This window comes from Citrus sinensis, chromosome 5 (genome assembly GCF_022201045.2).
Source record: "Citrus sinensis cultivar Valencia sweet orange chromosome 5, DVS_A1.0, whole genome shotgun sequence".
NCBI lineage: Eukaryota > Viridiplantae > Streptophyta > Magnoliopsida > Sapindales > Rutaceae > Citrus > Citrus sinensis.
This window is the reverse complement of record NC_068560.1, coordinates 14,014,425-14,081,538: the sequence shown is the minus strand read 5'-3', so window position 1 is coordinate 14,081,538 and position 67,114 is coordinate 14,014,425. Positions and strand designations below refer to the sequence as shown.

The 67,114-nt window shown below is 31.6% G+C and overlaps 3 protein-coding genes across 10 annotated transcripts; 1 reads left to right on the top strand and 2 right to left on the bottom strand.

The window, feature by feature from the left end:
- Window positions 1-7,522: 7,522 nt before the first annotated feature.
- LOC102630426 (hypothetical protein) lies at window positions 7,523-12,102 on the bottom strand. Of its 8 annotated transcripts, none has more exons than XM_052442318.1 (10): window positions 11,941-12,102; window positions 11,237-11,348; window positions 10,726-11,148; window positions 10,069-10,136; window positions 9,784-9,985; window positions 9,502-9,599; window positions 9,325-9,394; window positions 9,156-9,227; window positions 8,766-8,879; window positions 7,523-8,054 (listed from the first exon to the last, which is right to left on the bottom strand). In XM_052442318.1, exons 3-10 carry the CDS (start codon window positions 11,143-11,145, stop codon window positions 7,992-7,994), a joined length of 1,107 nt encoding a protein of 368 aa, XP_052298278.1. In that variant the 5' UTR covers window positions 11,146-11,148; window positions 11,237-11,348; window positions 11,941-12,102; the 3' UTR covers window positions 7,523-7,991. The 8 variants fall into 8 exon arrangements, with proteins under 8 accessions (XP_052298278.1, XP_052298280.1, XP_052298279.1 ...); XM_052442320.1 differs by having other exon boundaries at window positions 11,237-11,318; window positions 11,941-12,071; XM_052442319.1 differs by lacking the exon at window positions 11,941-12,102 and adding an exon at window positions 11,796-11,934.
- A 4,439-nt stretch (window positions 12,103-16,541) lies between these two features.
- Window positions 16,542-23,182, bottom strand: LOC127902267 (uncharacterized). Its single transcript, XM_052441110.1, has 2 exons — window positions 22,960-23,182; window positions 16,542-17,170 (listed from the first exon to the last, which is right to left on the bottom strand). The coding sequence occupies exons 1-2, from the start codon at window positions 23,180-23,182 to the stop codon at window positions 16,542-16,544; spliced, it is 852 nt and encodes a 283-aa protein (XP_052297070.1).
- A 20,113-nt stretch (window positions 23,183-43,295) lies between these two features.
- On the top strand, window positions 43,296-46,066 carry LOC102629745 (NADPH:quinone oxidoreductase). The gene is made up of 3 exons (XM_006494010.4): window positions 43,296-43,607; window positions 43,692-43,883; window positions 45,521-46,066. Exons 1-3 carry the CDS (start codon window positions 43,511-43,513, stop codon window positions 45,823-45,825), a joined length of 594 nt encoding a protein of 197 aa, XP_006494073.2. The 5' UTR covers window positions 43,296-43,510; the 3' UTR covers window positions 45,826-46,066.
- Window positions 46,067-67,114: the final 21,048 nt, after the last annotated feature.

Sequence of the window (67,114 nt, the reverse complement as noted above, 5' to 3'; positions counted from 1 at the left end):
AATTAAAAATAATGATAGGTAATCACCACAAATATTTTTCTATTCATGAAAATACGTCGAGAACAATTATAAATGTATTAACAAATATTTTATACATTGAAAGTTTTAGTTTTAAATTTTATTGTTATATAATCAAGCCCGTGATAAATTACTTTTCTAGATCCGCTACTGCATCTAATGGTGCAAGGGAAATTTGGTAGTTCATTCTTTTGTTAATTAATTAAAAAAATCTTCACTTTCTCTCTCTGTTTCCTTTTTCGCTCTTCTTTATCTTCTTTTTTGCTTATTCATCTTCTTCTTCTTTTTCTCCTTCTTTGCTTTTTGTTCGTCTTCTTCTCCATTTCTTCATTGTTTTCATATAACCAAGTGACGAACATTACTGCCGCACACACAGCGTCACATAACTTTGGCATGACGTCAACTTCCACATTGCCACCACGTGACCTAGCGCGTTAGCTGCTTCCATTTGCCACACATTTGACGTTGTCCATGCCACCACCCATAGCTGCCACAGCCCTTAGTTCTTTTTAAAATTTAAATCTCAATTTAACTCCCAACTCATGTGACATTCAATTATTGAATGTGATTAAGTGATTTTATAAATTATAAAATTTATAATCAAACAAATAAGTGATAATTGGTACTACAACTCAACTTGAGAATAAAATATTATTATCGATTAAAATTGATTAAAGATATATGAGTTTACTAATTTATAAATTCTGTAAGTTATAACTCACTCACAAACTTAATTGCCCACAACCAAATACTATTCATGTGAGGGCTGTACCTTACAAAATCTGTAAGGTAGCCCTCTCCAAAGATATAAAGTACTGATATTCTCAGTCACATGACCGTCCATCTCATAACATTATGAACCAATTAGAATAAAATGATAATTATTCATAGTTAACAAATAATGATTGTATATGTGGAGACAAAAGTTATAGATCTTGGTGATCCCCGCACTCAGTTGATGAGTCATGAAATAATTCCTTCACGCACCTTGACATATATAAAGTAAGATAACATCTACAACTAACTAGTAATTAAACGCGAAGTTCATGGATGTTGATTCTATTCTCGTGAACCAAGTAACTATGTAAGTATGTGTTCATGCTAATAAGAAATAATTGAAATGAAATTCATTCAAAAACTAATTAAAAAAAGAAAAAGAAAACAGAAATAATATATTAAGTCTATACTATAATTATCTTCTTTTTTTAATGAGCATTCTTTCTCTATTATTTTGAGTATTTACATGAGAACCAAAGTCATCGGCTCAACCATATTTTATCCCTGAGGCAAATTATTTTAATTAAGCCTTCCAAAAAAATAAAGGTAAAATATAGGTATTGATCTTATTAAAAAATTATTTATTTAAAATCATTTTTTCTAGTTTTTGAAGCCATAAAATTATTAGTCAAATTTTTATATTCTAATTTTGCTACTATATCTTTCTCAACAGACAATATAACTAGTTTATTTAATCTTTCATATGGTATAGTTGATCTTAAATAAGTTTTTATCAATTCTAATTTTGAAAATCTTCTTTTTGCAGAAGCACATGTCTTCATTATTATTAATAATAGTATGATTCTCCACTAAAATTCACATATTTTTTTACTACTTTTACAAACTCATCAAGAGTTCCTTTATGAAATTGAACTAACTTTTCTATTATTCTCTTTTTAAATTTTTTTTTCTTAAACAACAAAGCATTGAACGTATCATGTATTTTTTTTTTTCATTGGAACAAAATACTAATGGGTAGTAATTTCAACTAACTTTTATAGAGTTTTAAATGAAAAATATATCGTTTCAAGTATATTGTTAGATATAGATTTCGTAAGAATAAATAAGATTAAAATTGTTAATTTTAACGTTGAAAGGAGATTTCGTATGAATTTCGTAGTTTGTTTATGGAAAACATAATTATAAATTAATAAAAAAAAATAAATACATAATTCAATAACTACAATTTAGAAATAAAAGTTTTGAGCCTTCATTTATAGTGGAGTCCTAGGCAACTGCCTAGCTAACTTGCCTAGGGGAGGAGTTGCTCCGCAATCAGAATTGTTACTGCATGTCTATAACTCCTATTCAAATCTCACTTACACATGGGGTAGGCCTATATGCTTTGAGTTAGTTATTTATATAAGGGAAGTATGGTTTTCTTGATACATTAATTTGTATCTTTGTGCCTCTTTATTGATAATTTTTATGTGAGGAGATTGTTAGTTTTCTCTTCTTGAAATCAATGTTTATTACTTACCCCTCCATTATTTCATAATACTTAATAATCCTCTTGGTACAATAGTTTTACAATATTACTTTTGTTTTTAAATGCACTTTTGTTCATATTTATTAGAAATTAATAAATCACATAAATTGAGAAATTATAATAAAAATTTAAATACTAAAAATAAGAAATATAGATTTCAATATGAATAAAAAATATTATTATAAGGTATTTTTCTTATACCTTTTGTTATTTTAAAATATTTTTTCTTATAATAAATATACACTTGATATTATTAAGGTCAAATATCAAACAAATAACTTATGTACCTCTCTCTTTCTTCAAATTTTTGGAGTCAATAAAGTTATTAGATATTATAAAAATATGAAAATATGGAGTATATATTAATTTTCATAAGAGGAAAATTAGTATTCTTGTTTTTTATGTGACATAAAATATGTCTAGATGAATTCTACTTGAATTTAAATATGATTTCTTTTAGTGTTAAAAAAATAAGCGATGACACATGCACAAACTCTTGTACAAACTTATCTTGTACAAAATGATTTGGCATTAATTCATTAATTGAATGAAAATAAAAAATAATAAAAATAGATCATATAGGCCAAGAGATATTTAATTCAACTAATTTTATCATGCCACATCAGTTTGTATAAAATAAATTTATACAAGAGTTTGTAGTTATATTATTATTCTAAAAAAATTAACCCCAAAACCTCGGGATAGATCTACAAACAACAATTATGAGGTCAAAACATAAAAACCAAAAAAGAACAAAATAATTAAAGATAATACAGATAGTGAGTAAAGAGTGATGATACAGTTATAAATTTTTATATAAATTTATCTTAATATAAATTAATTAATTATTAATTTATTGGTTGAATGAAAATATAAAATAATATAAATAAATTATGTAGGTTAATAGATATTTAATTTAGTAAATAAATAAATATCATATAAATTTATATAAAAATTTATAATTATATTATTACTCGTGAGTAAATCCAAGTTAAAAGGATGAAAACTGATAAGGACATAAAAGGTGAAAATTGTAGCAAAGAATATTTAGCTCTATTGAGTCAGTTCTGACTTCGGAGTAAATTCAGATTCAAGTTGCCGACAAAATATTTTAAGAGTAGGTCATGTTTAAATAAATTAAAAAATAAAAATTAAAGTTGAGATGGAAAAGTAATAATATTATAAAGCGCCGACTGAAGTGCGGTGGAGGCTTTTGTCATCAGCCATTCCTGTCCCAATCTTGGCATTTTTCATTTCTGTATTTTTCTTTTGGAATCACGTCACGTGAACTCGCATTTGGTTGGTCTCTAGCAATAACAAAATGAAAGGTCTGCCTACTATGCATAAAGGATCTGCCATAAAAAGTGGCCAATTTGGCCGACAAATTCTCATCACTCTGGCGTGAAAATCTAGAATAGTGACGTTAGCAAGTGCACTCTGAAGTCACGGCTATATCGGCTGTGGCTGTGGGCTAACAAACCCAATTCTTTGTCTTTTTCTTAAACTACCGTTGGATAAAAATTGGACGACTGAGATTGAGACACGCGACCAGCAGCCCCATGAAATAATCTGATTGGAAAGTAATGGGCAGATTAAAACAAGTGTTAAGCCGTGTTTGGTATTCACGTATAGAAATTTTTAAGTTAGAACTATTATATATAAAAAAAAAATTTAAATAAAAATTAATAATATGAAATAAATATAATTTTATATAATAATTTTGATAAAATTAATAAAGATATAATTATTTTTTATTTATAAATATAAAATTAAATCAATTTAATTTTTAAACTATAATTATTAATGTTTACAAAATATTTTAATGTCGAAACTTTTTAAATCACAACTGCACAACTTTAATTTTAAACAAGACCCAAAGCCCGTAAAATATGCAAACAAATGTAAGATGCAAGTCATGGTTGGAAACTAATTTTCCATCCATACAAGTGAAGGGTTTCAATGAAATATATCTTTAAAATTAAAATAATGACTTAAATTGTGCGGAAATGATACAGGACTACAGTACAGCATCTTATTGGCTTGTTGCCTAAGTAGACTATGAACGATAGTTACGATACCCCAGACTTTGGTCTCAAATGTAATGTACGTGCCGTGCAAATAATGAATAAGATTATAGCCATTTATAATGAAAAATTCAATTGAATATAACCGTTAATTAAAATCTTTGAATTGTTCTAAGGACATCATCAGGGATCTAATATTAATTTTATTTTTAGGACAAAATAAAATCGACTAATTTCTTAATTAACAGTTTCAAAATAAAAATCTAAAGTTGGTTTGACAGCAATTGGGACACTATTCCTTTCCGAAGTAAAACAATGTAAATAACCGGGAATAAAAAAATAAAGGTACAGAAAACTCCTTTTATAATCACTCTCTGTCTAATTTTACCATAAACATTGCCCAAAACCTTTGATTTGATCTAAGAAAGCGGTCCAATATAACTTTGTTTTGAGAAAAGACAAAACTAATTAATACTTAATTATCAGTCTCATAAAAATTTTCGAAGTCGACGCGATAGTAATTGGGGCATTATTGCCATTTGAATTTAGTATTATTAGCGCGCCGAACAATGCAAGTAATTGAGGCGAAGAAACAAAACTTAATGATAACCCTTCTCATAATATATATTTTTTACACTGTACATATGATTATTATTTTGATAAAAGTCAGATATATGGCTAATTCTGATAGAAGAAGTTTTGTGGGGTTAATTTTAAAACTACAATTTTTTTTTTGTTACATTTGTAAATTTCTCACAAATTAGGTTATAGGTGCGCGGATTTGTACTCAACTGCACAATAAAATCTAAAATCAACAACACTTAAGTGGTATAATTTTTCAAATAAAACTTATTTTAGTAGAGTTTTTACATGTAGAGTTTTTTGTTAAAAAAATTCTTGTTATTTGATTTGTCAATAAGAACTTTTATTAAAAATTGTAAAATTATTTTAATAGACAAATTATTTAAAGTTATATCATGAAAAAAATGAAATAAGATTATAAAATATAGAAAGAATATTTTAGATATTTTTATATTTTTAAAAAACTTTTCAATCTTTACTCCCCAAAATCCAAAATTTTGAGTTTTTATTAGTACAAATAAAATAACTTATTCAATTTTCAAAAGGTCAATTAAAAAAAAAACCAAACAACCAAAAAAAAAAATTGAAAAGAGTTTATGGAATAAATAAGCACTTACGACCACTAGATGAGCCATACCAAATAGATACTTAGACAAATAAACTGAAAAGAGAAAAGACAACTTAATGACAAGGATATGATCAAAGTGAAATCTTGTCTAACAGTTGAGAGAATCATAATATAACGACGCTACATAAGTCAAAGCAAAATATTATTATTTTCCTGTATAATTTTACTATATAAACAACTATTTTGTAATTTTTCAGAGAAACATAATTAACTAAGGATCAACACAAACTAATTCGTTCTAGAATAATCGAATTCCTTCTTAGAAGACATCTTAATTATTCTTGAAACAGCCTAAATACATTTTTTATTTCATTTTTTCTCATATACTAACCGACTAAATACTAACTTGAACATCAAAATCTCTTTGCATGTAGCAACAATATGTAAAACTTTTGAATTCAAAAACCATGAAGAACAAATCGGATATTTGTAAAATATAATGTTATTAGTGACTAATGACAGCAGTCCTAAAATATAAGACCCATTTAACTATTTACCCACTGACAGCTGCATTGTGATACGAGGATATGATGTCGTCACTAAGATAAAACATTGATAAATTAACTCTTTATCTATTTATTTATTTTTATTTTTTTCAAAAGGAGATAAATTAACAATTCTTGCTGTAATAGAAGATTAAAGCCAGGGAACGGACCATCTGTCTTTATTAGGCGTGACCCAGTTGGCAGTCCACTTCTATCCAAATCTTCTTCAGTCAGTACGCATTTTTCCATTTTATTAATTTTTGGAGTTACAGGCTTACAGCTATAGAGCATTTCTGTCTTTTTTTTTTTTCTTTTCTTTTCTCTATTTTTTTATATTCATTACTCAATAAATTTTTTTGTCATAATATTTTATATAAGAATAATTCTCATATAGTTATAAAAATTATGGTCATAGTTTGGTGTACTTATAGTTAAGAATAAAGTTCTTATTATAATAAATTATTATTTTTTTTGATTTTATTTTGAGAAACTTTGCCTCTACATAATAATTATTATCTGTATATTGAAAAAATATATATTGTGTTACATTAAAGGTTTAAAATAGAATAAAGCATATATTATTTTCAAGTTACTTGAGACAATGATTTATTATTTAGAGTTATTACTAAATAATTGTATAATATTTATGGAAATTACATTGAGAGAAGAACATTAAAGAGAATACAAACTTAGACTTTTAAGATGGCTTTCCATGTTTTCAATTGCATGAGATTTATGTAGTGCATACTTTATTTCTATATCACTTAGACTAAGAATAATTAAGCCAATTCAATGATTTTTGTAATCACAACTCTATTAAAATATAACCTCCTTATAATAATAAAAAAAATTAGTCCTAATATTATGAATTTTAAAAAGATTTTACTGTAATTAGAGATGGGCACAAATCTCAAACATGCAACGAATGGTACTAGTTGGATTGGGTTGAACATAATTTGACCTAGCCCAACCCATCAACCACAAATTTGAATTTTTTTTAATCTTTATTATTCAAATATTAATAATTACTAAATACTAGATTAAACTTAAATTAAAACATAAAAGCATAAATAAATTGTTACTTGTCAATTTTAGCATTAAAGTAGTTCCTGAACAAGTTGAAATTTATTTCTTTAATTTTCAAATAATAATTAAAAAACTAAAATTAGTTTTTGAGGGAAAGCCCAACTCGACCAATCCAACACGACCAAATCCACAGTTATGCAGGTTGGGTTCGAGACGTTTGAGTTTTTAAATCGGCTGAGTTTTTTTTACAGGTTTGGTGGGCTGAATACCAAACCGGCCCGTACCAACCCCTATAGTTATAATCTCTTAACATTCACAATAAGTTCAGAATGAAAATATTTGGAAGAAAATCATTCTCCGTAAGAGACACTGAGACTCAATTCCTCAACCTTAGAGAGGTACTTTGAGTTCTCTGTCAAAAAAAGTGATTTGCAGAGTATTTTTCTTATTCAAACATAACATTCCCATAAAACTTAAAACATCATTCGCATGATTTGTGACGTGGAAAAAACACTTGAATTATCAGGAAATAGAATTCCAACTCTATTCTTTGCTAGTTTTAGCCTCTTGCAGGAGCAAATCTTCCACCAACAAGATCAAATGAAAGAACTCTAAGGATAGAAATACACATGTTCAAGCAACCAATCTACAAGTGACACAACCCTATACAAGGGGATACCATAAACAATCAAGTCACTTTTGTATCTAGTTATCTATTAAAATTGACTATGCCATCTAACAAAAAACAAAATAAAATCTAAAACCCCTTGTTTAGAACATAAAAACAATTTCTTGCTGCCTATATAAATATATATGTATTATTGGTAACTATATTTCTCAATATAAAATAATTAACCTGAGGTTTGTGCAAATGAAATGTTTCTTGAAATGATAACAAAGGAAAATTTTCCTCCTCCCTCAATGTTTTATGAGTTTTGTCGAAACCTTAAGGACGGCTGTATCTATTGAGTTTCCCAGTTGGGTATGTTTGCTGTAGCTTCATTCACCATCTTCACAAGGGTGGCCTGAAAATATGACAAGCCAAGAGCACATTAAATTACTGTGAAAAAGAGAGAGGATTTGAGTGTATTCATGTATCACTAGGTTCATGAATATATGGTGTTAATGTGTTTGTATTGAAGATTTAAAAAATAAATAAATAAATAAAACAACTGTCAGAATGGGCCTCCAGAATTAGTGATTAGGCTTTCTTATAGCCATATAAAAGACTTAAATTACAGTCAAAATTCAATCAGAGGTAAAACAGTATTGACAGGGCTAAAACTGACATGCCGACAAATTTCAGAGATCAACCATTACATCTGATTTCACCTTAGAAATACATCACCATCCACTTAATATAAGCTGGAATCTTTCCCATCTTTTACTAATCTTCCTCATTCAACGATAGAAAACGGAGTAGTTTTTTCTTGTTATCATTTTCTTAGGCCCGCAATTTTGTCAAAATAAATAATCTTAGGAGTATACATACGTATTAGTCAATTATTCTTAGTGAATCATCAAATTTACAAAATATTTTGAGGCTAGCACTCTGTGATGATCTTCAGACAGGAAGAATACTATGGGGCAAAAAATGCAACCAAATTTCAAGTTAGGTCCTCATGCTATCATGCAGAGCAGGCATGCATGCACAAAAAAAAAAAAAAAAAATGTAGAGTGAACCTCAATTGTAACTGCTATTTATTGTCAAAGTAATGATGCTTATAAAAACATACCACACTTTCAGGGACCCCTGGAGGGGGCAGTGAGAGATTTCTAGGTGGAGGCCCACGTAAATATGATCTCTTGTCAAATCGCCACTCTCCAATTTTACCATATGTCAGCTCACCCTGAAAAGTAAAAATAAATATTAGGTAAAAATATATTAAGGATAAAAAATTGCTAGTAAACAAAACAATGAAGTTCAAGCTTTTGCTCCCAAGCATGGTAGAAAGAAACAAGCTTAAAAGACCTATGAAAAAAATGCAAAAGCAGCATAGCTTTCCTGCAATCAACTTTGTATAATCCGACAAAACTGGAAAAATTATGGTCAAATGAAATAGCAAGATTTTACAAGCCATGGGAGGAAATTTTTATTGAGCAAAAATGAGCACAACAGATTTTACCTTCAAGTTGTAATCGCATCCATAAGTATAATGAATGATGAACCTCTCCCCAACTTCCAGATCCCATGGGGGCTGAAAATTTAATAAATAAAACCTCAATCTAATTTCAACCACTGAATGTGGACATCAACATAAAGTTTTAAGAAATTCAACAATTTGGCTGCCAAACCTGTAACATAAAGTCATTTCGAAGAATATGTTGTACACCATGCAATGCGGATGCTACAGCATAGGCATACCTTAGTTCAAAAGAGGAAAATGCATCATAAAAAAATAATACTATTAACTTTAGTTGATAGTCTGGAATAAAGTAGAAGACATCGGGTCACTTGTACTGTACACTTACATTTCTAGCACCCATCCAAAAGTTTTATCAGTCTCGGGGTCATCTTTCATTTTCAAAGAGACATTCATCCATGTAGGGGCAATCTTTTCCAGCAAATCCTGAACCAGAAAAATGTATTCAATTCAACATGATTAATTTTATGCCCACAGGAACCACAACAAAGACGATGACTAATTCAGTAACTAAGACAACAGGCAATAACAATAAAACATGACAATATAGAAAACCAAGATAAACACGTGACAGCACAAGTAGTGAGCTATTGGGTAAAAAGAAAGTCACCTTTCTTATGATAACAGGAGAATTGCCAATTGGATCAACATTTGTAACTGGGCCATTCTCCTCCGGGTAAAACTTTCTTATAATCTTCTCATTTTGTTCAGGTTTGATGTAGAAAAATGGATAGCCGGCTGGCATTCCTCCATGTGACAAATTAGGGAGAGGTCTAACAAAAATATGATCAGGCTCTGCCATCAATATGTACCTGCAGCAGTAGAAACAAAAATGAGCTCCGGTAATTAGTGAAGGTAGAATATAACCTGATATGTCAGAGATGCAGAAGCTCACTCTTCATCAATTTTAGCCTTTTCCAGCCATTGTACAAACGCCCATGGTCTGTTTAAGACAATGTATCCCTGAGTATAGAAATGGAAACATTTCAAAATGAGTACAAGGGAAAAAAAAAAAAAAAAACTTCTGCGAAACGTATTCTGACATTTCAGACACTCATTAAATGTAATTTAAACAAAGAAAAGAAAACCCAGATATCATTGTAGTACAGCTTTTGCCAAGATATAATGTGGACACTTTACGGTTGAGTTGGCGATAGGTAGGCCTCTCACATGTCTTTTAACTTAAAATTCAAATTAATCTTAGGAGAATGACAAGCAACTTATTGCATTTATATGTAAAAAACAAAACATTAGGTAAGACGTGCAAGTTTGAAGAATACATTGTGAATTAACAACCATTGATTAAGTCTCCTGATGTAACCGAAAGCAAAAGATTGCAGCTCCTACAACATAATGTCTGAAACAGCAATGCTGAATTAGTAGTTCAACTAATCACTCTTTTTCCTATAATTTAAATTTCTGCTTGAAAAGTTAAATAGTAAAAGTATCAAAGAAATTGAGTTCCGTAAATAGCTGGGACATTGAGGAATCTTGTAAAATGTTGCATAAAAACAAGAACACAACAAGAACCAACCAGATGAGAAAAACTCACCCGATCAAGACCAGCAGGAAGAGGATCAACTACCATTGTCGGAATCTCATCCATGAGTTCATCAGGATTTCCAGAGTGCAATATCCGTGTAAATCCTCCCATCTCTGACCCTGGTAAGTCCTTTTTCTTCTTATACCAGTAGTACATAATGCGGCACTGCCATTTGCTGTATGGGGCATCAGTGGCCGTCAAGGCAACATGGTAGGGTGTTTTGGAATTCTTCAGTTTCTTCACATTTTCAGGCATCTCAACAACAGGATCGAAAAATACCCCACCATTTGAATCATCACTCACCCAATTTCTAACAGACCTATTGCGGATTACCATCGTTACTAAATTATATGTCCCAAAAGCGAACCCAAAAGTGAAAAGTACCATAAGTAGTGGTGAAGCCCGACCCATGTTCTTTCTAGTAATCATAGCCTATTATCATAAAATTCACAAACTAAGATTCTCTAATACTATAATAACTATATCCTTTAATATAAGCAAAAAACCATGAATTCTATACAAGCCTTCCAGTCCACCAGTCCAAAACTTAACATCGCAGCGGCTACAGAAATTATTTTGTTTTACACAGCTTTCAGCTACCTCTGTCACACAAAATGGACAAATCAAAATACCTGCATAAAAATTAACATTAGATTCAACTTGACGTAGATTTCAACAAATTTATACAAGAACTGTCACAATCAAATAATGCAAAATATGCATTTTTTGCAGAACCCACATAAATGTAAGTGCCAATATGCAATCAGCGAGTATTTAAGGTTCAAAATATGACAGAATGAATAAGGGACAAAAGGAAATCAGACTTTCGAATGATCATCATTATGAATCCACATAGAAAGAATACAAATCAATAATTGAGTCACCGAATATATCAATGTGATTCCTACTAAAGCGTAAAAAAAAGGAAGAAGCAAAAGTTGTATCCAGGAAAAACACAATTGAAAGACAAATAGAGAATTAATCAATAAATAAGCCAAATGGGTATCCAGGAAAAAAATTAAAAAAAAATGACAATGAAATTAAAACCCTTTGGAAATGAATGTAAATGCAGTACTCACTGAACAGCACAAGGTGGAAAGCTTAAAAATATGTATCAATTGCAGCAAGAAATAAGTCAAATAAACAAGAATCTTGATGATTCAAGATTATAATATAATCATGCTAAGCAAAAATAAGTAAAAAGCAAGAGAAACAGAGACTTACGACACAGAAGATCGTATTTTTTGGATCGAGAACCCAGAAGGGCAATGCTACAAGTCTTTGTGTTTTGTCTTTTTCGGGCAGGGTCAGAACTTTAATTTATTTAATTTTAATTAATTATTTATTATTGGTAACAACTTTTTATACAAAACTAATTGCACGAGTGCATTTACTTTCCTTCTCTAATTTTATTGTATAATTCAGATTTCCTTTATTTATAATTATAGGCATTATGGAAGTTATCTTAATACTCCCCTTAATTTGACTTAAATAAGACGTGAAGCTTTTGAAAAGTTTGATTCTGAGAGAGAGAGAAAAAAAAAAACAAATAGACCATCCGCTCCTCTCTCAAAATTTCAATTTTTTTTTAATAATGCCACCATGGTTAAATAATGGAGGTGGTGTGCTGTTGAATAATGTTATTAAATTAATTGCTATATAAGTTCTTCAAAAGAATTTGGGTTTTTCATAACATTTATCAATTTGAACATCCTTTTTCAAGGGTAGTATTTAAAAAAAAAATCCTAAGAATAAGAGGAAGATGTTGAGTTAGAGGACTTTTTTACAAATATGACTTCACATAATTTCTAAAAGTCTAAAATCTACAAAAATGGAGACATTAACTTAAGGGTAAATTTTGAACTTCCCTCTATCAGGAATTATTTTTAATTTATCTTCAAAAAGTGCAAAAACACCAAATTACCCCTTAAATATCGTTAATTCTCCGTGAAATTTCATAGCCAAAAGGGTAAAATAGCATCTGAATAAAGTTTTTAACATTCAACTAATTAAAAAAAAGTCAAAAATTTTTCTTTTTACCTTTTTATATACCCTAATTTCCACCGCATCAAAATATTTCAACATACTTCAAAATACTCTCAAATGTTTCAATAAATTCCACCTTGCATCCAAATTGCTAATTTTTTAATTTTTATTTTTTTATAGGAAAGTATGCTTTCATTAAAAACCAATAATGGCCAACAATGCATTGTCGCATAAACATAAGGCAACATTAAGCTCAATATATAAGATAAGATCTAAGACTCATGTCTAAGTTAGGATAATCCCTAATAGCAAACATCATTAGTAGGGACATTTGAGCCAAACCAAAATACTTTTTTGGTTAATTTCTCCTAAGTGACATTTGATTCCAATCTTGTCACATAGATGACAATTATTTAGAAAATACTCACAAAGCTAACACTCTGTTAAGTTTTGTCTTTAACTCTAACATAAGCGGTCAATTAGTTAGGAAATGATGTTACATAAGTGGTCAATTAGTTAGGAAATGATATTTTTGTCCTTACTAAGTGATTTTTATTTTTTAGTGGAAAAACACAAAATTAAATCTAATTCTAATTCTAATTAACATTAACAGTTTTTTTTTGGTTAAATAAAATTAATTAAAAAACTTTCTTGTTGAATTAAACTAATTTTTAAAAATAAGAAGAAGCATATTTCTCATGACGCGTAAAGCATGATATAAATTCAAATTTTATCTCATTAGTTCTAATTTTGCAAATACTAAACTCAAATCCTAAAAAATCTAGTTTAATGGCTTAGTAAACTTTTGTTCTTTCAAAATCCTTTTCATAGCAATCAATCCATTAAATACATTCTTCAACAAAGCTCTGCAAATATCTTCTCCTTCATGTTCTCTATCAATTACAACATTTTTGGCTTTATGATTTAAGGCATCAATAACCAAATCCTGTTGCAGTGGTGAAGAATTTCAACCTGAGATTTTTAATCCAAATTACACCATAACGTAGTTATAATATTTTCAAATTCATCTTTGGTTATTCATTAAGTAAAATTTAGAGATACGAGAGAAATTAAAGAAAATTAATTTCAGAGAACTACTCTCTAGATAAGAAACACAATCAATAAATAATAGGAATCTTCTCTGCCTTTTTATCCTTTCATCATCCATTTAAATACAACTAATAAGATAACTATACAAGACTAATTACAATATTACTAGGACAAGCCATTACCACAATATAACTATTAAATTAAAACTACATTAATTCGTACAATAATAATAACTAAACATTACAATAATAATTGGCACACATCATTCCCCTTCTCTTAGAAAAATCCTTGTCCTCAAGGAACTACTATGGACATTAACCATGTTTTACACTTTGTCTGCTTCTATCATCATCATCTTTCCTGTGAAAATATTCCATCTTAAAAAATTAAGGACTTTGATACTTGTGACAAGGAGAATATTTCCCATCACAATAGTAGCAAGAATGACATTCTTTGTGTTCTTTAACTTCTCTTAAGGGTCAAATGTTTAAATGTTGATAGAATTGAGTTGCTTGGCTGGGATCCTAACAAACCTTGGATTGTAGACTAGATTTTAGAGGGTTGCTTACAGAAGTTGCACTTTTTCTCAGTAAGTCTAATAAGTCCAATGGATGCTGATAATGACCAAGGCTTAAAAATCTTTAGTTGTAAGCGAATCTCATCTTTGAGTCCTCCAACAAAACTACCAACTCAGAAGCCTTTTGGTATATCCTCCACCATTTGAGACTATCTTTCAAATTCTTCTAGTAATCCAAATATGGTGTTTGTTTGCTTTAATTGAGATAAAGCCTCTCAAGCATTATTAAACTTTGTTGATCTAAATCTTTTAAGAAGGGCTCGTGAAAACTCAACCTAAGAAATTGGTCCTTTTGTTTTCATTAACCAATGAAACCATTATAGTGCAGTTCCTTTAAGATGGAAAGATACCTATTGCACTTGGTATTCCCACATAATTTGTTGATACTTAAAGTATTGTTCAGCCCTATAAATCCAACTATTTAGGTCTTCACCATTGAAATTTGAGAACTTTAATTTATGGTAGGATAAATTTGTTTTTCTAATAGATGCGTGGCATTGGACTTTATATGACACTTGCACTGGCTTAGGAATATGGAACTTATTTGGTCATGTTTGGTGTTTAGACTCCTAAGAATCTCTTACATGATTGCATCTTGATTCTCAAATTACAAGGTTTCAAAATCAGTTTTTTTTTTTTTTTTTGCGTAATTGCATTAGCCATGGGGAATGTGCTTTAATACCAATTGTTAAGTAAATTTTAGAGATACTAGAGAGATTAAAAAAGGAATGTTGATATGAGATAACCACTCTCTAGAAAATAAAATAGGAATGTTTTTTGTCTGAAATATGAATAGACCTGAATTAGTCTGAATTCTGAATAGGTCTGAATATCTGAATCTGAATAATATGTTTGTTTTTTCATCTGAATCTTGGAAAATAAGGATTAAGTTGTTTGTTTTTTTCAACTTAAAAAGCTGAAAATATGTACTTTTACATTCGTATCCTTATTAAATTTAAATATCAAATAAATAATATATTAAATACCACAATATTTTAACATTTATAAGTAAAACTATATTCAAGTGAATACATAATTATTTTGGAATTTTAATATATAAAATATCATAAATTTTAAATTTTATCGTATATAATATAAGAAATAAAAAATGGGATATTTTTATGTGGGGTAAATATCTATGGGTGAGTTTTGGGATAGACATGAAAAATAAATTATAAAACATGGATATTTTTGACATTAGCAAGTAATTGACTTAATTCAGATTTCTTCATTAAGTAAAAAGCCAACAAAATTAGCTTATTTTATTAAGTCAAAATTATCTAAAAAGTCTCATTAAGTTATAAAAACAAACATCTCTAATTAACTTAATTAATTAAGTTAAGTCACTTTAAGTCATTAAGTTAAAAAACAAACGCCACCATAGTCTACAAATAATAAGATAACTACACAAGACCAATTACAAAATAACTACCACAAACCACCACTCCAGTATAACTAATACATTAAAACTACAATAAACCGTACAATAATAATAATCGAACATTACAATACATAATTAGCACACATCATTATCTCTGAAATAGCCCCTGCACATTGGTAACTTCATATTTAAATCAAACTAATCTAAAAATTTAAAAGAATTCATCAAACTAAACAAAACTAGTGAAACCCTAAAACAAAATTTTCAAACCCTAAGATCCCTAAGCACTGCTAGAAAAAAGCTAAACAATGACATTTTTTAACTATTAAGCACCCAATTAGATGATGGTTGCTTAACCATCAATGAAGCCTATATCATGAAATTTTACATGACAATTTATATGTGTCATGAGTTTTATGATATATTAGCCGCCATGAATTTGTCATGCACACATGACAAAATTCTATCATAATATTGTCCACGCATGAATAAAATCTATCATATTAAATTAAATATTCAATTGAAAATTAATATTTAAATAAATATTAAATCATTTAAAATGGAAAAAAGTTAAATTGGCGGCAACTAAAAATAAGAAAAAAATGGCCAAGAATGGATATTAATTTTAGTTTTTTGGCAGCAGTTATTAATATTATTATGGGGAAATATCCACCGTCCACTCATTTTTTCCGACATTATCAAAAATACACAATTCTTTTTTTTTTTTTTTTATATCTAGAATCCCTCTAAAGTTACGTTTCGTTTCACTTCTCCACTTCCGTTTGCAGTTCGTTATAACATTACTGATGTGGTAGGGGTAAATCGGTCATTTCAGCAGAGCATTCCTTTCAACAACTCTAAATCACCCGTATCACTCTCGATATTCTTCTCCCTTTTCACTTCCTCCACTTTCTCAACCCTCTCAATCCCAATCTCGTTCGCGGTCAAACATGGCATTTTAACCTCAGAATCCACAGGCAAATTCACTCCCCACCTCAAATTCATCATTACCCTTTTAGTCACCGGCAACACTGTTCTTGCTGTTACAGCAATCCCACCTAAAAAGCCACATTTTTTATCATCATCTTTCAACAACGACGTTCTATCTCTAACAAACCCAATTCCATCACTACAAATTGAATCAACCCCATTAAAGAAACTATCATTCCCATTGCCACTACGCGGCTCCAATTTCAAATCTTGCCACCCGAACGATTCATCCGAAATCGACCTATTTGCAAACTCAGTATTGGAAGGCGACCTAGATTGCAAATGGGGCCCAGAATTTGCAGGATTAGGGTTTGAAGACGACGTAGTTTTGTGAAGAGAAAAGTTGCCAAATTGAGGCTTGAAATGGAGCAAAAACATAAGAGTGAAATTGGTTGGGTTTGTGTAGGAAAGAGAGAAGTGGGCAGAGAAGATAAGAGGAAAGTCCTGCGGTGAACCAAACAAATCAAGGCCTGATTTCGAAGAGAAAGAGAAAGGGGTTGTGCTTGTGCACGTTGTAGAGAGAGCTGTATAGTTGAGTTTGAAGGAGGGGCTTGATGGAAAGTTGGTGCTGAGAGAAAAGGAAAGGTGTTGACTGAAAAGGAAAGGTAGTGGTGGTGAGAGAAGAAATGAAAGGTTGATTGAAAATGGTGATGGGTATTTTGACCTTTAGGATTGGTGGGTTTTGGGTGTTTTGGGCATCATCTGGGAGTTTCAGAGACAACTTCATCTCTCTGTGACTGTGTGTGTGATTGAGGATTATGGAAGATGGTGACTGGCTTTCAGTGATGAGGATAGTGGGTTAATTTTTTTTAAAATATTTCTTATGCTTGTTTGGTTTTTTTAAGGTAAAATTGTAATTTTTGTATTGAGGGCAAACTAATCATTTCACTAAATTTCCGTTAGTTTACGTAACAGACTGCAAACGGAAATGAATAAATGAAACGAAACCTAACTTTAGGTGGATTTCAGACAAAAAAAAAAATTGTGTATTTTTGATAAAATCAGAAATAACGGGTGGACAGTTGATATTTTTCCTATTATTATTAGTTTAGATAGAATAATTTTTTTAGCGCCAATGCTTATTATTATTCTTCTTAATTCTAAAGGGAATGAATATCATATTATGTTATATTATATTATATTATATTATTAGGTAATATATATAATATGATAAAATGAACTATAATTACCCAACAATCGTAGACAATTATCATTAAGATCCACGTAATATAATGATACATTCATCTTATTATACAATCTATCAGTTAAAATAATATAGTTATGATCATTGATCACAACTAATTCACCTAACAATCAATCAAAAAAAAAAGTAGCAATTAATATAGTTCCTTGAATCAATCTAGCTACCAATTAATCAAAAATATCAACACTTAGAATCATGTCCTGCAACTAAATCAACCTTAGCAAATCATGTCCAACAACCAAATGAACCTAGAAACTCAAAAAAAGATTAGCAACACTTGCAAAAAATTAAAAAAAAATGGTAAGTACTTAACTCCTGCAACTCAATCATATCAAAATTTCAACAACTCTCACTCATTAAAACTCATGAAACTGAGTCATTACTAACTTCTCAACAAAAGTATATAAAGCAATTAACAAAAAGTAAAACATTCATGAAATATATACTCAAACCTCGTGAAACTCAATCAATCCAGTAGGTAAACAACTCATCAACACAACAACATTCTTTCAAACCAAATTAAGAAAGTATACAATTTTGAAACTGGTAACAAATAAAATCCCACGAACTTGTTAATCAAGCAAAAGACTAAGTTATTTTGTGATTAACTTTTACCTCTAGTCAACTTTCAAATGCAATTTTCATTCTATAGTGGTAAAGTGATAAGCTATTTTCCCAAAGCACATATGATGCCTCATTTCATCACTACAGATGAAATAAATATTAAAAAAAATTTCACAAGCAAAATTAAGATAAAGTGCCTGTGCTTTCACTATCTTCTATTTCCAAACAAAGGAAACTTATGCCTGATTATAGCTATAAAAACCATTGCTCTCGATCAACCCATTTAATAAGTACTTAACTCATCACTTTTAATTAGATAAAAAAGAATTAAAACCAAATAATTTTATCTTAAATTTCAATCAAAACAAGACAAATAATGTTTGGGCCATAAAAAGATAGTTACTTGAGTTCGAGGGGAAAGTTATTTGGTCGCATGTGCAAGCTCGACTAGCGTTATGTGAGGAGAGCAGAATCAAGTCGCATGGTTTTGGTTTATATCTCAGATTGTTGAGCTTCATTTGGAAGCTCATCCGTAACGCATATGCACGTTATCCTATAATGTTTAAAGCACAATCAAGCATTATAATGGTAGCTCAATAATTGCACAAACAGATATATAAACTCTTAGATTCAAGTGGCACATTCAATTTGATAAAGGCCATGCATTAAAGAACAAGCAATAACGCGCGACATGCACAGTTGTCTATAAGAATTGGCGGAGATCCAGAAAAAAAAGACTTTTTTTCTTTGGACCGCTAAAAAAAAAAGGAATTCTGGTGAAAAATACAAGATACTTAAAATCACAAGAGTGACGTAATTATTTTCCTTACAAAGAGAACTCGATTGCTGACTTGAGCGTTGGAGGGTTTTTGTCGGAAAAAATTCCGGCGCCCCTGACAATTTTCTGTTGCTCAGATCAAATAAAGTATCAATACAATTTCTTAAAAGTCGTATAATATTTCTAGATATGTTCATGAAATTTGGACAATCATTAGCTTTAATTGGAAAATCATTCTCTGCGAAATTCTGTAAAAATAGTGAATCTGGAATTAAACGGCAAATCGTTAATATCCAAATGGTTAACCGATAATTTCCAGAGAGGTATTAATCTTTGATCTTGAACCGCTTAGCAAAAATGGAGACGACTAGTTTATTTTTTAGGGTTCTGGAATTAAACGGGGAACCGTTTATATCAAACGGTTAACCGATAATTTCTAAAGTAAAATTTTATGCTAACCTTGAACGTTTAGCAAGAATGGATAGCCAAAGTTTATTTTGCAAGTCTCTGAAAATTAACGGTGAATCAATAATGGCAAATAGTTAACTGATTATTTGAAATTTAGCTCAATGATCACTTGGACCAGTCAATAACGGCTAGTTCTCAGCTCCAAATATAAATAAGCTCAATCAAATTCAAATAAGGGTTGATCAAAGATTTTGACATCCCACGAACTTGCTCGGCTTTGTCGGTTGTGGATGTGAGGCTCAAGGTTAGGTTTCTATGTAGTGTTAGACAGAGAGGGATTCGTATGAGAGAAAGATGGATTTGTTGATTTGTTCAAACTTCTTTGTAACTTTTGTTGTATTCATATCTTTTAAGTTTTATAAAATTGGTGTCATTTAGTATAAATGACATCATTGTTTATTCATTTTTTTAAAATAATTTAAAATTTTAATAAAACATATTACAACTAATTCAAACGACACCATTTTAAAACCATATAAATCCACATAACACAAATATGGCTTACATCTATCTTTTATTTATGTCTTTAAGTTATGAGTCACAAATATATCATTAATTCATGACATATGTATATATTTCATTATTCTATCATACTTTCATGATAAATTCATGACATAAAGAGAGAAGTTATAAAAGTTCTATCATTATTTAGTGTCTTTTTTTAGTAGTGAAGGTTAATTTGATAGTGGTGGCAACAGAGGGCTTCATGAACAGTGGTGCAATTTCTTCGTAGATGGTGTTTGTTGTGCTACCCCACCATCACATGGCTTCAGATCTCAACCACAAGCTACTACTACTGTTGCTTTAGCTTCATATTGCAACTGCAACCACAACCACAACCCACGTTCTCTATAAAACTACTTAAATGCTAAAGCTTTATTTATAAGGGAATAAAATACCAAACCTACCCTCACTTAACTAAAATCTTAATATGAAAAAATCAATTTTTACGAGTTTAGTTATTATTTGTATGAATCTAGATAAAATAATTAGTTGAAATTCCAATAGAAATAAAATTACAATAATGATCCCATCCTACATTTAGATTTCAATAATTAGTCTTGAAATCCAACAATTTTTTTTATATATTTTATAATTAGTAATTAGATCAAGCTACGATTGGAGCATCTCTAATGTAGAGCAGCTGGCAGAACCATCAGATGCATGTTGTTACAACCGTTTCAGATTCTTCTAACATGCACCCAACGGTTCATTTGACTACTCTATGTTGAAGATGCTCTAAGTAGCTGTTGTCTTACTTGCTTGGTTCACTGAACTAAAAAGATTCACATGTTTTTGCAGGTTAAACTTGCTATGTCTGATGTTAAAAATGCATAAAGCTCGTGAGTTTAAAGGAAAAATCATTAGCCACTGGATGATTTTATATATAGATTTGAAGAATGTAAAGGGTAAAATTTTCTTCTTCAATTGTATAATTTGTCTATAATAATAATTTATAATATAGGTATTTTAATAATAAAGAACTTTATTGAAAAGTGGGTTTGAAGAGTATTTTAATAGGTTGAAATAGTAACACCCTTGCAAACCAAAAAGAGAAAAAGAACTTCCTTCGTTAAAACTACTTAAAATCTGAAGAAATTTTACAGACTATTGTCAACCTTAACTAATGCAAGTAAAATCCCTCATCCAATTGAAAAAAGGAAAATAATAATGTTAAAAAAATACACAACACAGTAATAACAACAAAACCACAAACAGATAAAAATAACCATAAAACCTCAACAATGATAACAACTACTCCTTAGAGTATTCCTAGAAAGCCTCTTGATGAGCTCTCAGGTCATCAACAACTAATCTCAAGCCATCGAATTCTCCATGTATTACTACTAGAGCCATTCATCAACTCTTATACAAAAATACTTCCATGATTCGGATGGTGACACTACTAATGGAGTCTTTATAAGATTAGAGGGGACTATGACTCTTAAAGTTAAAAAAAATTGAAATTGCCGAATGAAAATATTAAAAATTAGGTATAAAAACACTGATTTAACTTTCCCACACTTAATATATATATATATGATGCAATTGTAGTTCCAAGTTTTATAAAATAAAGTCAAATTAACTTGATTAATTGTACAAATAAAGCCACAATTAATTGAAATGGTGAAGTTTCTGAAACCAAACATAGTCTGATCCTTCACCAGGGCTATTGCACTTGTCGAAAAGTGGTGATTACGGAGCCGTCAATGATGGGAACCAGGAGAAGTACGAGTGGCGATCTTAAAGGTTGTGATAGTGTAATTGTTTGGCTAGAACCAGTGATTGTGAAGTGGCTCGATGGACTTGGGAAAGAAAATGACTTGCTCTCGCTGGAATCACGCGGATGACGTCGTTCAAATCGGTGTCGAGAGTGTATCGAATCAATATTGGGTGTTGCTAGTGCGTGTGATGGCGAGGAAGCTTAGGGTTTTTTGTTTGTAAATTTTTGGTGACTTGGCGTTATGTTACTTTGCTTTTGGGTGACTTTGCAAATTGTTGGTAACTTGGCGTTATGTTACTTTGCTTTTGCTAGTGCATATGACTTTGCTTTTATTTTGTTTTACAATTTTTACAAGTTATATTTGTATATTTAATTATTTAATTATTATTTTTATTTAATATTATTATTGGGTAATGGTTATGATATGTCATAGTGTTTTATGTAACTATGCAATGTCACATTTATAATATTCTTTAATTAAATTTATAATAATTTTTTAACTAAATAAATAAATAAATAAATAAATAAATATATATATATATATATATCAAAAGTTTCCAGATCGATGCAGAACTTAATCTGCTTTTGAGACCAGTAGGGATAATTCCCAATGAATTTTGTTGGTTTTAGGAATCTGTTCTTCTTTAAAGGCTTCTATATCAGAAGAGGCTATAGATATGTCGTCTTGTTCTAGTACACCAATTTTATTGGATTGGGCACTATCAGGGGCTATTTGGATTTTACTAGACGAAGAAGAAGAAGCTTCTATTCTATCTAGTTGTTCTCTTATAGCTTTAGCAAAATCTGATTTTGACTCTTGAACAAGCTTTTGACTAGTTTTCGAAACTTGAAAATTAAGGTTTGAAAATAGACTCTTTAAGCTTTTTGTTAGAATCCAATTTTGATGTAACATGAGAAACAGCTATGGCTGACTTCTGGAATTGGTTTTCTATCATAGTCAACTATTTTCCTAATGTGTTTAGGTTAGCATTACAGAAATTATTCTGTTGAATAATGCTACCTAAATTCATCTCTGGATCATTTGGTTTACGAATTTTATAGGGTGAGGCTTTAATCTCAACAGGAGGTTCACCATGGTCAATGGTCAGACTCCTAAGTGGAGGATGCTCAGATTCTATGATCCTATCACTATCAGAAAGATTCCATTCAGTGATTTTCTTCCTAACAGTTATGGGATTTGATTCTTTAAAAGGATAAGTGATTTTGTTATCCGAAGCATACATCTTAAACCAATCAAAGAACAATATATGGACTTTATGCAAATTTACAAACTCATAATAAGTTTCTTGAATTTCTTTTCTTTGGTTTAGAAAATTTTAAAAAAACCAAAGTCTTTTTTCTTTATTGCAATCAGAATAAAAGTCGTTATGAAGAAGAGTTTTATTTAATTCAAAATCTTTTTCAAGAACATTTATTACATTTTCAGTGACAGAGGAAAATGTAATATATATATATATATTTCCTACTGGTATCAGAGCCAAGGGGAGGCTAGTGTAATATAGGATAGAGACTTTGTGTTCTTCAAGACTAAAATTAGAATATAGGTTTAGAACTATATTCTAGTTTTAGTCCTGAAGGCTAGTGTAATATAGGTTTTTATCCAAGGATTCTCTACTCTGTAGAGTATCATCCTTTTCTAGTTCTTCTTCCGGGAAGACTAGTGATTTTAAAAATGTTGTGAATTCGGAAGAATTTGTAATTGAAGACTTTAATAAAGCAATTGATAATTGGGAATTACCAAAGATCTCTAAAGAAATGATTTACAAAACAAAAAAGCTTGATTTTTTAAAGAATGATTATGTTATAAAAACTAAATGAGATGGGACCTTTACAAAGACTTGATTCTATACTACTTAGTAAAGAATCATCAAAAGAGATGAATTGCCCATCTCTTAAGACAGCAAGAATAGAACTATATATATATATATATATATTTTTTTTTTGCGGATTCAGTATTTTTATGGATTTATAGAAGTAAATCCATATCCAATCTATCAAATGCGGATTTTTAAATTTTCAATCCATATCCAATCCGCGGATCCACGGATCGGATTTTCACGGATCAGACAGATTGAGCGGATTGGATTGGATTCTGAACACCCCTAATGCCCAACAACCAATAAGAAAAACAATCAACATATATAAAAACAATGTAAATGGAAAAGGAAATGGAGAAAATTAGAAAAAAATTTTAAAAAAACAATAGCTAAAACATAAAAATAAACAAGAGGTTGTAAGTAAAAATGCAATAAAATAAAATAAAAAGAAAAAGAAAAACACCAAACGAAAGACACCAATTGGAAAAGGATTCTTCCTCTTCAATCGGAAAAACACCCTTATTTCGTTGGCGGCATTAAGTTGTTGGGTTTGTGGTTCGGTGACTACGGATTGGAGGCGGTTGCAGCAGCAGTAGTGGTGGTGAACTTCAATGGCAGTGACCTATAAATAGGTATAGTTCTAAATACGGTGAGTATAGTGGTGGTGGTATACCTTGGTGAGAAAAAAATGAAAAAAGAGTAGTGGTTGAAGAAGTAGCAGTGGAGTATAGTAGAGAGAACTGAGGAAATTATAAGTTGATAATGCTAATTTTTAATTTTATTTTGAATTAGTTAATTTTTTTTAATTCATCCGATGTGTAAAATTAGAAATTTACAAACTATTGATTATTAATTGATTTACTATTTTACCTCTTAACTTCATGATAGGGAAGATAAATATTTACTAAAATGACTTTAAATAAAAGAAATTGTTATTAAAACAAAATAAGTAAAATTAAAAATTTATTTTTAATAAAATATTAATAACAAGAAACCAATAGAAAGATAGTCATTCTCAATTTCTTTCATCCAACAAGAAAAAAAATGAAATTCTTTTGTTATAATTAAATTAGAAATGGAATACCTAAAGCAAAGATATATAGATGAAAGTATTGAGTACTTTATTGGCAATGAGGTTGCTTGATATAGGTGTTACATGAAGAAACTTAACAAAATAATAGGAGCCGTTATCTAGCAAATACTGTAACCACTCTCCAATGACTACAGACTAAAGACCAAGCAAACAAAATCTTGCAAATAACAATACTAATAAAACTTCCTAAACACTAGGACTACAAAGGCACTTTATTGACACAATTAAGGAATTTCCAACAATCCCTTCCTTAAACTAAATGTCATAAACGTTCAATATTAAATTTATGCAGAATCCTATTCCTTCCTCAAATTGAATCCTCCAATTTACAAACTCTAATAAAAAAAAAAGAAGAGCCAATTTGAGGGGTTTATTAAAGATATTATCAAATTGGTCTTCATTCCTATAATAAATAAGATCAATGACTTTATCTTTTGTCAGATCTCGCATGAAATGTTATCTCACATCTATATGCTTGTATCTTTCAGTAGAATTAGATTCTTGGAAAACTTATTTATTAAACAATTATCACAGAAGATTTGTGTTGACTCTAATCACTTGAATTGAAGTTTATTAAGAAATTTTCTCAGCCAAAGTACTTGACATGCACAAGAAACTATTGTGTTGAGTGTTAGAAAATGTATATTTATAAAAGAGAAAATCGTCATTTTACAGTTCAAGTTTTACTAACACCCTTACTTTTATGTATTTAAGCTCCTTGTCATTTAATTATGTGTTGTATTATAATTAAGTATTTTATGTATTTTAGGGCATCATAGTCATTTCACAATGAACGAGAGATCAGACGGCAAAACGAACATCACTTTTGAACTCAGGACGGTCGAAAACCTTAGGAGGAGCATAAAAGGAAAAATGGCAATGTTCACATGTACGGTACTGTCAACGTTACTGTTCACAACACTGTTCACATAGACGGATCGATGACGTGGCATTGATCGATGATGTGGCATTGACTGATGAGGTGTCACGATCCTATTGGATTAAAATTCTTATGCACTGTTGATTGGTGACGTGGCAGCATGTTAATAGACCAAAAATTACGCGTACGGTACATGCATATACACAGGATTATTTTCAACCAAACCGCGTTATTATTCAAGCCGGGTCAAACCGTGTCACTGTTCAAACTGCGTGGTCAAACCGCGTACTGTTGACTGATGACGTGGCGCAATCCTGAGCATCCAAACTATTTTTAATCCGATGGCCATAATTTACTCAATGTATCTATAAAAAGGGTCCTCCCCCTAATTTGGCATCTCTAAATCTATTTTTGGGCTCTGTTTTTTGTAATTCCTTCTCCATCTTGTATTTTCTATATATTTTAATAAATTTTCATTTTGCCCATAGTTCAATTTGAGTAGCTAATTTTCTTTCAAGCTTGGGTTGAAGGTGAAGTCTCAACATGTGTCATGGGCTTTATTTGGTAAATTTATTTTCTCTTCCCCTCTAGTTTTTGGGGATGTTTTGACTTCTAGTCAACAAATAATAATAATCTTGTCTGGATACCGCTCTGGTTTCACCGGCTCCCTAGTAGAAGGTTATTATTATTTGGCACGATAAGTCCTTAGCACCATATTGATTAGAACTTGGTTCATGAGGTGTGGAAACCCCCCTCATGATTTAATTAACATTAATAAGAAATATTTAGCCCATGGTGCATGTTGATGCGGATTCAGATACCCAAATACGTCATTTCAATAGATTTATCTTCAATTTATTCTCATCATTTCAATTCCAATTTTAGAATAATCTAAGTCACTTTCACCACAAATCCAACCATCTTCATAGAAAATTAATTCTACACACAATTAAAATCCACCTCCTCATGGGATCGACACTCGTTACCATTGATCTATTCTACAATAGATTCGTGCACTTGCGAGTTCAATAAAATTTGCACAACATACTGCAAAAACCATAGCCTCAGTTATTGACAAAGTAACTATTGTTTGCTTCTTAAATGACCATGAAATAGCTGTTGAACTAATATAAATGCATATTCAGATGTGCTTCTTCTATCATCCAAATCTGTGACATAATCATTGTCTCTAAAGCTATACAAATATGATTTTTCACCCATTTTGCAGAAGAGCCAAAATCATTGGTATCTTGTAAGTATGAAAGAATCATCTTTGCAGCTAAAAGGTTAGAAACTCCATATATTTGTTAGTGGAACTAATTGCATGTAACATGTCAGATCAAGTTCACATTAAGTACATCAACCTTTTGACAAACTACTTATAGAGGTACAATCACTTGTTCTTCTTGCAGGATCATTAACAAGCTTTAATGTCTTTTTAACGTAGCGATCGAGTTGTAGTTCTTCATTTGGAATCCTTTTAAGATCTCTTCAACATATTTCTTTTGGCAAATAAAAGTTCCAACATCATATTGTATGACTTCTAAGTTAAAAAAGTAATATAGCAAACCAAGATCAGATATATCAAATTCAAGGATCATAGATTCTTTGAATTTTTCAAACACAACTCTTCCTATATAAATCAAATCATCTACATTTAGCATACTATAAACATTTTCCCAGCATCTCCAATTTTTGTATATAGAGTATACTCATATGGGCATTTTCGAAAACCTTCCTTTAAGAAATAAGTATCTATATGGCTATACCAAGCTCAGGGTGATTGTTTAAGTCCATATAAAGCTTTTCTTAGTTTATACACTTTATGCTCGTTGTCTAATTTCACATATCCAAGAGATCGATTGATAAAAACCTTTCTTGTAAGTCCCTATTCAAGAATGCTGATTTCACGTCAAACTAGAAAATAGGCCATGAATTTTGTGCTATAAGAGCAACAATCAATTTAATTGTGTCATGTCTTGCAACTAGAGAAAACACTTCCTTATATTTCGCACCAAACTGTTTCTTGTAGCCTTTGGTGACTAGGATTGCCTTCTATTTATCAATAATTAATTTAATTGTGTCAAGTCTTGCAACTAGAGCCAACGCTTCCTTATAATCCACATTGAACTGTTGCTTGTAGCCTTTGGCGACTGGGGTTGCCTTATATTTATCAACTTCACACCATTTTCCTTTAATTTCTTCTTGTGAACCCACTTGAATCCAATTGTTTTCTGCCCCATTGAAAGTTCTATCAACTTCTAAGTAATATTTTTTTTCAATGGATGCAATTCTTTGTCCATTTAGCCAATATTTTTCTTTGACAATAGCTTCAAAAGTCGTAGGATCACATTTTATAAATAAGGCAAAGTGTAGGCAAAGTGTATTAGTGCGTTTTCAAGATCATTAGCTTCTGTTGACTCATAATCTAACATCTAGTGTAGGCTTTTTTCTAACACATTGAAAATGCAAATTTGTTGTAGCTTTAACTTGTTCATCAAGTTCATGTGCTGTTAGTGGAGATTATATTGAAATTCCATTTAAAGGCTTATAAGGGGTAGGAATTATCAGAGCCGGAAGCTATGTGACTTTTCTTCAAATTTTCCATCAAAATCTATTGGAATTTGTTACTCAACATCTCTACATCCATGTCTTTTCTTCATAAAAAAATGACATTGCGATTAATGACAATTTTCTCAGTGATAGGATTATATAATTTTAAAGTGTTTAAATGATTACTAACGCCAAGGAAAATGCACTTTACACCTTTGTAGAAGGCTTAGCAAAATATTGACAATTGTATAATTCTTGTGAGTTGAACTCTCCACCATAGTCTGTGCACGATATTTTCATTTAAGTGTCGACTTCTCTTTCAATGAGTGCTTTAAACATTTGACATGCTATGGAAGCTTTTGATTTTAAACCTAAATAAAATCGTCAATAAATGAGATAAAATTGTGTTTATCTTCATTTAACATTGGCTTGATCAATTTATATAAGTCGAATGCACTAGCTTCAACACCTTCTTTGCCTTCTTGGATTTTCCTTTCGGACAACTATTTCAATGGTGCTTACTGACAACTTTATTTTTCACAAAGTTATGAAGGTTGCTCAAATTATAGAAGGCCTACCATCATATTTTTTAATTGCAAGGTTTTCAATCCACCAAAACTTAGATGCTCATAACGAAAGTGCCATAGCCATGTTGTATTATTCTAAGTTTGTTACAAAATATAAAGTGAGTAGTGTGGTAAAGATACAATAGAAACATTTTGTTTGCCATCATTTTCACTTAAGCACTTACACTCAATTAACTAGCCAACACTGAGAAGGTTAGTTTTTAAATTAAGAACAAACAGAACATTCGAGATAGAATGAGAACTTCCCTTAGATTGGATAACAACCTTTCCTTTCCCCATGACAGAAACTATAGAGTCATCACCAAATTTATAGTATTTTAAAAAGTCTTATCCAAATTAAAAAGAATAGATTTACCCCTGCACACATGATTACCACAACTGGAATTTAAATACCATACATTCTGGTGACTTTCCTCATTTACATGACATAATATAAGGAAGGAAATTCCATCTTTCCCTTTTTTTGTAAAGCTAGATCTCACCACGATTCTTGTTTAAATTCATCCAGCACACAGAGTGAGAATGAAAATACTTCTAATAGTGGAAACATTTAACATTTGATTTGTCTTTATACTTTTATTTTTGTCCCATCAATTCTGATTATCATGATCCTTTCCTTTTCTTCGAGAATCATCAACCTATTCATTTGATTTGTTCTGCCTATTCTTGTCTTTCTAACCTACTTTACGTCTCCAACTGTTTTGAGATTTGTTGTTGCTTGTAATGTTTGTTCTTTCTTATCCTGCTGGATTATTTTCTAGTCATAGACCAATAAAGTGCTCTTCAATTCATCAATTAAAAGTGTTGATGTCTTTTGATTCCTTAATTAAACAATCAATATAGTTAAATTTTACCGTTAGAGATCAAAGTATCTTCTTAATTACGATGAAGTCTTGGAGCTATTCGCCATGAATTTGTCTATTGTTTGTGATTGCCATTATCTTTGCAAAGTATGCTAAGACTGACTTTCTGTTTCAATTCGTAGAGATTCAGATTTAGTTTGAAGTGCTTGGAGGTGTATCCTTTTCACCGTTGCTATCCCTTGATACCTCGTCTTCAAGGAATCCTGAATCTATTTATTTGGAAGAGTCTTTGTTAAGATTTGTTTCTAAGATTGAATGATAGATACTTTAGAACAAGTAATTCTTGGCTTTGAGATCCTTTAATTACTACCGTTCATACTCTATTTTATAAGCATTAGTCAAAATAACACTTACTAGTATTTCTGTAAGTTTAGTAGAAAGATAACTACAAATATTGCTTATACTTTAAGAAATTCTTCAATAACACGCTTTAATGGTTGTAGTGACCATCAAAGCAATGAATTGTAAGTTGAACATAATTCTTAGAGGACCTGAATTTCTGATATCATAACATAAGTGAATAGAAGTAAGTAAATTACTAATACTAAGTCTCTCAATCGCACTTTTCCTATAAGCTCTGATACAATTGTTATAAGTGAATAAGAAATAGAACACTCAAAGTAAAGATAAACAAACTTAACAAAAAAATAGGAGCCATTATCCAGCAAATACTACAATTACTCTTGAATAACTATAGTATACAGAATAGGTAAACAAAATCTAACAAGTAAGATTACTCACAAACTTCCTAAAGACTAAGACCATAAAAGCACTTTATTGACACAATTAAGAAATTTTCAACACATCTTACAAATAATGGACCAACCAAATTCAACCCAACTCACGAACAACCATATAAACAAACAACTCTTGACATGCAATAGCCCCTTCATTGTCGTCGCGCTTCAATAACTAAACCTTTTAATCTTTTTTAAAGCCTAAACATCAAAATCCCACAAATTGATTTTGATTGCAATAATGGAGTTGGCAAACAAGCTAATGAACTTTGCAATCAAGGTCATATACAACAACGTTGTGATGATTAGAAACATTGAACTAGTATATGAGAATCTCAAACATAAAGAATTCATTCCCAATGAATAATCTTCAATCAAACAACCATAAGAGAAAAAACCAAATTTTCAACTAGGTTGGGTTTTCTTTCCCAAAAATGTTTTATTTTTATAGGTTTTTTGTCCGATTCTCCTTTGATGGCTTCTCTACTAACTCTCTATTAAACCTTTCAGTTAGTGGATCCATAATGTTATCCTTTGACTTTACTTGTCAATAGAAATAACTTTAGTAGAGAATTTGCTATATCTATGACATATATATCTAACTTATTATTATATTACAAAGCTTGCATACAAATTTGCTACTTAGGCTTTGATATAATCAATAGTTTTAGTCCTATCCACCTTTTTCAGTGAGTTTATGAAAACTTTAGCATAATATCTCCCTACATTCATAAGAACATGTTAGAAAAGTTCCATTTTTTCTACAATTCATATTGGGTAGTTGCTGCTTTCTTTTGGGCGAATAACTTTATAGCTTTGACCATGTTTAACATTTACCTTTTCCATTGATATGATCATTTTGTTTCCTTCTTCAAGTTGAAGTCAAGCAATTAGATTTTCATTATTTTCTTCCTATTGCTTGTGTTTAAGGTAATTTTTGAAATCTTTCCATCTAAGTGGTAGCTTCTCAACAACCAATTGGAAAGTTCCACTCAAATTCATCTTCTTGGCATGAATATATGACAAGTAATTATAATTCTCAAACTTTACCTATCATAGTTTGAGACTTCAATATTCCATAAGCTAAGAAGTGGCTTATGATAAATTTCTTAGTGCCAACATCCTTGTTTTTATATTTTTTTATACTATTCACATTGTACAAAAATTGGTCAAATTATGCTGTCATAATTTTCAATATCCAAATTGTTGTTGCCATATTGAAAGCTTGCCAGCAAAATCTAAAGGAAAACACCTTTGCTAGTTTATCGGTGGCATTTGTGGTACACTTTGTTATTAGTAGAAATAGTGACTTTTATCAAATTGCCGCCATCAACTCGAGCATTACATTGGCACACCAATTGTGACATGACTTAGGTTGTTCCTCTCATTATCTTGCCACCATGATTTTAAGGGCAACGGATGAATAAATTCCAAAGATAGCCAAGTTATATGCAAAAACACACTGGTTAGGTTCCTAAGAAAGAATGGATGTGTCACAAATGGTCGTACTTAAAACTTGAACTCCTTAGGCAGTGTATAGCCTTTGTGATAGAACTTTCTTTTTTTTACACATAGAAGCATCTTGTTAGATAATACAACATGTTTACCCCACCTTTGAAATTGTTTCTATTGAATTTTCTGGATTTTCTCATATATTAACTGTATCAACACAATTGGATTTGTATAATCCTCCATGAATCTTCCAGGTTTAAATTATTCATGTTTCAAATAGTAATTTTGTCTAATTAACATAAATAATATGTTAACTCACAATGTTCAAACCAATAAAATTAAACTTTATTGATATTTAGTTTGACATTCAATAATTCGAGCTTAAACAAATATTTAGCTCTTCTATTTTATTGACAAAATTATATTTCATACTATTTTATCTAGAGTTCGATACCATTATCTTGTGACACTTTCTTGTTTAATATGTCTTTAGAGTTCCATTGCTACCCACTTTTGAAGGTCCTCACTAGACACTATAGTGCACAATGCACCCTTTGGCATATAAAGCATTCTTCATTGCTCGCATTTAGTCCTTAACCAACATTTTCTTGTGCAAAATGTTCCTTGTATGTTTTGTACAAGTCTCGCAACCTTCCTAGGTATAGACATCCATTACCTTCTTATTTTCCTTGACACACAACACATTGTGCACTTCACCTTACCAAAATTTCTTTTGGCTTGAATAGCTTCAACCTTTGCCGTAATGTTGTGAAAATTTTATTGAACTCACATGTGCACAAATCTATTGTAGAATATATTAATTGTGATAAGTGAGGAGGTGAATTTTAATTATGTGTAGAGTTAATTTTCTAAGTGGGTGATTGGATTTATAGTAGAAGTGATTTAGATTATCCTAAAATTTAAATTAAAATGGCGGGAATAAATTGAAGTGAAATCTATTTAAATGAAGTGCTTGGGTATCTGGATCTACATCAACATGCATCATGAGCTTAATATTCCTTATTAGTGCCAATTAAATCATGAGGGGGGTTTCCTCTCATAAACCACACTCTAATCAATATGGTGCTAAGGGCTTATCGTGCCAAATAGTAAAAACCTTGTACTAGGGAGCCGGTTATACCAATGTGGTATCTATATAAGATTATTACTATCTGTCGATGAAAAGTCAAAATATCCACAAAAATCAGAGGGGAAGAGAAAGTAAATTTACCAAATAAAGCCCATGGAACATGTTGAAACTTCACATTCAACCCAAGTTTGAAAGAAAATTAGCTACTCATAATTGAACTAGGGGTAAAATGAGAATTTATTAAAATACGTAGAAAATACAAGATTGAGAAGGAATTATAGAAAATAGAGCTAAAAATTTAATTCAGGGGTGTCGAATTAAGGGGGGAGAGCCCCCTTTTTATAAATACAATGAGTAAATCATGGCTATCGAATTAAAACAATTTGGACGCTCAGGATTACACCACGTGGCAAGTTCTGATTGGATAGAACACATCATCAGGGTTGCTATTCCGTGTATATGCATGTACCGTACGCACATTTTTGGTCCACTAACATACTGCCACGTCACCGGTCAACACCACATTAATATTTTAGTCCAATAGGATCATGACACATCATTGGTCAACGCTAACTCATTAGTCAACGCCACATAAGCAGTCAATGCCACATCATTCGTCCAATCGAATGCTGCTACATCATTGGTTAGTGTCACGTCATCGGTCAATGCCATGTCATCGGATTGTATATATGAACAGTGTCGTGAACATTACCATGTCCAGTACCGTACATATGAATAATATTGTACATGTGAACAATATTGTTTACCCTTTTATGCTCATTCTAAGGTTTTCGACTGTCCTAAGTCCAAAATTGCTGTCCGTTTTGGTCTCTAATCTTTCGTTGATTGTGAAATGACCATGATGCCCCTAAAATACATAAAATATTTAATTCAAATAAAACACACATAATTAAATCACAAGGGACTTAAATATATAAAAGTAGGGATGTTAGTGAGACTTGAAGTGTAAAATGATGATTTTCTCCTTCATAAATATACATTTTCTAACACTCAAAACATGGCTTCTCTAAGTTCATGGACTTCTTGGCAAAGTTTTATGAAACTTGCCGATGGCTAGATGAACTCATCATCTGCATTTAGCCAATTAATCCTCTAATATTACAACATTGGCTTTACTCATCCTAATTTTAGTTTGTGATTTTAGAATCTGATTCTGTTTTAAGTTTTAAGGAAATTCCATTATATACAAAAGTTAAAGGAACAAATTCTGAAATTATAAATTTCAAATTGAGACATTAAAAAATAGCTGAAATAATAATTGTTACAATAAAAAATAACATAAAATAAGACAAAAGAATAGAACGTAATAGAATGTAAAATGAGGCCTGTGTGATACCAGAGTTTCCTTAAAATAAATTTGCCTCCTATTTTAAGGGTCTTTAGGATTCGAATGGTGTTTGTTTTCTAGGATACAATGTGATAAATAGCTCTAGTGCATCACTAGGTTATTCCACAGTGAACTTCCACTATGTGTAAATTCTATCAAAATAGATGCACAACAAAGGAGGAATTTGAAGATTATCTAATTCTATTCCCATCATTTTCCACCACATATGCTGCCTCGTATCTCTTCGAATGATGTAAAACAATATGCCAATTTATAGAATTCTGTATGGATATTTTGGTCACAAATGTGACTGTTTTAAATTTTATAACTGAAATCTTGTGGGATGGCTAAGAACTCAATTGGACAAGGGTCGTCCATCCAATGTAGGTGGCACATTCATCAAGCCCTTTTACTTAACTTTATAGCACATCATTCATCCTTCTCTAGTTCAATGGATTTGGCCTTTAATATCTTATTAAATGCACTTGTAACTGCTGCTTTTAATATATAATTAAAAGTTTGCCTATTAAATCTTTGGATTAATTCTTGATTTAAATTAAATGTGTAACCACAACCTCATTAATCACATGTTAAATATTATATTAAAATTCAAATTTAATTGACCATTGCAATCTCAAATAAATTCTAAATTTAATTAGCAGTTAAAAATAATAAATTCTAGAATTGATTACATAGTTAGTTTTGTATTTAACTAGTTGTTACTATCTATGTAACTCTTGCTTTTATTCAATGCGGTCCACATGTATACTTTGAACGTTAATTTAACATTCGCTCCAGCATTATTTTGAATATAAAAATACTTATTTTAATAAATTCTTAGAGGATTATTTGAATCACTTATGACCTACTTACACAAAGTAGATCCACTCAAAATTATGCTTTAAAATAGCAACTCAACATGCTATTTTTCTAGCAGATCTAATCCAAATGACTCTACTAAAGAGATTTTAATAGATAATCTCAAAGAGTACTATAAAAGAGGGAATTCTATTAATCAAAATAACTTATGAAAATAATAACTAGATGTCCCTATTTATAATTGGGTAAACATACTTTTCTAAGTTAATTTAAATGCTTAAATAGGAAACTAAATTAAACTAAAAATAAAAGATGTAAACATATGTCTAATAAAACAAGAGTTTAAAAGAAAAAAAAACTTTAAATAATTAAATTTATGAAATCTCCTTAAAAACATCCTACACCAATTGTCTTCAATAATTTTAGTTCCTATATATTTGAATTATGAACTAGCTGCCTCAGGCTATATAGAAAAACTTAAAATCGCAACTTGCAACTGTAGCATTATTATTGAAAATTTAATTAAGAGATCAGGGCTCTAGGGTAAGATAATGTACTAGAGATAACATTGCTACAATTCACATTAGAGCATTATTATTTAAAATAAATTTTAATCTTTTGTCATCAAGGGCGCAGTTGTTAGATAAAATAAATGGCCATGTGTTATTGCCGATTCAGTATTATTGTATATGTCCACCTAACGAAAAAAGTAATGCATGAGTTGAAATTACTCCATGTCATGAAGAAAATTCAGTAATAGATGAAACTTTATAGTTAGCCATCCTTTTAAAGAATACTGTAGTTTTCTGAAGATAAATAAATAAACGAATATTGTAGTTAATTGTAGTTTAGTGCATGACATTTTATCGATCAAATTAAACGCCAAATGTTCCATGAATAAAAATTTAAATGGGACAGTTCATTATGACTTTGTCATACAACAAAGTCAAAAGTTCTATTGTAGAATTATTAGTAGGTTCCGTTAAATTTTATTTTGAAAAAGTCATTTTATCCTGAGGGTGGATCTACGACCAACCTATTCTAGTAACCACAACTAATCATAAAAGGGGATGTTGGGAAGGACCCCTCTCTGTTTGGAGCTGCTACTCCATTGGGTCCTAATATAAGACTCACTGTTTTGCCATGTGGTAGAGTCCTAATAGGCTGAGCCATCTCATTGTTGGGATTATGTGCCCTTTAAAGCATATTGATTTATTTATTTTCTTATTAACAAAATATTTGAGATATTTTCAGATATCTTAATTGCTTAAATATTTTGATTAAATAAAGTCGATTTAATCATATTATAGATATTTTATATGATTATCATATAGATTCACAGATGATATAAATACAAGTTATCTTATAATAAAATAAATAAAGTTCATAGTAGATAAATAGAGTTAGACGCTCTATTTATATTTAGACTGTAATAAATTTATTGAATAATTTGTCTTAATCATGTATGAATTTACTGATGTAGTTTGACTACATTGAACTTAATCACATATGAGATTTAATTAACTTTAAAATAACTGTCAAACTTATTAAATCTCATAGACATTGATTTTTATTGTAATCTCAATCTTGAGTTAATTATAGTTTCATGTTTGTGATTGTCATTTCATTTGAGTTACAAATGGACGCGACATATGTTTGTTGTTAAGATTACCCAATATCTTGGTGGAAGCAATTATGAGCAGTGAGATTATAGATTAACAATATAGAATTTGTACAACACATCTCTTGACAGGTTTTCGATATTTGATCATAAAATTCTCTAGGCAGAATGTGTCAACATAATTAATATGTTGAAAATGATCATTAGAGAAAACCAGTAAGTGTCAAAGAATAAGACGTAATTAAATTGATTGGACAGTTGATATATCGATTTAATTAGCGATGTGGTACAAAAGATTGTTCAGTAAAGAAATCAATGTGGCATAGGTCCAATTATTAATCGAAAACACTATCTTAAATAGCATACAATTGTGGTGGTAAGTTCCAATCTTTTAGTGGAGTACATTTGAAATTAAATAATTGGGCTAGACTAGTTTAATTACATGCCTTATTATTGTAGCCACTATTGTATGTACCCATATGATCCCTGGGTTAGCTCATTTAATTGACTGCACCATTACTGGATTAATAAGCAAGATAACTAGTTATTTGGGTTAAAAGTCAAAATATTTTATTTAGTATGAGGCTTCATTTAATAAGCAAGATAACTAGTTATTTAGGTTAAAAGCCTAAATATTTTATTTGGTGGGAGGCTTCATTTAATATGCTTATGTGTAAGGGTGTGTTATTTTATAAGGTGGGCCCCTATAATAAGAACAAGTGCAACGCCACTTTTGATTTCTCTCATATCTTTTAATTTAAATCAAATATTTTGATTTAATAGAATTAAAGAAAAGGGAAATAAATAAGGATTCTAGGGTTTTTACCAAATAGAGATATAAAAATTCTTTGTTTTCTCCACAAAGAAATGATACATGAGTCATAATATATAGATCAGAGAAAAAAGAGTTTTTTTTTTTCTCTAATGTTGAGAGGAAAATTTTCTCTTACTAGTTGCTTTTAGTAGTGATAAAGGCCCTCACACTCAAGTGTAGATCAAACTTGAGTCATAACCCGAAAGATCATTGGAGACGAATCGTGGTCTAACAAGATTATTGATGACAGATTGTGATTTGGGAGCCTAAATTACTTCTACGAAAAAAAAAAGGTAAAGGTGCGATTTCTAAATTATGGTAATTTTATATATTGTATGAGAATTGCAATTCAAATATTTCCGCTGAAAACTATTTTTAAACCAACAATCACCCCCTTAATATGTTGAGGTGGTGGGACAGTTTCACACAAGTTTTTCTTGGGCCAATCAAGCTCTGACGGAGTAGTGAGCTGTTAAGGATAGTGATTTGTCTCGTTATGGGGACTCTATAATTTTCTTTCTTAGATTATATGTTTGGAGGTAGATATTTTCCTTATTTGTGTGGGAGAAATATGTATTTCTCTAATATTAATAAGGGGAGAAATATTATTAACTATGTTAAAAAAGGAAAAATTAAAAAAAAAAAACCAAATAAGACATTCCTCCGAAATTAGCAATAGTATAAATATCAATATCATTTTTATTGAACACTTATATATATATATTCAATAAAAAGAAAAACTAAATATCATGTGTGTATAACGTATGTTTTTTTCCGAGTTTAAAAATAAGTGGAAGATAATTTATCGGGCGTGACTGCATTCCAACACTTTTAAGGTAGCGTTTACTTTTTGGATTGGAGTGGGAATCCTGAGGAGTGGGAATCCTAGGATTGGGAGTGTGGAGTGGGAGTGAGAGTATGTTGTTTACTTACACTGGAATAGAAGTATGGAATGAAGATCAGAATCCAATTTATGTGTTTACTTTATTTTGGATTGGGAGTAAATAGTTTCAAATTACAATTTTATCCTTATTTAAAGAATTATAGTTTTTAATTACAAAGCTAATAAAAAATATATTTAATGAATAAATATTTATTTTATTATATTTGTAAATTTATAATAATTATTAATATTCTTAATTATGAACATCACATTTTTTATCAATTTTAATTCTAATATAAAATGAAACATTATTTTATTTTATTTAATTATATTAAATTTATTATTATATAAAATAATAATATAATATTATTTAGTACAAAATTAATATTTTCTTAGAATAAAATATTTATTATTATTAATATTAAACAAATATAGTACTATTATTTTTAAAATAAATACAATAATATTATATTTATTAATTCTCTATTAATATAATAATATTCTTTTAAAATAATTTTAACTTAGAATCAATACAAATTATTTAGTTAAATATAATAATATTATTCAAATAAATATAATATTATTTATTTTATTTTATTAATTATAAAATATTAAATTGAATTAAAAATAAAAAAAAAAGATAGAAAAGGAAGAGGTGGGAGTGGGAATGGATTCCACTGGGAGTCCCACCTCCCCCAATGGGAGTCCCACTCCCACTCCCGCTCCCCATTCCAAAAATGGATGGGGCTCACGGAATGGGATTCCCACTCCTTCACTAAATAAGTGAAGTAAACACTGGAGTGGGAGGAATCCACACTCCTCACTCCCACTCCAAAAAGTAAATACACCTTAAGTTGATTGGACACAATTCTCTGGTTAAGGATAATAACTTTTCTGTTATTCATAATATTTTAAACATATGAATTCGCCTAATGTGTGCTACAGAATATTTTCGAAGTATGATGGCAGTATTGTTATAATAGCCAGAAGACTGTAAGACTAGTTTTATAAAACCCTGAGAATTGATAATTGTCTTCAACATGTGACTAAAAGACATGAAAATTGTGAAGTTGTCCCAAAATTAAAATTATTTATTAATAGGTGGGGCTATTTGTTTTCTAATTTGTATTACTAAACTAATGCTGAAGTAATTTAGCATCAATGATATCATATGTACGACTCCTTAACGCCATACAAGTACTAATTCATCTTAAGACTTCTTCTTCTTCATCGTCGCACCCCACAATCAATTGATTTGAATTGAATTCAAGACAAACATGTATATTTAAAAATTGAAGAAAGGAAGGAAACGAAATTGATAAATTTGTGCAGGCACCGCTCATGTAGAAAAATACCAAAGCAAAAGTTGTTTTTGTGATTAGAGCTTCCTTTCAATCGTGACTTCAACTAAATCAGAATGTACTTAGGGCTTTGGTAAACAAAAATGATACAACGAACCAACGGCGAAATTTTATGGATTTATAAAGAAAATAAGTTAATGGCATAGTCTAATTGAAGGGTTGTTTTGGTGTAAAATATATGTTTTAAATTAAATGAATGATTGTGTAGAATAAGAAGTATTCAAAGCAAGCAAGATTTTATAGTCTCACTCTTTTTTAATTTTTTAATCCGTCATGTAGGCCCCGTAACTTACAGAGCACGTTGACTTGAGTTAGTTGATTTTTTCCTGATGTTCAATTTGGACCGTTGATTCAATCCAACGGTCCCAATTTCAGATTGCTTTCAAATATAAAATGATTTTTTTTGGGTTATTTTTCGCCACCCCTCATAAGAATCGATAAATATTACCGCGCACCCTAATGTTTCAACAACTATTACTACACACCTATTCCGTTAGAAATCACCGTTAACTTAACTGCTACAAGGATAGAATAGTAAAGTTATAGGGATGAATAAAGGAAAAAGAAAGAAAAAATTTTATTTTTTTCCTTCCTTCACCATAACTCCATTCACACTCCATCTTCGTCTCTCCTCTATTCACATTCCACAACAAGCGCTTATTTCTTCCCTTTTCCATTTACGCTCCCCAGCAAGGGCTGTTCGCTTTTCCCTTCCATCGACGTCACAAGGGTTACATAACCAACTGCACTGCCATAGCAAATGCTCATTTTTGGGTGGAAATAAGCGACGGGAGCGTGACGCGAGATCGGGAGGCTTCTGGCAATTCGCAGAGTCACGGCCTGCTGCTGACTGACGCGGCATCGTCAATGGTGACTAGCAACTGCAAAATCACAACCCTAAAATTTTAGGGTTTCCATGTTATTGTTTACTGATTTTTAAGTTTAGGTATTTTATATTTGTTTGATATATAAATTATTTTGATTGTGCGTAGAAATTCAAAGTTTATGTTGTTTGTGGTGCTTTCAAAGTAAATAATATATTCCAATTAATTTTAGTTTTAGTTTAATTTTATTAAAAAAAAGCTTAATTTATTGTAATTATTTTCGGCATGTATTTCATCATTTTTGTTTTACGTTTTATAATTATCTTTTCAAGAAAATAAATGGGCAACTGCCAAATAATATATTCCTGTAATTTCTTTATAAATATATGGGTCATTTAATAATTACAGTCAATTCAATTTGTACAAGGGACAATGTGGTGATTTCAGTAAATATCTGTCAAAACCGTTAAAGTGAATGGTGATTTCTAATGGAATAGGTGTACGGTGATAGTTGTTGAAAAATTAGGGTGCACGGTAATATTTATCGATTCTTAGGGGGGTGGCGAAAAATAACCCTTTTTTTTATATTTTCTTGTGTGCAAAAGTTTAAGCAGAAACCACAATTCAAATTACGTGTCAGTGGCGTGCAGCCATTTATTTATTATTTATTTGTTTGACTTTCCCTATCACAATTATTTATTTGCTTCGTCAGAATCACCACGTTGGCACTCTCGGCTATTTGATCTATAAATTGGATACTTGAAGAGTATGGAAATTCATTGCGCAGGTTTTTTATTAGGCCTACTGCATCATAATTTTTTTTAAAATTTTTAATATGGACAAATGTGAATAATTTTCTATTATGAACTTTTCAAGTAAAAAAGATTGGTTAGAGAGTTTTCTTATTCCTGATAATAATACTACCAATGATAATTTTAATTTTTTTACAGTCTCTTAATATAGAAAAAGTCATGCTCACAATTAAATAAAGGCATCATATATGTTGGAGCATCTCCAATCTAAAGTAATTAAAATGGGCCGTTGGATATATGTGAAAAGAATCCAAAAACAATTGTAATAATATGCATTCAACGATTTTAGTGACTGTTTTACATTAGAGATGCTCTAATATAGTTAAACCCTTAAATAAAAGGATAAAAATTATTATTACATGTCTATCATATAAGTATTGTTTCACTTCAAATACCAAGATCTCTTGAGATCTAAAGATTATTTATTTATTTATTTGTACTTTGTCTTCCTAAAGAATAAAATTAATAAATAAAATCACTGTACATAAGAATGTTGATTATGTCTATCATGTAACTACTGATTTGACTTAGTTTAGTTACCAAGATCTCATGAGATCTGAAGATTTCCTTCATTTATTTATACTTTCTCTTCCCAAAAATTAATATTAATAAATAGAATCAGTGTGTATGAGAGTACTGATTAAGTTAATCTATCTATATCAACTTGATTAAACTATCTTTCCTTTAAATTCTTTTGTTATGGCAAACTGAAAGATATTTTCTGCAAGTCTTCCGAAAAGGAAATTATAGTCCTAAGGTCATGGTCCAAATAGTGAAGCATTTTGTAACCCAGAACATTAACTTCATGAGGCGCACAATTAAGCATCATCAACATAAAAACTTTTTTAAAAGTAAGTTGAATGATTATATTGGCCATGGTTTATGACCAATTCAATTGGAACGGTAACTCCGTTATCACACCAGTCTTAATCTCTTGGATAGAGATGGCCAACAACCTTTGTCGGCATTAAAGGAATGCTCATGCAGGCTCGAACTTATGTCATGCTGTGCTCATCATGTGCTTCATGCTATGTGGTACGGTGCTGTCTTTTCTTTTTGCTTAGGCCCGACTTGACACACACATATTGTGCCCACGTATGCCATGCCGTCGGCTGTGCTATAAGGTGCTTAAGAAAAAAGCCTAATAAATTTTTTTTATTTTTAAGAGAGAAATATCAAGTCTGTATATTTTCTTTTAGATCCTTGTGCCTTTAGTCAAATTCAATAGAATTAAAAGTTGAAAAGTTAAGAACATATTCAATAATAATAAACTAATAATAGTGAGAGAATAAACTAATAATAGTAAAAAAATGCAATACCAACTATTAAGTTAGATCTTACAGTATTAGAATTCTTTTTTATACTTAACAATAACAAAAAAATATTTTTTATAAGGATCAATTTAATTGTTTCTTTAAACTTACATAAAGTCATATATCATAATTTATAATAACATTAATTCATATATTTTATAAAATCATAATATTTATAATTTTATTTATTAAAATCATAATATCATCTATTCATTTAATAAATTATAAATATAAAATAATTAGAATATTTTTTTGAAATTAAAAATTAAATGAATTTAAAAGTTTGAAATAATAAAATATATTAGAAGATTAAATTTTAAGTTATTTATAAAATTATAAAATTTAAAGTTTATTTTCAAAAAAAATGAAATGCATTTTTAAATACTGTTCTTTAATATATTTCTAATTGTGCAGTCTTTTTAAGGCGTACGTAACTAAATTTTTCTGTTCAACTCAACTCATATGCTTGCCGTACCGCACCTTCCTGCTAAAACGTACTCGTAATCAGTTGGCCATCTCCTTGTTGTGTGGAGTATATTTTTGCTCCAACTAAACTATGCAATTTTTTCCCTTAATTTTTCCCAAAACTTTTTAGTGACCGTAGTATTAGCATCTCCTCTATAGTCTAAATCCTAAGCACCGAAGACGAGACAAGTTGCAAATTTAACGCAGCGCTAGAGCATAATGGAGGCCATGGTAGCATCGCAACCAGTGATTAAAATTGCAGCTATTTGTGGCTCCCTTCGTAAGGCCTCCTTCAATCGTGGCCTCATTCGCTCTGGTACTCTTCTCTTCTCCTCTACTCTTGAGTATTTTTTTTTTCTCCCCGCTAGGTTGTTTCTGATTTAAGGTAATTTAATTGCAGCGATTGAATTAACAAAAGAGTCAGTTAAGGGCATGGAAATAGAGTACATAGACATATCGCCATTGCCAATGCTCAACACCGATCTCGAGGTCGACGGCACTTATCCCCCCGTCGTTGAAGCTTTCCGTCAGAAGATTCTTCAAGCTGATTCCTACCTCTTCGCTTGCCCTGAGTATAATTACTCTGTTACGGGTACCCTCTTAATCATTTTCGCCTTATTCATTTATTTATATTCTATTGAGATGCTAGAGTTTTTGCATCATTATACTCGATGCTCTTTATATTCACCTTAATCTGTTTAGTAAGTGCTTCAGAACGTATTTTTAGGACGTGGGTTCAAGGCCGCAAGGGACTTTTTTCCCCAAAGTTTAGTAGGGATAGATATCTCTCCGCATATTTGAGGGAGTAGATCATTAGACGGTGGGGTTGTAACCTAGATTTCTAATAGATTTCAGGTTTTAAGAATGCCAAAAAAATGGTTTATGTTAGAGCAAATCCCAAAATATAGAGGAGGCTTCTTCTTGTTTATATTTTTTTGGGATTTATTTAGTATTTATTTTTGAAGACTAAATCATTATCATCTCCCTGAATGGTTGAGGGAGTCGATTTCTGAGTTAATTCATGGCAGTTGTAATCTAGACTCCCAGTTGATTTCAGATTGTGATGTATATGTAGATAGTAACTATTTAAAAAAAAAATGCTTCAGATTAGGGGTATCCCAAAATGTAGAAGAGGCTTCTTTTGTTTTTGGTTATCTACCAGAAATTTTTGTGTTATTTGATGTCTTTAGGGATGAAATGTAATCCATAACTATTGCTTTAATGTATTCTTTTGAAGAAACTCAAATGTTAGTTTGATGGACTGTTGTAATTAGATATCAATAAGAAGAGCCATCTCGACAAAAGAAAAAAAGAACTTAGCTCTGTATTTTGGAGGTCTGTTAGTTTAATTTTAGTAATAAATTCATCGGCCTACCTGAATCTTATATCTTTGTGCCACAGTCAAGAATTCATAATTTGTCGAGGTGGACGTATAAAATATCTCAACGTTAGATGTGTACTTGAATTTTTTTTGTATAACTTGTGTCAAAGATTTGAAGTTGATGGTATGCTTTGACAGTGGGAGCAAATGTATTTTAACAGTGTTTGTTAACTGATGATTAATGACAAGGACAACAAGTTACGAGTGTGTAAAATTTAAAGCCCAGTTCTGTTAAAGTTCTTCTATTGGGGTTGAGTCCTTTGCTGAGAGGTGGAAAATGTATTGAGAAATGTAATTTGGCGAGAGAGCTTTAAGTTGCGCTATAGAAAGAGAGTATGCAATTATCTTCTTCTGCTGCTTGCACCCAAATTGGACCCCTGACACCTCTTCCTGTGAAGAGGAGTTGCCTTTAGGCTTAGAAGCCTCTGCAACATGCAAAGGAAATAATTTGTGTTGCCTGTTTATGGTGTAGTTAGTATTGATAAGAGGCACATCAAGTGGCAGACCATTCAAAAACCAACTGATATCACTAGTTGCTAACTTACAATGCTCAAGTACAATTTGCTCAAGTGTAGAGCTTGTCTACAGGACTTTCTTTGTCATATGAGGCTTGGTTGTATCTAAAAGTTTTGCATTTTCAATACTTTAATTGTGGTTGAAATTATTAGAAACTGAAATAACTGGATAATCTAATGTCTTCATATTTTTCTCTTTTTTCTCAAAACTAATTTTTTCCCCCTTTTTTTGAGCAGAAAACTAAATTAATATGTGGTTATTGACATATAACACGTTTCTTGAATTTATCTGCTTCCATCTGCTTACCGACCTTTTTTCCTCCTTTGTGCAAGGGCCTTTGAAGAATGCAATTGACTGGGCATCTAGACCACCAAATGTTTGGGCTGACAAAGCTGCTGCCATCGTAAGTGCTGCTGGAGGTTCTGGCGGGGCACGAGCACAATATCACCTTCGCCAAATTGGAGTTTATCTTGATCTTCATTTCGTCAATAAACCGGAGTATTTCTTAAACGCATTCCAACCTCCTGCTAAGTTTGATAGCGATGGCAATTTGATTGACGAAGAATCCAAGGAGAAGTTAAAAGCAGTTCTTCTTGCCTTAAGGGCATTTACCTTGCGACTCCAAGGTATTTGCTAAATTAAGGTATATTAATGTTTGATTCATTTTGTAGTTCGACCTTTGATTAATGGGATGATATTGCTTCACACGGACCTTCATATTCTTTTGGACTCACAAATATGATGTCCAATTTCTCCCAAATACTTCTGCCTGCTTGCTTACAAAGGACAACAGGGTTTATTATGTATGCTTGTCATTCATAGTCAATAAAAATATGTGGGAAGCGATATTCCTTATCGCAAACTGTGTTTATTTTCCATTTGCATTATTAACTTGTCATAAAAATTATTTTTGATGCTATTTAACTTCACTCGGAATAATATTCTGCAATCCTTCAAAATTTTTGTTGATTCGGCGTGTTTGTGCTTTGTATGAGCCACCAAAAAAGAAAAAGAAAGTACGGATGATGAGAAATCCCGGGCTGGCTTTAGCCCTGCATAGCAGTGGGAGTTTGAGGCCCGAATTCTGGCTTGCAAATATAAGCCCTAGCCCGAGTCGATTATCAATCTTAAATTTTAATTTATATTTTCTAAATACACTCATTCTTTTGTAAATTTTGACCAAAAATTTATAACTAAAGTTTTAAAGCCTAATCCAAAAGATTATAAAACATCTCATTTATTTTTTGTTTTCAAATTTAATTTTTCAAAAAATTTAAAAATTCATTAGGGCTGAACCTGGGCTTGAGTCAATAATGTCCGGCCCAGCCCATTTACTAACCTATTGAAAAGTAAGATTATTGCTCTGGGATGGGTGGAATCTTTTGCGAAAAATGCATCTATTTGAATCTGGATGATGTTATAATAAAATGCTATGTCAAAAATAGAAATTGCTAACGGGTCGGCCCGGCACGGCACTGTCCATTAATTTTGTGGGCTGTGCCGTGCCAAGTAATTTGTTCATATTAAATAAATTTTATTATCAAGAAAGCATAATGATGATATATACAGGCTAACTAAACTATAGTGCTTTTAATATAACAAATTAAAAACAAATTCAATTTTAATTGTAATTTGACAGATTCTTATTAGATTTACAGTTACTAAATTTAATTAGAATTTAAATAATTCAACAATAATAGTAAAAATTGATATTTGATAAATGATAAACAACAAGCAACAGCTTATAAATTACAATATTTTTTCAACTCTTATTAATTAAACATGCACGCACACTACATGAGACTTGAACCCATCACCGATGTGATTACGTGCCTACATCTAACAACTTAAGCTTAAAATACAAGCAAGTAAATGCATTACTTTCCAAAACATTTAGTAAAGTGCGCGCACACTTTTTCTCATCTGATAAAACATGTTAATATATTCAAATCCGGATAGACAATGGAAAAAATGATGATTTAAGTGTCTTGTACCATACATTAGAATTGGTAACTTTGAATATAGAAACTATTACAAGCGATGATGGTGATACAAATCTTGATGATGTTGACAATGATGATATTCACGTTGAAGTTGATAATAATGACGACGATGATAATGACAATGACAACGAATATTAAAATTTTCAAGAATGTTTTATTGTTTTAAAATGGCTATAATATGTAAACAATATATAGTTTAGTGGGTGCCAATCTAGTTGGGACGTGATGTAAACTATAGTAATGTAAACTACATCATATTTTATTTTATTTTTAATTTGTAGTAATTTGTAGTTTTTCATTACATAAAAATAAATTTTATTTTATTTATCTCTCAGATAATGCTATTTTCAATTTAATTGAGTAATATTTTTATTTGTTCTTAAGTTTAAATTATTAATATTATCCAAATCATTCAATTAAATTTAAATAACCTCACTTAATACATTTATCAATGTGACTACATGAGAATGTCACTAGTTTTAAAGGATAAATGTGAAATTAGAAATATAGTACAAATTTTAAAATTTAATTTTTAAGTTTGAACTTTAAATTTGTATTTTATTTTTCTATTACAGAATAAAATAAGAAATAAAAAAAATTCAAAATTGCCATGGACCAACACCGGTGACCCCTTAATGGGTTCATGCCCATGCCATGCCCAGGGACAGTCCATTTCATTCCTAGTACGACATGGCCCATCAACTAAAAAGCTTCGCCTGTCATTGCCCATCAATTTGTTGTGCCGTGCCATCACACAGTATGAACACGAGCTATTTCGCTCCATGCCCATGAGTTGGCATTGCCTATCTCTACTTAAAAACATCTCAGCAGCATCTTATAGCAAATTTCCCTAATTTATGAAAATAAACAAAATAGAATGTGTCTTCTGCACTCTTTATAATTATTTCATTGGGTTCAAACAAGTAAGTTAGTTATTATATTGAAGTGATGAATGTAGATAAAAATAAAAAAAGTAAGGAGCTAATTGCAATTTGTTAGTGGCGAACTCACAAAAGACAAAATGGGAAAATGATGCCATGAGGACACCATAGCCTGACCCGTTTTTAGATTAGCTTACGATGAGAACTAGGTTGCTAAAATTTTGCAAGATTCATTAAGCAATCATGCCTTATTCAAGAAACTAATCTGTCTAAATTGAGTATTCAAGATAGTCAATACTTTTTCAATGTTATTCAATCTTCTAAATCTGATTTGGAGTGACTTACTTGAAGAACAAACAAGGCATTTGTCAAATTAGGAAGAAAAATCAGGCACAATTTTTGTTTTCTAATCTATTATGGAAACAAGATCTTTTGTTTCCTTTGTATTTTAAGATCTTTTATTTTCTTTTTACTTTAGGTTATATTTAGCAATGAGGAAAATCTTATTTTAGTTAAATTCAACTTCATGTAACCTTATTAGGAACTTTAGATATGAGTTTATGATAGTGAGAGCTTTCTAAGACGACTCAAAATTATTAATTACTCTTAAGTATAAGAGTGTCTAGTTATAATATAAACGGGTAAGTCCAAGATTGAACCACAGTAAATCTATAAGTCTAGAAATCAATTGTTAAACAAAAATTAACTGTAGAAAAAGAAATTAATAAAGACCAATCTTGAAAAATGCTAAGGTTACGGGAACCACTCTCGGTTTTTAAATTATGGTCATAATACTCTTATATTTATATTTTACATTTCTTCTCCCAATTAATTATTATGCCATGTAATTCTTAATAAACCATTTGTATGAATAAATAGGACCAAGTACTTAATGTGCCACAACTATGTTGGAATGTCGACATTATATAAAAAATTCCATATAGATCCAAGAAGATTTAGATTTATAAATTAACATAATATAAAAGTAACCAGTAAAGGAAAAAAAAATACAAATTATAAACTATAACAATTAAAATAAATTTAAAACTCAACTGAGAGAGTAATTAATTCTATGATTTGAATCCTTAAACTTGACTTTTCACCTTATCTTATAAAATTTAGCCACTAATGTTTAAAAGGAAAACACTCAATTTACTTAGTAAACTTTGTGAAGTACAATATAAGAAAATTGAAAACAAAGGGAAAGGAAACATATTTTTTCCTGTAAAATTCACTCTAGATTTACACTTAGAGTGCTCATCCCTAAAAGTCCAACAGACAATTCTCTCTCCTTTTGTTATTTCTTTCAAAACTTAGCACATAGAGCTCTTGCCTTTTTATAGGCAAATTTTATGTGATCAAGTGTGGGTCTTTACATAATATTTTGGTGAGCTTACAATCACAACCATTTAGATTAGACTTAGTAGTACCATCCAAGGTCTAAAATTTGCAACCATTAGGATCGTTGGATTTAACATAATCAATGGCAATGATTGATTTGAATCCTTAAACTTGACTTTTCACCTTATCTTATAAAATTTAGCCACTAATGTTTAAAAGGAAAACACTCAATTTACTTAGTAAACTTTGTGAAGTACAATATAAGAAAATTGAAAACAAAGGGAAAGGAAACATATTTTTTCCTGTAAAATTCACTCTAGATTTACACTTAGAGTGCTCATCCTTAAAAGTCCAACAGACAATTCTCTCTCCTTTTGTTATTTCTTTCAAAACTTAGCACATAGAGCTCTTGCCTTTTTATAGGCAAATTTTATGTGATCAAGTGTGGGTCTTTACATAATATTTTGGTGAGCTTACAATCACAACCATTTAGATTAGACTTAGTAGTACCATCCAAGGTCTAAAATTTGCAACCATTAGGATCGTTGGATTTAACATAATCAATGGCAATGATTGAAGTCAAAGTGGGACCCTTTTTTTGCTCTTTTGTCAATGTGGTTGAGTTAGTTTTTCAAGGTATTTGATCTACCCAATTTGATGTGCAAAATCTAGTACAACCATTTAGCAATAATGCCATATTAAAGGGATAGAAAATCTCCAATGGCTCATGAGTTTCTAGAATCCAAGTTTCTTATCCATTTTTCCAATCCAAGCATGGTGATTTTATGGAACTACTACAAAACACAAAAAATCATAATTAAAAATAAATAAAGATTAATAATTCATCAAATAGGTTAGAGATTTATAAATGTAATGAATTGTTAGTGTTATCAACACTGTAAGTGAACAATGATAACTTAATCTTTATTAAATTTACACTTTTTTGTGATAATCAATTTTATCTTTAGTTCTTTAAAGAACTTTTAGAACTTTTCAAGATTTCATTGGCATTTGTTTTTTAGTTATCACTCACAATCTTTCTCTTCTATCATTGGTTCTTATCTATAAATAAAGGATTAAGATGTTTATTTTATTGTTATTTGAATCTAAATTAGAATGATCCTTGGCAAAAGAACCTCATTGAATGTAGAATCTCATTAATCTTTGTGAGGTTAACATCAATTGTTATTAGAGCTTAGGTTCTAAATCATGTTTGATCTATTCTGAATTTATTTAGTTTCTCTAATTCTGCATACTTTCATTTTTTGTTTCTTAATTTTTTATTAAATCCACAAACCTATCTTTCTTAATTCTTCTTTTCCCCAACTTTTCTCTAATCCTTCAAGTTCTCTTCATTCTCATTCAAAATTGAAAAAAATGAAATTAAGAAAATTCTAAAAATCAATTGAATCTAAAGTGTACCTTGCTATTCAAGTTTTTCTTGTTCATTTTTTCTACAATTCAACTTAAAAAAGAAGAAGAGCATTCTAAATTCTAACTGCATCAAGATTCATATTCTTATCTATCTTTCTTTGTTTAAGTTTTGATTTATTGAATTTGCATTATTGTAAGTGCATTTTGATTTAGTTTAGTTAAGTTCGATAAAGAACTGAAAGAGAAAAATCAAAGAGTCTAAGCTTATATGAGGGTAAAAGCCATATTTAAGTAAAAGCGAGTGTGAGTGCTTGTTTCATTATCAATTGGGAAGCATAAAGATAAGGTTGTGTGTGTTAACATGAATATGTTAATAATATTGATTTTGATGATAACAAATTTTAAATGGTTTTTGATAAAAATATTGGAGCTATTTCTTAATAAACGAAAGCCTTAATAATCATTCCATTCTTTCTTCATAAAAAATGGACTTTCAAATTAGAAAAAGATTCTCTGCAAAAACTGATTTAAAATGCAATTCTGGTTATAAACGGTGAACCGTTTATTTAAACGGTTAACCGATAACATCTAGAGAGCAACATATTGCCTAAAGCTCTAACCGTTTATGAAAAATGGAAAACACAAAAGATGGGATGGCTACTAGAACTTAACAGTGAACCGTTTATTTAAACGGTTAACCGATAACGTCCAGAATTGAAGATTGTCATCCTCTGGCACTGATTAACAAAACCTGATAAGGCTAAATTATTTTGCAGGTTACTGGAGCCAAACGGCTAACCATTTATTACAAACGGTTAACCGATAATATCCAGAGAAGCCACTTCATGCAAGTCCTTAACCGCTTAATGTAAACGGATAACTGATGTTCATTTTGCAGGTTATTGGAGATAAACGGCAAACTGTTTGTTATAAACGGTTAACCGATAATATCCAGAGAAGTCACTTCATGCAAATCCTTAACCGTTTAGTGTAAATAAATAACTAATGTTCATCTTGCAGGTCTTTGGAATTTAACGGTGAAAGGTTAATCCTAAACGACAAACCGTTTATTTGAAATCTGGCCCAACGGTAACTTTGACCAACCGAAATGGTTAACCGTTTAGGGTTAACGGCGAACCGTTTTCAGTCCGACAATTTATAACGGCTAGATTTTCAGCTCCAGATATAAATAAGCTCATTCAAATCCAAAGAAGGTTGATCACAACACTACCACTGAGCTTATATCCGAGAATACAATCTGCATAGAGCTTTAAACACATTCTCTTCATTTACTCACACATTAGGCATTGATTTGTAATCTTAAATATTGTGTGAGAGAAAAACAATTTGCAATCTTTACTTTGAGTGATTGTAAGTGTTGGGATACACTTGAGTTAAGAGATTGGGGATAATCTCTTGTTGTAAAGGTCCATTGACACCTTGGAAGTCAATTGTAAGCGTTTGAAGGCTTGGGTGGCTAGCTTAGTGAAATCCTCAAGCCCGGTGAGCTTGGAGGCGTGGACGTAGGCGGGGATTGCCGAACCACGTATCATTGTGTTTGCTCTCTCTTCCCTTATCTTTTTATATTGTGATTTATTTATCTGTTAATGCTTTAAATTTGTGTTGGATTTGCATTGAGTTTTTCTTTAGAATTAAATAATTTTTAATATCCCAATTCACCCCCTCTTGGGTTTGCCTAGTTAGTATTTCAATTGGTATCAGAGCCTTGTTCTCTTATTAAGACTTAATCGTCTAAGAGTAAAAGATCCATGGCAACCCTGATTCAACCTTTAGAGAAGGGCAATCTACAACTAGACTACCATTTTTTGATGGTAATGACTATGCTTATTGGAAAACTAGAATGAGAATCTATTTGTAAGCCTTAGATTATGAAATTTGGGAAGTTGTTTGTGATGGTCCGTTCATGCCTACATTTAAAGATGAAGTAGGAGATGATATTCCTAAACCGTCGAGTCAATGGAGTGAGTTAGAAAAAAGAAAGATGTCTCTAAACTCCACGGCTATGAATGTTTTATTTTGTGCCCTTGATAAGAAAGAATTCCATAGAGTATCTAGTTGTGAAAGTGCACAAAAAATATGGAACAAACTTGAAGTTGTCTATGAAGGGACAAATCAAGTTAAAGAGTCTAAAATCAGTAGATACACTCATCAATATGAGCTGTTCCAAATGGAACAAAATGAGAATGTGTATTCTATGTATACTAGATTCACGGACATAGTGAACACTCTAGGTGCCTTGGGGAAGACCTTCTCAAATAGCGAGAAAGTTAAGAAAATCATTAGGTCACTTCCAAAAGAATGGAGACCTAAAAGAACTGCCATTGAAGAGGCTAAAGATTTAAATACTTTACCTCTTGATAATTTAATTGGTTCTCTCATTTCATATGAAGAGGATTTAGCTGCAGAAAAAGGACATAAAGAGAAGAAGAAAAGCATTGCTCTTAAAGCTTCAAAACATGAGAGTGATGGGGAGAGTGAACCGGAAGATGAAGAGCTAGCCATGCTAGCAAGGAGGTTCAAAAAATTCTTCAAGAAAATCGGAGAGTGGAAAAATTTCAGAAACTTTAAGAACCATAGGGAGAAGAAGGAAGCAATCACATGCTATGAATGTAGAAACCTGGACATATAAGATCAGAGTGCCCACTTATCAACAAACTCAAGAAGAAAGCAATGGTTGCAACTTGGGATGATAGTGAGGAAGAATCAAGTGATGAAGAAGGATCGCAAGAAGTATCAAACCTAGCACTCATCGCAATAAGAGGGGATGATGATCTCAATGAGGTAAGTGATCCCACCTATGATGAATTGTATGATGCTTTTAAAGATTTGCATAACGAGTTGATGAAGATTGGTAAAAAGAATTTATGTCTTAAAAATGAAATGACAAAGCTTAAAATGAAAATGAATCTCTAAATGCAAGAATTGTATGCCTAGAAATAGAGAACAAAACATTGTATGATGAAATTGCATTATCAAATAAGAAACCTAGCATTTTACATGAGCATCTAGAATCACATATAGATGAGTTGAAAAATGAGAGCGAAATGCTCAAGAAAAAGAGTAATGAATTGAATGAAATTGTTTTGAAATTTACAAATGGGCAAAAGATGTTGGATAATATGCTTAACTCACAAAAATGTGTTTTTGATAAAGGAGGACTTGGATATAAGCCTAACTTGAAGCAAAAGTATTATAAGAATTATTTTGTTAAAGCTACCTCCACAAATGATCATAAGATTGTATGTCATTATTGTAATCAAAATGGTCACATGAAATATAGATGTCCCATGAAAAGGAATGCATATTATGGTGTCAAATGTATTTGGGTTCCAAAAGGAACCGTTGCTAACTCTCAAGGACTCAAAAAGCTTTGGGTACCTAAAACTTGAGATTTTTCCTTGTAGGGCTTGAAGAAGAAGAAAAATAAATGGTACTTGGATAGCGGTTGCTCAAGGCATATGACCGGAAACTATCATGGTTCTCAAGCTTCACCAAAATTGAAAATGGTGGAGATGTATCTTTTGGAGACAACTCAAAAGGAAAAATTCTTGGAATGGGAAATGTTGGTAAAGTCTCCTTAACTCTAATTGAGAATGTATGTTTGGTTGAGAACTTGAAACACAACTTAATTAGCATTAGTCAATTATGTGACAAAGGTTATAAAGTTATCTTTGACAAATTTAGTTGTGTTATTGAGAACTCATGTGATGGCAAAATCTTGTTTGTTGGTAATAGATGTGGTAATGTTTATATCATTGACATAGAATGTGCATCTACTCTTGATAAATATTTTTCCGCATTGCATGATGATAGTTGGCTATGGCATAGAAGATTAGGTCATGAAAGTATGGATTTAATTTCAAAAATTTCAAAAAATGATTTAGTTAAAGGTCTTCCGAAAATTGGTTTTCAAAAGGATAAGATTTGTGAAGCTTGTCAATTTGGAAAACAAATCAAAACCTCTTTCAAAAATAAAAACCATATCTCTTCTTCAAAACCACTTGAACTCCTTCACTTAAATCTTTTTGGGCCATCTAGATATGCTAGTCTAAATGGCAAGTATTATGCATTTGTGATAGTGGATGATTTTTCTAGATATACATAGGTATTATTCTTAGCCAATAAGGATGATGCACTTGATGCTTTTAAAGTGCTTTATAAGAAATTACAAAATGAAAAAGGGTATGATATTATATGCATTAGGAGTGATCATGGAGGAGAATTTAAAAATCATGCATTTGAGAACTTTTGCAATAACCTTGGCATTGGGCATCAATTTTCATCACCTAGGACTCCACAACAAAATGGAGTTGTTGAGAGAAAGAATAGGTCTATTCAAGAAATGGCTAGGACCATGTTAAATGAAAATGCTTTACCTAAATATTTTTGGGCCGAAGCCGTCAACACCACTTGCTATGTTTTAAATCGGGTGTTGATTAGATCTTATCTCAACAAAACTCCCTATGAGCTTTGGAAAGATAGAAAACCCAACATTGGTTATTTCAAAGTTTTTGGATGCAAATGTTTTATTTTAAACACAAAAGATAATTTTGGTAAATTTGATCCAAAATATGATGTTGGCATCTTTCTTGGGTATTCAAACACAAGCAAAGCTTATAGAGTGTATAATAAAAGAACTTTAGTTGTGGAAGAATCCATGCATGTTACGTTTGATGAGTCTAACCCTTCTTCTGCGGAGAAAGGAGTTGCTAATGATGATGCAGATGGAGATTTACGAGAAGAATCATCAAAAGAGACTTAAGAGAATGCATCACAAGAAAATCAAGAGGATAGACAAGAACAGCAAACAAATACGGAGTTGGAACAACAAGAAGGTATTTCTCAAACACTCCCCAAGGAGTGGAGGTATATCTCTTCACATCCTATATATGTAATTTTAGGAGATCCTTCAAGAGGTGTTACAACTAGATCATCTCTTAAGAATACTTGTGAGCATAATGCGTTTATCTCTCAAATTGAACCCAAATCCTTTGCGGATGCGGAAAATGATGAATCTTAGATTATGACAATGCAAGAGGAGTTAAATCAATTTGAAAGAAACAATGTGTGAGAATTAGTTCCTAAATCAGAACATGAATCTATAATAGGTACTAAATGGGTGTTTAGAAATAAGATGGATGAATCCGGTGTGGTTGTAAGAAATAAAGCTAGATTAGTGGCTCAAGGTTACAACCAAGAAGAAGGAATTGATTTTGATGAAACCTTTGCACCTATAGCAAGGTTAGAATCCATTAGGATGTTGTTAGCATATGCATGTCATAAAGATTTTATTTTATATCAAATGGATGTCAAGAGTGCTTTCTTAAATGGATATATTTTGGAGGAAGTTTATGTGAAACAACCTCCTGGTTTTGAAAATGAAAAATTTCCAAATCATGTTTATAAGTTGATTAAAGCCTTGTATGGATTAAAACAAGCACCTAGAGCATGGTATGATAGACTTAAAAATTTCTTGCTAGAAAATGATTTTTCTATGGGTAAAGCGGATACTACTCTATTTGTTAAGCATAAGAACCAAGACATACTTATTGTTCAAATTTATGTTGATGATATTATCTTTGGTTCTACTAATGAGTTATTGTGTAAAGAATTTTCATTGTGTATGAGCAAAGAATTTGAGATGAGTATGATGGGAGAGTTGAAATACTTCCTTGGACTTCAAATCAAACAAAACGAGGAAGGAATTTTCATAAATCAAGCCAAGTACGTAAAGGATCTACTCAAACGATTCGGCATCGATGACTCAAAGACCAAGAATACACCAATGAGCACAACAACCAAGCTGGACAAAGATGAAAAAGGCAAATAAGTGGATATCAAAATGTATCGAGGTATGATCGGATCCCTACTTTATTTGACTGCAAGTAGACCTGATATCATGTTTAGTGTATGTTTGTCTGTAAGATTTCAGTAACGTCCCAAGGAATCCCATTTGCTTGCTGTTAAAAGAATTTTCGGTTATTTGAGTGGAACCATAGATATTGGCCTTTGGTATCCTAGGGGAACTCATATAGATTTAACATGTTATTCGGATGCGGACTTTGCCGGTTATAAAGTGGATAGGAAGAGCACTAGTGGTACTTGCTATATTTTAGGACACTCTCTTGTTTCATGGTTTAGCAAGAAACAAAATTCTGTCGCACTTTCAACTACTGAGGCTGAATATATAGCTGCCGGAAGTTGTTGTGCACAAGCACTCTGGATGAAACAAACGCTTAGAGATTATGGCATTAATCTTGAACAAATTCCTATAAAGTGTGATAATACTAGTGCTATAAATCTTTCAAAGAATCCCATTCAACACTCTCGAACCAAGCATATAGAAATAAGACATCATTTCTTGAGAGATCATGTTCAAAAGGGAGATATTGCATTAGAGTTTATTTCTATGGAAAAATAACTTGTCGATATTTTCACAAAACCGCTTTGCGAAGAACAATTTTCAAAAATTCGGCATGAACTTGGGATGATGAAATTTTTGCATTAACGTCTCTATTCATGCTATTGAGTGTACTGAATTGATTGACTTAGTTGTGATCAAATATTTATGAAATGCTTGAGCTTGATAGTCAAATGATGAATTTGCCTTGATAATTCTTGATTATATGAATTAATTGGTTGAAAACATGTTCATGAATCATGCATCAAAATGGTTCATAAAATATTTTCAAATCAATTCAATGATCTTGGAATATATTATTTGCTGGCAAAAAATTATATCAAATGTACGAAATTACAGATAAAATAAACGGTTAGCCGTTTCCAATAAATGGATCACCGTTTAATTCCAGAAACGAGATTATATGTCTGTCCATTTACTCTTTCACCGTTTGCTACAATCGGTAAACCGTTTTACAACAGAGAGTCCTCTAACAGTTACTCCTTAGCCGTTAAGCGCTTAGGCTTTCACCGTTGCCCTTTCTTTAGCCTCTGGAAGTTACCCTTTAACTGTTTAAATAAACGGTTAACCATTTTCGTGAGTATAAAAACTGTTCAAAGGTTTTCTTCTCCTTCTCCAGTTATCCCTTCACCGTTTCAGCCATTGTTGCGCAGCCGAAGGTCTCTCTACCCTCAAACCCTCATTTTTCTTGCTTTTCTTGCAAAATCAAACCTTCAACATCATTTCTTATTACCTTTAGAACAATTTCACCGATTCAAAACGTCAAATCAAGCCCAAAATTCAAAAATCCCAAATCGAAACCCTAACTGTCGTGGGTCGGATTTCTTCGTTTTTAATCCGATTCTTCCCCTTCTTCAACCAAATTGAGCACCCAACTCACATCCCCTATTCATCCATAAGCTAATCATCAATTCATTTTCTTCTCTCCTGCATTTTCCATGGCTGAACCCTCTCGGAGAAATCCCAGGCGTAAATCTGTGCCTCCAAGGAATCCTATACCTCCTCGGGAAGTCTTTGAATTTGCAAGGATTCACTTCCCCACACCTTCCTTGGCCAAGCGGTTCGAAGAACGCTTCAATGGTCGAAAGGTACTTGACTCTTTCTTTGTTGACATTGATGATTTCTGCAATTTAGTTGTTTGTGGTAGAAGCATTCGGGATATGCTTCAGCCTTGGGAGGCTGCCATTGACCTTGATGACCGGGTTTATCTAAATTTAATGTGAGTCTTTTACTCCAACATGGAAATCTCAGATACTCGCCCAAGTAGAATAGTTACTCAAGTCGGCCATGTGCCAATAGAATTTGATGATGTGGACTTAGCTGACTTTCTTGGTATCTTTTGTGAGGGGCTTGATATTTACACCTCTAGGAAAGCCCTTTCATTTGACACTTTTCGTCATACTGATGGTGTCCGCAATATTTGTCGTCGTCAAGACTTGTCCGATGAGATTTGTTTGCTTCCTTTTCGGTCTGAACTTTTACCCCTCCAAATCCGCATTTTTCACACTATTTTACAGCACATAGTGACACCTAAAAAGGGTCACTCAGATGAGGTTACGAGGTTGGATGTTGCCCTACTAGATAGCTTACTTACAGACCGTCCCATTAACCTCGGGTATATTATTGTGCGACACATGTTGAGTACTCCCGCAGTTAATCACCGCTTGCTTCCTTATGGTAGTATCATTACTAAGATATTGCGACGCTTTGAGGTGCCTCTTCTTGATACTGGAATGGAGACTAGACGGATTGGTCCCGAGGCCATGACTAGTATCGGTTTCTCCAGGAAGAATGGAGAGTGGATAAAGACAAGCAACTCTAAAAACCGGGATACCTTGATTGCTCCAGAGGACGATCGGATGCACAATGATGTCTATTCTCTCGATCAGCTTTCTGACCTTAGATTAGGAGCTCATCCTCATCCTCCGCGTCGCCATTTTGTCCCTCGGCCTCCAGCTGACTCAGACTCTGAGGAGCGTGCGATGGATGCTGATATTCCCTCCTTTTCCGAGCTGCCTCCTGCTCCTGACCATCTGTTGTTCCTGAGCAGCCATCTACCTCTATGTCGCCTTCTGCTCCAGTTCAGCCCCCTGCTTCAGATGTTGTGCAGCAGTTGGTTGCTGATGTTCACCGGATTTCTGAGCACCAGCAACTGATTCTTGATCGGTTGGACACTATTTCTCGTGACCACCAGCAGCTCCGCTCTGACTTTCAGACTTTCCAGCAGCAGAGCATTGATCAGCAGCTTGAGCTTATCGCTGGACAGCGGACTCTTCTCCGCTATTTTGGCTATGATCCAGGGAGCACATCTTCTCCGCCTCCGTAGTTTCTGAGTTCTGTTTTTGCACATACATTTCATATTTTGGTTGTTTGCATTTATATTTTTTATGGATTTTGATGACATGTTTGTGATGTTCTTGATGATCGGATGATTGATGATTGATGTTGAGTGTTAGAAAATGCATATTTATAAAGGAGAAAACCGTCATTTTACATTTCAAGTCTTACTAACAACCCTTACTTTTATGTATTTAACCTTCTTGTGATTTAATTACATGTGTTTTATTTTAATTAAGTATTTTATGTATTTTAGGGGCATTATAGTCATTTCACAATAAAGGAGAAATCAGACGGTAAAACGGACATCACTTTTGAACTCAGGACGGTCAAAAACCTTAGGAGGAGCATAAAAGGAAAAATGGCACTATTCACATGTACGGTACTATTCACGTGTACGGTACTGTATACGTTACTGTTCACGACACTGTTCACATAGACGGATGATGACGTGGCATTGACCGATGATGTGGCATTGACTGATGAGGTGTCACGATCCTGTTGGACTAAAATTCTTATGTACTGTTGATGGTGACGTGGCAGTATATCAGTGGACGAAAAATCTCGCGTACGGTGCATGCATCACACAGGATTATTTTCAACCAAACCGCGTTAGTGTTCATCCAGGTCAAACCGTGTTACTGTTCATCCGCGTGGTCAAACCGTGGACTGTTGACTGATGACGTGGCGCAATCCTGAGCGTCCAAACTATTTTTAATCCGATGGCCATGATTTACTCTATGTATCTATAAAAAGGGGGCCTCTCCCCCCTAATTTGATATCTCTGAATCCATTTTTGGGATCCATTTTCTGTAATTCCCTCTCCATCTTGTATTTTCTTCATATTTTAATAAATTCCCATTTTGCCCCTAGTTCAACTATGAGTGGCTAATTTTCTTTCAAGTTTGGGTTGAAGGTGAAGTCTCAACATGTGTCATGGGCTTAATTTGGTAAATTTATTTTCTCTTCCCCTCTAATTTTTGTGGATGTTTTGACTTCTCGTCGACAAATAATAATAGTCTTGTCTAGATACCGCCTTGGTTACACCGGCTCTCTAGTATAAGGTTATTATTATTTGGCACGATAAGCCCTTAGCACCATATTGATTAGAGCGTGGTTCATGAGGTGTGGATTCCCCCCTCATGATTTAATTGGCATTAATACGGATTATTTAGCCCATGATGCATGTTGATACGGATCCAGATACCCAAGTACGTCATTTCAATATAATTCTCGTCAATTTATTCTCGCCATTTCAATACCAATTTTAGAATTTATTCTCGCCATTTCAATACCAATTTTAGAATTTATTCTCGCCATTTTAATTTAAGTTTTAGCATATTCCAAATCATTTCCACCATAAATCCAATCACCCATTTACAAAATTAATTCTACACAATTAAAATCCACCTCCTCGTGGGATCGACACTCGTCACCATAGATCTATACTACAATAGATTCGTGTGCTTGCGAGTACATTAAAATTTGCACAACAATTGGTGATTGCTGATTGTTGGCTATTGAAGTATTGGTTTATTTTGTGGATATTGAAGCGTTGGTTTGTTTGTTTGTTCATGGAGTTGTTGTCTTGTTGAAAGATGAAGTTGGTGTTAATCTATTTTGGAATGGTTTTAATCTCATTTTGTATTAGTGGTTTTGATCATTTTTAAGGGGAAACTTTGCCAAAATTTTCGCTCGCCAAAACCGGGTAACTTCTTTAACGAATTTGCATTTTTCCTATTCTCTCTTTTCTTTTTGATGATGAAGGGGGAGATAATTATGGTATTTAAAATGGGGAGATTAAGAATGAATTTAAAAATATTTTCTTGAGCAAAAATCCTGTTATTGAACATTTCTCAATTTGGCCATACATTTAGGGGGAGCACATATTAAGGGGGAGCTAAACATTGATCGAAATTTGTCATCATTAAAAAGGGGGAGATTGTTAACATGAATATATTAATAATATTGATTTTGATGATAACAAATTTTAAATGGTTTTTGATAAAAATATTGGAGCTATTTCTTAATAAACAAAAGCCTTAATAATCATTCCATTCTTTCTTCATAAAAAATGGACTTTCAAATTAGAAAATGATTCTCTGCAAAAACTGGTTTAAAATGCAATTCTGGTTATAAAGGGTGAACCGTTTATTTAAACGGTTAACCGATAACATCCAGAGAGCAACATATTGCCTAAAGCTTTAACCGTTTATGAAAAATGAAAAACACAAAAGATGGGATGGCTACTGGAACTTAACGGTGAACCGTTTATTTAAACGGTTAACCTATAACGTCCAGAATTGAAGATTGTCATCCTTTGGCACTGTTTAACAAAACCCGATAAGGCTAAATTATTTTGCAGGTTACTAGAGCCAAACGGCTAACTATTTATTACAAACGGTTAATCGATAATATCCAGAGAAGCCACTTCACGCAAGTCCTTAACCGCTTAATGTAAACGGATAACTGATGTTCATTTTGCAGGTTACTGGAGACAAACGGTGAACCGTTTGTTATAAACGGTTAACTGATAATATCCAGAGAAGTCACTTCATGCAAATCCTTAACCATTTAGTGTAAACGGATAACTAATGTTCATCTTGCAAGTCTCTGGAATTTAACGGTGAAAGGTTAATCTTAAACAGAAAACCGTTTATTTGAAATCTGGCCCAACGGTAAATTTGACCAACCGAAACGGTTAACCGTTTAGGGTTAACAGTGAACCGTTTTCTGTTCGATAGTTTGTAACGGCTAGATTTTCAGCTCCAGATATAAATAAGCTCATTCAAATCCAAAGAAGGTTGATCACAACACTACCACTAAGCTTATATCCGAGAATACAATCTTCATAGAGCTTTAAACACATTCTCTCTTCATCTACTCACACATTGGGCATTGATTTGTAATCTTAAATATTGTGTGAGAGAAAAGCAATTTGTAATCTTTTACTTTGAGTGATTGTAAGTGTTGGGATACACTTGGGTTAAGAGATTGGGGATAATCTCTTGTTGTAAAGGTCCATTGACACCTTGGAAGTCAATTGTAAGCGTTTGAAGCTTTGGGTGGCTAGCTTAGTGAAATCCTCAAGCCCGGTGAGCTTGGAGGCGTGGACGTAGGCGGGGATTGCCGAACCACGTAAAAATCATTATGTTTGCTCTCTCTTCCCTTATCTTTTTATATTGTGATTGATTTATCTGTTAATGCTTTAAATTTGTGTTGGATTTGCATTGAGTTTTGCTTTAGAATTAAATAATTTTTAATATTCCAATTCACCCCTCCTCTTGGGTTTGCCTAGTTAGTATTTCAGTGTGGACGTGATGCTAATGCATCTAAGGCATATTGCTTTGGAGCTACCATGGTAGTTTGATAGACATGTTATTCATGATGATTATATTGACCTAGATAATTATACGACTTTGATTTTAATGATAAAAAGCCATGTGTCAAGGGTTTATTAGTAAATATATGTTTCAAATCTCTCTATTCCTTGAAGGATTAAAAGACAAAAATCATCTACGTGAGAACAAGTTCAAAGCATTCAAATAGATAAAGGCTCAAAGCTCATCAAATCGAGGACGAGCATCAATGGTACTAGCTTAGGTGATTTCTCTTGTTACAATTCTTGTAAAGCTAGTATGATTAATTGAACACATGTCTAAGCACTTAAAAGCTCAAATTATTTTCATGACATTTTAAAGAAAATTATTCTCATAAGATAAAGGTTCTATTCTTTGAAAGGAAAAATGACTTTATGAAATGAGTAGTTTTCAAAGTTTATGGACTAAATCGATGAACGTTTTTGTGAACTTTAAAATCTTGAAAATGGATCTATTTGAAACTTTATAACTTTTTTGGGGGAAAATTATGATTTTGGATCAATTAGCGATAAACCTTTTATGGCAAATGGCTAATCGATAATCTTGGAAGAGGTTCTAGATGCAAACGATAAACTATTTATGGCAAATGGCTAACTAATATCTTTGGAAGAAGTTCTGGACACAAACAGTGAGCTACTTACTTCATGCAGCTAAATGACCACTTTTAGGAGAGTCTCTAGATTACAATGGCTAACTGATAACTTTTAGTTGGTAATCTAAATTCGTAAAATTTTTAAATTTTTTTAAAAATAGTAACTTGCCATTTAACTAAAGGCAGTCATTTCAAATTAATGACAATCCGATAACTCCCAAAATTAGAATAACAACTAGTTTTCTTTCTCACTCTCTAAAAAGCCAAGTCAAACTCATTTCAAAATAGCTTGCTTGTCATATTCATTACCTTTTTCAATCTTTATGAAGCTTAATATTGTTCAAACAAATCACCTTGAGCTTTTATTTGCTTATTCATTTACATTGATTTATCATTAAGCTATAACTTGAAGATATACTCTTGTGAGAGGTGCAATCTTTGTAAAATTCAATTTCATTTAAAAAATTGAGTGCTTGTAAGTGAGGGAAACATTTTAGAAAGAAGTGTGTGATTTTTCTCATTGTAAAGGTTCAATGACACCATAGTAGTCAATTCTAAACATCTTGAAGTCTTGGGCTGTAAAGCTTGGGTAGTGAAATCCTCAAGTATGACTGGCTTGGAGGCGTGGACGTAGGCGGGTTTTGTTAAATCACGTAAAAATCTTGTGTTTCCTTTCCTTTTTCTTACCTCTTTGAATTTACTTCTATTTATTGTTATTAATTAGTTGAATTACGAATTGGTATTGGATTGTGATTTTGTTGTTTAATATTTCTTAAAAACCCAATTCACCCCTTCTTGGGTTGTTCAACTAGACTTTCATGGGGTATCGGAGTGAGGTTCTCTTATTAAAACTTAATTATCTAGTGTAAATGATTTATGGCAATCGAAAATGACTCAACCTTTAAGAAAGGTCAATCCACCATTAGACCTCCATTTTTTGATGGCAATAACTACTCTTATTGGAAAACTAGATTGAGAATTTTCTTACAAACTCTAGATTATGAAATATTGAGAATTATTTGTGATGGTCCGTTCATGCCTATGGCTACAAAAGAAGAAGGGGAGAAATTCCAAAACCTTCACGTGAATGGGATGAGTTAAAAAAGAGAAAACCTTTTCTTAATTCTAAAGCCATGAATGCTCTATTTTGTGCCTTAGATAAAAAGGAATTTCATAAAGTAGAGATCCAAAAGAATAGTGAAAAGGTGAAGAAAATCATTAGATTATTACCAAAAGAGTGGAAAATAAAAGAATGACCATATAAAAGGGTAAGGATCTTAATATTTTATCTCTGGAAGATTTGATTGGTTCACTTATTTCTTATAAAAAAGATTTAGCTATTGAAAAAGAAGATGAAGAAGAATAAGAACATTGCCTTGAAAGCTTCTAGATTTGAAAGTGATAAAGAAAATGAATGTGAAGATGAAGATTTTGCAATGATTAGTAGAAAATTTAGAAGATTTTTCAAGAAACCAAGCACGAGAGGAAGGCTCAAAGACTCCAAAAATAAAAAAGGAAAGAAGGAGGCAATTATTTACTTTGAATGCAAGAAGTCAAGTCACATAAAATCGGAATGTCCTCTTCTTGATAAACCTAAATAAAAAAAGAAATCTATAGTGGCAATATGCGATAATAAAGATGAAGAGTCCACTGATAAAGAAAAAGTGCATAAGATGTCAAACTTGGCACTTACGGGGTAGGAGATGAATCATTCGATGGGGTTGAGGAGGCAAATGATCTTTCCTCTTATGATGAATTATTTAAAGCTTTTCAAGAATTCCATAGTGATTTAAAGAGAATTCGATTGAAAAATACATCTCTTAAAAAGAAAGTTTTAGATTTTTCAAATGAAAATGATTTTTTAAACGAAAGGTTAAGTGCCTAGAAATAAAAAAAACAATATTTTGTAAAATAAAATTACCTCTTTTAAAGAAAAGTCAAATGTTTCATTTGAGCAAAAAAGTTTGCTAGCTGATGATTTAACTAAGGGAAATGAAGCTCTTAAGTAAAAGAACAATGAGCTAAATGACATTACTTTAATATTCACAAATGGGTAAAAGAATTTAGAAAGATTGCTTGGCTCTTAAAAAAATATTTTTGATAATTGAGGTATTGGGTATAAGCCTAACTTGAAATAAAAATATTATGAGAACTACTTTGTTAGGGCTACCCCAATTAATGAGCATTAAAACATTTGTAATTATTGTAATGGAAATGGTCATATGAGTTATGCATGTTAATTTAGGAAAAATACTTATCTTGGTGTTAAAAAGGTTTAGGTTCCGAAAGGAACCATCACTAACATGCGGGACCTAAAACCCTCACTTCCTATTTGTTTGTCCTGTCAGATAGAAAGGAAATTAGACCCCAAAGAGCCCTTCTTTACCTCTTTAATTAAGGAGTGGTGGTGAAGGGTGGGGTTTACATACAACCGAGGCAAAATGGTTTATGATGGAATCCATCGTCTCTTTCTTTAGTTCATTTCCTTCTCCATATCGTTGGAGCATTGGTGTTAGGATTCAGCTGTAGATGCAGTCATGGAAAAGAAGAATAAGGTTTGATTGATTACCCCAGTTTTAGCACAAGGAAATCGTGGAGACGCTACCTTATTGGGAAATGACTGGAGCTTTAGCCTATGTTGGAGTATGTGGAGAAGCGCCTTCTGTCATTTTAGTTGAGGGGGTGGAATGCATCTTTTATGTGAAGGAAACACTTTTCAAATGGAAGGTAGCCTAGCGCTTTCGCTTTCTATCTTGAAACCAAAGAGCAAATCACCCCGCAATTGACTCGGATCTATATGTCCAAGCTTTGCATACAGGAGACTATAATTGAATGAGAAAAGGCAAGAAAGAGTGGCTCGACAGGCGTTTACCGTCAACAAAATGGAATATGTTCTAGTATACTTAAACCAAGAATGTGGCACGCCCCTATTTGTATTATCACATTTCACACTATGCCTGGTTCACTGGTATCTTAATAGTCCAACGGTAGAAACACTATAAAGGGGCAACCCAAGGCAGGAATGTTATTCGGGGAAGAGACATGTCCACCATAGATAAGCATGAAGTGAAGGGGCACGCTAGTCATCTCATTTATATCTATATGCTTGATATGACTATTCGTACCTTTTTTCTCAATCCCTTATGCCGTGTTTTGAGTCCTATTTGGTGGGGATCAAAGAAGAAAAGGAGCAAATGGTATTTAGACAATAGATGCTCAAGACATATGACTGGTGTCTATTCTTGGCTTTCAAGCTTTACCAAAGCTGAAAATGGTAGAGATGTATCTTTTGGAGATAACTCAAAAGAAAAGATCATCAGAGTAGGAAATGTTGGTAAAGATTCCTTTATCATCATTGAGAATGTTCAGTTAATAATTTGAAGAATAGCTTGCTTAGTATTTGTCAATTATGTGATAAATGTCATAAAGTTATCTTTGATAAATCAAAATGTGTTATTGAGAATTAGTGGCAAAACTCTCTTTGTTCGAAAAAGATGCATAAATGTGTATACCATTGACATTGATTGTGCTTCATCCCATGATAAATACGTTTCGACATTGCATGATGATAGTTGG

What these genes read in the sequence shown, in the direction of transcription:
- LOC102630426 (XM_006494011.3), bottom strand. Translation starts at nt 11,145, where the DNA reads ATGATTACTAGAAAGAACATGGGTCGGGCTTCACCACTACTTATGGTA. An exon ending in TTCCTGCTGGTCTTGATCGG is followed by an intron (nt 10,137 to 10,725) that starts GTGAGTTTTTCT and finishes TTCTATACTCAG; the next exon opens with GGATACATTGTCTTAAACAG. An exon ending in GATGCGATTACAACTTGAAG is followed by an intron (nt 8,880 to 9,155) that starts GTAAAATCTGTT and finishes TTTACTTTTCAG; the next exon opens with GGTGAGCTGACATATGGTAA.
- LOC102629745 (XM_006494010.4), top strand. Translation starts at nt 43,511, where the DNA reads ATGGAGGCCATGGTAGCATCGCAACCAGTGATTAAAATTGCAGCTATT. An exon ending in TCGTGGCCTCATTCGCTCTG is followed by an intron (nt 43,608 to 43,691) that starts GTACTCTTCTCT and finishes ATTTAATTGCAG; the next exon opens with CGATTGAATTAACAAAAGAG. An exon ending in GTATAATTACTCTGTTACGG is followed by an intron (nt 43,884 to 45,520) that starts GTACCCTCTTAA and finishes CCTTTGTGCAAG; the next exon opens with GGCCTTTGAAGAATGCAATT.
- LOC127902267 (XM_052441110.1), bottom strand. Translation starts at nt 23,182, where the DNA reads ATGTATGCTTCGGATAACAAAATCACTTATCCTTTTAAAGAATCAAAT. An exon ending in TGATCCAGAGATGAATTTAG is followed by an intron (nt 17,171 to 22,959) that starts GTAGCATTATTC and finishes CTTCGAAATCAG; the next exon opens with GCCTTGATTTGTTTGGTTCA.